Genomic DNA, 72,089 nt, shown 5'->3' with positions numbered 1-72,089 from the left:
GGAGAATATTAATTAGTACCCTAAACACTCAACATGGATCCTCTTCATTCACATGTCAGGAAACATGATAGTGGCTGGGCATGGTGGCTCACTCTGGTAATCCCAGCACTTTGGGAAGCAGAGGCAGGTGGATCACTTGAGCCCAGGAGTTTGAGACCAGCCTGAGCAACATGGCAAAACCCTGTCTCTACAAAAAATACAAAAATTAGGAAGGTGTGGTGGCACACACCTTCCAGAATTGGTTCCTTCTGGTGGGTTCATGGTTTCACTGACTTCAAGAATGAAGCCGCGGACCCTCACGGTGAGTGTTACAGTTCTAAAATATGGTGTGTCCAGAGTTTGTTCCTTCAGATGTTCAGATGTGTCCAGAGTTTCTTCCTTCCGGTGGGTTCATGGTCTTGCTGACTTCAGGAATGAAGCTGCAGACCCTTGTGGTGAGTGTTACAGTTCTTAAAGATGGTGTGTCCAGAGTGTGTTCCTTCAGCTGTTCAGATGTGTCTGGAGTTTCTTCCTTCTGGTGGGTTCGTGGTCTCGCTGACTTCAGGAGTGAAGCCACAGACCTTCGCAGTGAGTGTTACAGCTCTTAAAGGTGGCTCATCCAGAGTTGTTTGTTCCTCCCGATGGGTTCATGGTCTCGGTGACTTCAGGAATGAAGCCGCTGACCCTGGCAGTGAGTGTTACAGCTCATAAAGGTAGTGCAGACCCAAAGAGTGAGCAGCAGCAAGATTTATTATGAAGAGCGAAAGAACAAAGCTTCCATAGCATCGAAGGAAACCCAGGTTGCCACTGCTGGCTCCAGTGGCCAGCTTTTATTCCCTTATTTGGCCCCACCCACATCCTGCTGATTGGTCCATTTTACAGAGCGCTGACTGGTTCATTTTACAGAGTGCTTATTGGTGTGTTTACAAACCTTTAGCTAGACACAAAGCACTGATTGGTGCATTTTTACAGAATGCTGATTGGTATGTTTACAAACCTTTAGCTAGACACAGAGCGCTGATTGGTGTGTTTACAATCCTTTAGCTAGACAGAAAAGTTCTCCAAGTCCCCACACGACCCAGAAGCCCAGCTGGCTTCACCTCTCACCAGCTACTTGGGAGGTTGAGGTGGGAGGATCACCTGAGCCTGGGGAGGTCAGGGCTTCAGTGAGCTGTGTGTGATCGCACCACCTTGGGCGACAGAGTGAGATGCTGACTTAAAAAAAAGAAAAAAAAAAAAAGAAAAAGAAACATAACAGTTAACTCTAGAGTCCCACCTCCACAGCATACCTTCTGTCATAGGAAAAACTGATTTTCTCAGTTCCAGCTAAAAATCCTGGGAAAGTATTTTACTTCTATTAGTATAGCTAGTATTAACAAAACAAAACAGAAAATAAGTGTTGACAAGGATATGAAGAAATTGGAATGCTTGTGCACTGTTGGTGAGAGTGTAAAATGATGTAGCCACTATGGGAAGAAGCATGAAGGTTCCTAAAAAAATAAAATAAAATAAAATAGAACAGGGTGCGGTGGCTCATTCCTATAATTGTAGCACTTTGAGAGGATTACTTGAGGCCAGGAGTTTGAGACCAGCCTGAGTAACAAAGTGAGAACTTATGTCTATTTAAACTTTTTAAAATGCAAAAACAAACAAAAAACCAAAATTAAAATAGAGCTACCATGTGTTTCAGCAACACCACTTTTGTGTATATATCCAAAAGAACCAGAAGCAAGGGCTCGAAGAGATATTTGTACACCCATGTCGATAGCAGCATTATTCACAAGAGCCCAAAGGTGTCCACTGATGGATGAGCGGGTTTTTTAAATGTGGTATATACAATACATACAATGTAATATTTTTCACCCTTCAATAGGAAGGATGTTCTGACACATGCTACATACAACATAGGTGAACCTTGAAGACCTTATGTTAAGTGAAAGAAGCCAGTCACAAAAAGACACATACTATATGATACCACTTATGGGAGGTACCTACAGTAGTCAGTTTCGTAGGGACAGAAAGTAGAATGGTGGTTGTCAGGGGCTGGAGAAAGGAGAAATGGAGAGGTGTTTAATGGGTTTCAGTGTTAATGTTTAATGAGTTTCAGCTTTGCAAGATGATAAAGTTCTAGAGACTGATTGCACAACAGTGTAAATGTGCCTAACACAACTATACACTTGAAAAATGTTTAAGGTTGTAAATTTAATGTTAAGTGTTTATTACCACAATTTTTAAAAAATCTTGGGAAACATTTTTGATTAACACCCCCAGGATCAGGAGATCCATCCTGAAGCAACCAATTGTGGCCAACAAGCAGTAAGCTCGGAACACAGGAGCCCCCATTAGTGTGGAGGGAAGAGCATTGAATGTTCACTACTGCTGGCCTTCATATAATTTGAAACTAGTGAGATGTGAGGAAGCTCGAATCCTGTGGCTGAAAAATATCTGTAACAATGCAATTCATAAATGGAAGTGAAGATTCATTGAGATTTCTGCAGAAGTAACAATTCTGTAGTTTTCTAACAAAAGAAAGGTGAAATATTTATTATTTTTGAATTGTCCTAGTCAGAGATATAAAACTAATAAATCTCAGTACTTCAATCTGAGATGACAGGACAGGGAGTGCAGCAAAGATGGGCTTTTTCCTAAAGCGCTAGGATAGATAAAGAATTCTTGCATGGTAAATATTTCTCAATGAGGTATGGTCTTCTGAGTTCAGTCATTTGAGGTCATGTACAATTCAGAGCAATAAGGATTCGGTGATTTTAAAATAAAAACTTCTTGCTTTTGTAATATTACCTAGCACTTTGGTTTGGGATAAAATGTTAACCATTGATTTTTCTGTTGAAACTCAGATTTCTGCTGGGCTAGTAACTCATTCTAAGTAGTCTACCTGTGTGGATGATGAACTGGACTGTCTGGGAGACAGCATACATCAGCAAAACACCTCAGGATTCAGATCATTGATGAAAATTGAGATGGAGTCACTGGGCAGAGCTGCGTAAAGGAGGAGGGAAGGGGAGGTGCATATAGCGTTTGCCTTCCCAGCCATCTGTGGTTCTTCTGCCAAGAGCATCCCCTTTTAGGGTTGAACTGTTTCCACCTTACTTCAGTATTGTGGTTCAGTGGGTGCCAATCTGATTACTCTGCTTTCCTGGGTACAGGATTGGTGTGTGACTCAAAGGCATTGAAGTCCTTGGGAGATGATGTTTAACCTGGAAACAAGGGAAGAGAGTTTCTTCTTCTCTCACAGCAAAGATGATACAATCACTGGCCATGGTTATACGCTTGAGGAGAATGCCAGTTTGAGTGGATAAAATGATGTGAAGAGAGAAGCAAAGTTAGAAAGGAAAGACATAGGCTGGGTGCAGTGGCTTAAGCCTATATTCCCAGCACTCTGGGAGGCCGAGGCAGGCAGATCACCTGAGGTCAGGAGTTCAAGACTAGCCTGGCCAACATGGTGAAACCTTGTCTCTACTAAAAATACAAAAATTAGCCAGGCACAGTGGTGGGCGCCTGTAATCCCAGCTACTAGGGAGGATGTGGCAGAAGAATTACTCGAACTCAGAAGACAGAGGTTGCATTGAGCTGAGATCATGCCACTCTGCACTCCACTGTAGCCTGAGCAACAGAGTAAGACCCTATTTCAAAAACAAAACAAAACAAAACAAAAACAAAAAAACAAAGAAAGACATACACAGATGGTCAGGTGCGGTGGCATGTGCCTGTAATCTTTGCCACTTGGAAGGCTGAGGTGGGAGGATCACTTGAGTCCAGTAGTTCAAGGTTGCATTGAGCTGTGGTGATGCTACTGGACTCCAGCTTGAGCAACAGAGCAATATCCTGTCTCTAAACAAACAAACAAAACAGAAATAAAGCATACAGAGATGCACACCTCACAGCATTTTGGTTTTCTGTTTGGATTGACCCAGAAGTGCAGCCTTACCCTTGTCCACTCACCCTGAGGTTTGGTTTCAGGTTCCATGCATGGATCCATTTCTTTTCTGCCTAAGCTGGTTGGAGTTGGATATCTGTCATTTTCAATTAAAAGAGTCCAGGGATACAGCTCAGGGCATTAGACACAGGCCACCCAGCATTCCTATAGGGTGGAGGAGACTTTCCTCTGAAGATGGACTAGGCTATTGCCTGCCTTTCATGAGAAAACAAGGAGTAGCAGGAAAAGGATCTTGAACCCTAGACTAAGAGCAAAGGAAAAAGATCTGGTTTCTACTCCCACCATTAATGTGAGGTTAATCTTGGGTGAGTTACTTTCTGGTTTTTCCCTTTCTACACTCCAACTTTCTGTAGTATTTGAACATTTAAAAGTGATCATGTGGCCAGACGTGGTGGCTCACGCCTGTAATCTCAGCATTTTGAGAGGCAGAGGTGGGTGGATTACGAGATCAGTAGTTTGAGACCAGCCTGGCCAAGATGGTGAAACCCTGTCTCTACTAAAAATACAAAAATTAGCCAGGGGTGGTGGCACACGCCTGTAATTACAGCTACTCAGGAGGCTGAGGCAGGAGAATCGTTTGAACCTGGGAGGCAGAGCTTGCAGTGAGCCGAGATCGCACCACTGCACTCCAGCCTGGGTGACCGAGCAAGACTCCGTCTCAAAAAAAAAAAAAAAAAAAAAGAAAGTGATCATGTGTCACATTTGCCTCAGGAAACCTTAAAAGGGATAAAACCGTTATGGAACAACAAATGCTATTAACATTTTTCCTACATAAGGAGATCTAGAAAAACAAAGGCAAAGTGTCAGATGTTTCTTCAGGTACTAAACAGTGTATAAACATGTCAAGTTCAACCAGTAGAGAAGAGAGACTCTTCTGTTCACTGGGTCTTCTACATAAACACATCTCAAGATTTTTATTGCAAACCAATAGCTTCTCCTCTGAGCCATATCCCTAGGATAGTTAGACATTTTCCTATGGCACTCAGCAGTCGCAGAAACATCAAAGTCCAGGACAATGGCCACAACTAACTTGATGTTAAACAGACAATGAGAGGTAAGAATTAGCTGAGTATGAAAAAAGAAAAATGGAAAACCGTAACCCAGGCTGCTTAAGAGACTCTGGATAAAATCTTTGAGGCCCTCGTCTCCTGTTTGGAAAGGATGCAGCATTTTATTGAGGGAGCGGCAGCATCCCCAGGCAGCGGGGCAAGGCAGGGCATGTCATACGCTTATGCAACAGCTTCCTTGGCTCACACCCTTGACTTCTTAGATCCCATCTGATTGCTCAGGTTTAGTTTGTATTACTCAGAGCTTGCTCTCTTCTGGGACAATTTAAATGACTTTACTGACACCTTTAAGTGATTTTTAAAACAGGGCAGTGTTCCTAACAAAAAGGGTTGTATTCTTTGGAATACAAATGCAGTGATTTGATGTTCTCTCCATGGTTCAAAGCCCAGAACAGACTCCTGGTGATCCTGGACAAATCCTTGGTTTGGGTTTCAGCTTTTCCTTCTATGAAGTGGAAAAATATGTTGCCAGTAGGTTCCAGGACGTCCATGTGTGAAGCCACAGGTGGAAGAACTGGCCCAGCCTCGCAGCATCACTTTACCTCCTTGCATCATTTTTCTTTTTTCTTTTTTTCTTATTTTTATTTTCATTTATTTATTTTTTTTCTTTTTTTTTTTTTTTATTATACTTTAAGTTCTAGGGTACATGTGCATAACGTGCAGGTTTGTTACATATGTATACTTGTGCCATGTTGGTGTGCTGCACCCATCAACTCGTCAGCACCCATCAATTCATCATTTATATCATGTATAACTCCCAATGCAATCCCTCCCCCCTTCCCCCTCCCCATGATAGGCCCCAGTGTGTGATGTTCCCCTTCCCGAGTCCAAGTGATCTCATTGTTCAGTTCCCACCTATGAGTGAGAACATGCGGTGTTTGGTTTTCTGTTCTTGTGATAGTTTGCTAAGAATGATGGTTTCCAGCTGCATCCATGTCCCTACAAAGGACGCAAACTCATCCTTTTTATGGCTGCATAGTATTCCATGGTGTATATGTGCCACATTTTCTTAATCCAGTCTGTCACAGATGGACATTTGGGTTGATTCCAAGTCTTTGCTATTGTGAATAGTGCCACAATAAACATACGTGTGCATGTGTCTTTGTAGTAGAATAATTTATAATCCTTTGGGTATATACCCAGTAGTGGGATGGCTGGGTCATATGGTACATCTAGTTCTAGATCCTTGAGGAATTGCCATACTGTTTTCCATAATGGTTGAACTAGTTTACAATCCCACCAACAGTGTAAAAGTGTTCCTATTTCTCCACATCCTCTCCAACAACTGTTGTTTCCTGACTTCTTAATGATTGCCATTCTAACTGGTGTGAGATGGTATCTCATTGTGGTTTTGATTTGCATTTCTCTGATGGCGAGTGATGATGAGCATTTTTTCATGTGTCTGTTGGCTGTATGAATGTCTTCTTTTGAGAAATGTCTGTTCATATCCTTTGCCCACTTTTTGATGGGGTTGTTTGTTTTTTTCTTGTAAATTTGTTTGAGTTCTTTGTAGATTCTGGATATTAGCCCTTTGTCAGATGAGTAGATTGCAAAAATTTTCTCCCATTCTGTAGGTTGCCTGTTCACTCTGATGGTAGTTTCTTTTGCTGTGCAAAAGCTCTTTAGTTTAATTAGATCCCATTTGTCAATTTTGGCTTTTGCTGCCGTTGCTTTTGGTGTTTTAGACATGAAGTCCTTGCCCATGCCTATGTCCTGAATGGTACTACCTAGATTTTCTTCTAGGGTTTTTATGGTATTAGGTCTAACATTTAAGTCTCTAATCCACCTTGAATTAATCTTCATATAAGGAGTAAGGAAAGGATCCAGTTTCAGCTTTCTACTTACGGCTAGCCAATTTTCCCAGCACCATTTATTAAATAGGGAATCCTTTCCCCATTTCTTGTTTCTCTCAGGTTTGTCAAAGATCAGATGGCTGTAGATGTGTGGTATTATTTCTGAGGACTCTGTTCTGTTCCATTGGTCTATATCTCTGTTTTGGTACCAGTACCATGCTGTTTTGGTTACTGTAGCCTTGTAGTATAGTTTGAAGTCAGGTAGCGTGACGCCTCCAGCTTTGTCCTTTTGACTTAGGATTGTCTTGGCAATGCGGGCTCTTTTTCGGTTCCATATGAACTTTAAAGTAGTTTTTTCCAATTCTGTGAAGAAAGTCATTGGTAGCTTGATGGGGATGGCATTGAATCTATAAATAACCTTGGGCAGTATGGCCATTTTCATGATATTGATTCTTCCTATCCATGAGCATGGTATGTTCTTCCATTTGTTTGTGTCCTCTTTGATTTCACTGAGCAGTGGTTTGTAGTTCTCCTTGAAGAAGTCCTTTACATCCCTTGTAAGTTGGATTCCTAGGTATTTTATTCTCTTTGAAGCAATTGTGAATGGAAGTTCATTCATGATTTGGCTCTCTGTCTGTTACTGGTGTATAAGAATGCTTGTGATTTTTGCACATTAATTTTGTATCCTGAGACTTTGCTGAAGTTGCTTATCAGCTTAAGGAGATTTTGGGCTGAGACAATGGGGTTTTCTAAATATACAATCATGTCATCTGCAAACAGGGACAATTTGACTTCTTCTATTCTTAAGTGAATACCCTTGATTTCTTTCTCTTGCCTGATTGCCCTAGCCAGAACTTCCAACACTATGTTGAATAGGAGTGGTGAGAGAGGGCATCCCTGTCTTGTGCCAGTTTTCAAAGGGAATTTTTCCAGTTTTTGCCCATTCAGTATGATATTAGCTGTGGGTTTGTCATAAATAGCTCTTATTATTTTGAGGTACGTTCCATCAATACCGAATTTATTGAGCGTTTTTAGCATGAAGGGCTGTTGAATTTTGTCAAAAGCCTTTTCTGCATCTATTGAGATAATCATGTGGTTCTTGTCTTTGGTTCTGTTTATATGCTGGATTACGTTTATTGATTCGCGAATGTTGAACCAGCCTTGCATCCCAGGGATGAAGCCCACTTGATCATGGTGGATAAGCTTTTTGATGTGCTGCTGAATCCGGCTTGCCAGTATTTTATTGAGGATTTTTGCATCAATGTTCATCAGGGATATTGGTCTAAAATTCTCTTTTTTTGTTGTGTCTCTGCCAGGCTTTGGTATCAGGATGATGTTGGCCTCATAAAATGAGTTAGGGAGGATTCCCTCTTTTTCTATTGATGGAATAGTTTCAGAAGGAATGGTACCAGCTCCTCCTTGTACCTCTGGTAGAATTCAGCTGTGAATCCATCTGGTCCTGGACTTTTTTTGGTGGGTAGGCTATTAATTATTGCCTCAATTTCAGAGCCTGCTATTGGTCTATTCAGAGATTCAACTTCTTCCTAGTTTAGTCTTGGGAGAGTGTAAGTGTCCAGGAAATTATCCATTTCTTCTAGATTTTCTAGTTGATTTGTGTAGAGGTGTTTATAGTATTCTCTGATGGTGGTTTGTATTTCTGTGGGGTCAGTGGTGATATCCCCTTTATCATTTTTTATTGCGTCTATTTGATTCCTCTCTCTTTTCTTCTTTATTAGTCTTGCTAGTGGTCTGTCAATTTTGTTGATCTTTTCAAAAAACCAACTCCTGGATTCATTGATTTTTTGGAGGGTTTTTTGTGTTTCTATCTCCTTCAGTTCTGCTCTGATCTTAGTTATTTCTTGCCTTCTGCTAGCTTTTGAATGTGTTTGCTCTTGCCTCTCTAGTTCTTTTAATTGTGATGTTAGAGTGTCAATTTTAGATCTTTCCTGCTTTCTCTTGTGGGCATTTAGTGCTATAAATTTCCCTCTACACACTGCTTTAAATGTGTCCCAGAGATTCTGGTATGTTGTATCTTTGTTCTCATTGGTTTCAAAGAACATCTTTATTTCTGCTTTCATTTTGTCATGTACCCAGTAGTCATTCAGGAGCAGGTTGTTCAGTTTCCATGTAGTTGAGCGGTTTTGATTGAGTTTCTTAGTCCTGAGTTCTAGTTTGATTGCACTGTGGTCTGAGAGATAGTTTGTTATAATTTCTGTTCTTTTACATTTGCTGAGGAGTGCTTTACTTCCAATTATGTAGTCAATTTTGGAATAAGTGCGATGTGGTGCTGAGAAGAATGTATATTCTGTTGATTTGGGGTGGAGAGTTCTATAGATGTCTATTAGGTCCGCTTGGTGCAGAGATGAGTTCAATTCCTGGATATCCTTGTTAACTTTCTGTCTCGTTGATCTGTCTAATGTTGACAGTGGAGTGTTGAAGTCTCCCATTATTATTGTATGGGAGTCTAAGTCTCTTTGTAAGTCTCTAAGGAGTTGCTTTATGAATCTGGGTGCTCCTGTATTGGGTGCATATATATTTAGGATAGTTAGCTCTTCCTGTTGAATTGATCCCTTTACCATTATGTAATGGCCTTCTTTGTCTCTTTTGATCTTTGATGGTTTAAAGTCTATTTTATCAGAGATTAGGATTGCAACCCCTGCTTTTTTTTGTTCTCCATTTGCTTGGTAGATCTTCCTCCATCCCTTTATTTTGAGCCTATGTATGTCTCTGCATGTGAGATGGGTCTCTTGAATACAGCAGACTGATGGGTCTTGACTCTTTATCCAGTTTGCCCGTCTGTGTCTTTTAATTGGAGCATTTAGTCCATTTACATTTAAGGTTAATATTGTTATGTGTGAACTTGATCCTGCCATTATGATATTAACTGGTTATTTTGCTCGTTAGTTGATGCAGTTTCTTCCTAGCCTCGATGGTCTTTACATTTTGGCATGTTTTTGCAATGGCTGGTACCGGTTGTTCCTTTCCATGTTTAGGGCTTCCTTCAGGGTCTCTTGTAAGGCAGGCCTGGTGGTGACAAAATCTCTAAGCATTTGCTTATCTGTAAAGGTTTTTATTTCTCCTTCACTTATGAAACTTAGTTTGGCTGGATATGAAATTCTGGGTTGAAAATTCTTTTCTTTAAGAACGTTGAATATTGGCCCCCACTCTCTTCTGGTTTGTAGAGTTTCTGCCAAGAGATCTGCTGTTAGTCTGATGGGCTTCCCTTTGTGGGTAACCCGACCTTTCTCTCTGGCTGCCCTTAAGATTTTTTCCTTCATTTCAACTTTGGTGAATCTGGCAATTATGTGTCTTGGAGTTGCTCTTCTGGAGGATTATCTTTGTGGCGTTCTCTGTATTTCCTGAATTTGAATGTTGGCCTGCCCTACTAGGTTGGGGAAGTTCTCCTGGATTATATCCTGAAGAGTGTTTTCCAACTTGGTTCCATTTTCCCCCTCCCTTTCAGGCACCCCAATCAGACGTAGATTTGGTCTTTTTACATAATCCCATACTTCTTGCAGGCTTTGTTCATTTCTTTTTCTTCTTTTTTCTTTTGGTTTCTCTTCTCGCTTCATTTCATTCATTTGATCCTCAATCGCTGATACTCTTTCTTCCAGTTGATCGAGTCGGTTACTGAAGCTTGTGCATTTGTCACGTATTTCTCGTGTCATGGTTTTCATCTCTGTCATTTCGTTTATGACCTTCTCTGCATTAATGAGTCTAGCTGTCAATTCTTCCACTCTTTTTTCAAGATTTTTAGTTTCTTTGCGCTGGGTACGTAATTCCTCCTTTAGCTCTCAGAAGTTTGATGGACTGAAGCCTTCTTCTCTCATCTCATCAAAGTCATTCTCTGACCAGCTTCGATCCGTTGCTGGCGATGGGCTGCGCTCCTTTGCAGGGGGAGATGCGCTCTTATTTTTTGAATTTCCAGCTTTTCTGCCCTGCTTTTTCCCCATCTTTGTGGTTTTATCTGTCTCTGGTCTTTGATGATGGTGATGTACTGATGGGATTTTGGTATAGGTGTCCTTCCTGTTTGATAGTTTTCCTTCTGACAGTCAGGACCCTCAGCTGTAGGTCTGTTGGAGATTGCTTGAGGTCCACTCCAGACCCTGTTTGCCTGGGTATCAGCAGCAGAGGTTGCAGAAGATAGAATATTGCTGAACAGCGAGTATACCTGTCTGATTCTTACTTTGGAAGCTTCCTCTCAGGGGTGTACTCCACCCTGTGAGGTGTGGGGTGTCAGACTGCCCCTAGTGGGGGATGTCTCCCAGTTAGGCTACTCAGGGGTCTGTGACCCACTTGAGCAGGCAGTCTGTCCGTTCTCAGATCTCAACCTCCGTGTTGGGAGATCCACTGCTCTCTTCAAAGCTGTCAGACAGAGATGTTTGCGTCTGCAGAGGTTCTGCTGCCTTTTTGTTGTTGTTGTTGTTTTTTTAGCTGTGCCCTGTCCCCAGAGGTGGAGTCTACAGAGACAGGCAGGTTTCCTTGAGCTGCTGTGAGCTCCACCCAGTTTGAGCTTCCCAGTGGCTTTGTTTACCTACTTAAGCCTCAGCAATGGCGGGTGCCCCTCCCCCAGCCTCGCTGCTGCCTTGCGGTTAGATCGCAGACTGCTGTGTTAGCAATGAGGGAGGCTCCGTGGGCGTGGGACCCTCCCGGCCAGGTGTGGGATATATTCTCCTGGTGTGCCCTTTTGCTTAAAGCACAATATTGGGGTGGGAGTTACCCGATTTTCCAGGTGTTGTGTGTCTCAGTTCCCCTGGCTAGGAAAAGGGATTCCCTTCCCCCTTGCGCTTCCCAGGTGAGGCGATGCCTCGCCCTGCTTCAGCTCTCGCTGGTCGGGCTGCAGCAGCTGACCAGCACCGATTGTCCGGCACTCCCTAGTGAGATGACCCCAGTACCTCAGTTGAAAATGCAGAAAACACCGGTCTTCTGTGTCGCTCACGCTGGGAGTTGGAGACTGGAGCTGTTTCTATTTGGCCATCTTGCTTCGCCCCCCTGCATCATTTTTCTTACCAGAAATTGAAGGAGTTGGCCTAAATTCCTGAGATTTGTGAGTCAAATTGGATAATTCAATAACAAACACCCCAAAATATATGTAAGACACACTGGAGATACTTTATATTTTGATACATGAAAAAGACCCTGTGTTGTCTGAAAGAGAGTGGGTGCTCTTGACATTATTTGTCATAAGCACACTCGATGAATTTCTTCGATCTCTAACCTTACAGTTTAGAGTACTTGCAGAGTTCCTTTTGGCTTCTAAATTCTACATGGTCAGTATACCTGATTAGGATTCATTAATCATCTTCGGCTGTCCAAGGAGGTTTATGCATGTTTAGTGACTGGAGACATTGGAGCCAGCCTGGGGACACCAAGTCATTCTATGTTATCTAAGAGTTCCATTTTGGCAATGAAAGTTAAAGTATGCTGGGATATACAGAATCAGCATAAATGTTATTACTTTAAAAATTCTTTCATCTCACTCCTCAGTTCTGCAAGCCTCCACCCAAATCCTTGGGCAGTCGTCTGGGAATGGCTTTGTACTGATTTACAGGGCAATGTAATTTTTCCTCCCCACTGCCTCTGGACAATGCTGGGAGACACTGGCTCTCAGAATGCATGGGTAGATGATTCTAGATGACATTCCAAGATTCCTTCCAGTTCTGTGAGTTTGAGAAACAAACATATGCTACCCTGTGGGCCTGGCTCTCTAATTAACTCTTCTCCCTCCACAAAATACATTCCTTCAACAGCCTGCAACTTGCCACGGTCTGCCATGAACTTTCAGTTGCTGTGCAAATTCAGGCAAGTGTGACTGGATCCAGTGCAAGCTGAATGGAGGTGAATTATGTGGTGTATTCATCCATTCTCGCACTGCTGAGAACTACCTGAGACTGGGTAATTTATAAAGAAAAAGAGTTTTAGTTGATGCACAGTTCCATTGGCTGTAGAGGAAGCACGCCTGGGAGGCCTCAGGAAACTTATAATCATGGCAGAAGGCAAGGGGAAACAAGCACATCTTAATATGCAAAGTGGTGGGTGTTGGGGGGAAGTGCCACACACTTTTAAACCATCGATCTCACGAGAACTTACTCACTAGCATGAGAACAGCATGGGGGAAATCTGCCCCCATGATCCGATCACCTCCCACCAGGCCCCTCTCCCAATATTGGGAATTACAAATCAGCATGAGATTTAAGTGGGGACACAGAGCCAAACCATAAAGCTCCCACATGCAGCTTCACTCAGCATTGAAGACACTGACCTAGAATCCTAATTGCATGGCGACGTGTTAGGACTCGATGAGGCCTTCAGCCTCAGCAGAACTGACTTGTGGGAGGATGGGCCTGGGGAACCACAGACTCTCAAAGGGTGCAGAGTGGCATCCCAGGATCTTCAGGGGTTTTTGGTGGTGTTATGCCTATCCTCACCTCACTCTTTTAGAATTATCAACCCAGCAACAGACTGTTATCATTTTCATTAATTTTCTTCTTCCTGCCCTGTACATTCACTCGAGAAATATTTGTCAAGCACCTAATATGCTTGATGCTGGGGATACAGCAGTGAAAAAGGCAGGTGCAGTCTCAGCTTATCTGGGAAGTTACGTTCTAGTGTGGAAATGGACAACAAACAAGTACTATTGCAGAGGCTGGTGAGTTTCCAGAGAAATAAGCAAGGGCTGAGCCAAGAGAAGACCAAGAACCAGGCTAAGTAGGGTCTTGTGGGCCCATGAGGAGTCTGACGGTTGTTCTAAATGTAATGGGAAGTTGTTAGAGGGCTTTGAGCAGAGGAGCTACATGATCTACCTTATGTATGTTTTCAAAAGTTGACTGTGGTTGCAGTTTGGAGAATGGATTCTAAGGTGGTGATGTCAATGCAAGGAGTCCAGGCCCAAGAGTCTGGAAGAGATCATGGGAGCTTGGACGAGGCAGGCAGCATGGAGATAGAAGTTGATGGAGCGGAGAAAAGTGGTGAAGCAGAACAGATTGAATTTGAGGATGAGGAAGGATGAAATCTCCTTTGAAACCTTGCTGAAAGGGGTGCAGGATGATTAATAACAGTAAGCAGTTTTCTGTCTGTAGGGGTGAAGACATCAACTTTGGAACAGACCTCTCTTTTAGCAGAATTATCACAACAGGTATAGTATATGTAACCTCATTCTTTCATTCAATAAATCTTCCCTGTATTCAGTACAGTAACATGCTGTATAGGCATGTAGTCTAGGAGCAATAGGCTGTATCATATAGCCTACGTGTGTGCAGGCTGTGCCATCTAGGTTTGTGTAAGTGCACTCTATGATGTTCACACAACGATGAAATCGCCCAAGGATGCATTTCTCAAAAGATATCCCTGTTGTTAAGCGACGCGTGACAGTATTTGTTGAATGAATGAATCTGAATGCATTTGTTGATGTTCTCACTTGGGACCATAATTTGTTGTCTAAGTTTGAGTAGAATTTGTGACTCCAAGGACGTGGGCTTAAAAAAATTGTTTTTGGAGATAGTTAATCGTTGTGCTGATGAGAAGCAGCTTTTCCTTTCATTTCGATATTCCATACGAGGTGTATTCCTACGTCATTAAAAAGTCTTCACACACACCTGCTTGGATGTGCCTCAGATGCACACACCACAACATGCTGAACCAGTCTTCCCTCCCCTCCAGCTCCCTCCCCTCCGGCCAGCTGCTCCCCTTGCTCCTGCCCAATTCGTTTTGATGGTTACAGAGATGCCTTTCAGTCCTAGCAGTTTTGAATTCTTGTTATTTTTAATGAGTCTTTGCTGCCTTCCTGTACAAAACATAAGCCAAACAATACAATTAAATGACAGTCCCTGCTCATCTCGGAGGGAGTGTGTGTGGTTCTTTGGAGTTGGCACTCAGTTTGAAGCATGAGAAAAGCAAGACTTTTCACATCCTGAACTGGCTTCCGCTCCCATCATCCCTGGATTTTCTCTCTCTCTGTTTTGCCTTGGTCTTTCCTCTGGCCTCATAAAGAAAAGGAAAGAACAAAACAACCCACAGATTATCAACTCTACAAAAGTCGTTCTCAAACAGACTGGATGGTTGTGTGAAATAGGCATGTGTTGACTTTGCACAGGTGGTGAAACGAGTGGTCTGTGGCTGGTTTTCAGGCTTCCACGTGGAACCCTTCTGTGAGGCAGCCCTCATGAAGAGTGCTGATCCCAAAAATGCACTCGCGTATGAGCAGAGCCAGCGGGGCTAAGAGTGGAGAATACCAGTGTGTAAACATGTTACAGAGATGGTGCCAGCAGTTATGCTCCTTTCTCTTAAAAACAAAAGAAAAAAGTAAAATAAATTCTGATGCTTTTTCCACTTTGGAATCTTTTTAGGATGTAAGAAGTAGAAGCAGTGTGCATCCCCTGTATAATTCTGCCCACTAGTCCACAGACAGCATGCCTCTTAACCTCTTTAGGGATTTCGCTTGTGCAAAGCTTGCAGATCTTTTAAAGATCTATAATAATCTTTAAAAATAAAGTAAAATGAGGCGAGGGGCGATGGCTCATGCCTGTAATCCCAGGACTTTGTTGGACTGAGATGGGAGGATCACTTGAGGGCAGGAATCCGAGACCATCCTGGGCAACATAGTGAGACCCCTATCTCTACAAAAAAAAATATGAAGCACAATGGATAAACCTTGAAGACATTATGCTAAGTGAAATAAACCAGTCACACAAAAGGGCAAATTATTTATGATTCCGCTTACAGGCGGCACTTAGAGTGGTCAGTTTCATAGAGACAGGAAGTAGAAGGGTAGTTGCTGGAGCTGGGGAGTGGAGGGAGTTATAGCTTAATGTGTACAGAGTTTCAGTGTGGGAAGATGAAAAGGTTCTGGTGGTGGATGGTGGTGATGATTGCACAAAAATGTGACTGTACTTACTGCCCCTTAACTGTAGACTTGAAAATGGTAAATTTTATGTTATACATGTTTTATCACAATAAAAAAATGAAGCAAAGTAGGTAAGGATATAAACTAAGGTAAAGACAGTAGGATGGATATCTTCTCCTATCTGTTGGGGTCAGAATAAAGAAAGTAATAGGATTTTGGCTTTTGGTTTCTTTTTGCTACATAAACTATGATTACTGCCTCTCTCCCACTTTTTAAAATTGTTGTTTGTTTTTGAGACAAGGTCTCACTCTGTCACCCAGGCTGGAGTGCAGTGGTGCAATCTCGGCTCATTGCAACCTCCGCCTCTCAGGATCAATCATTCTGTATGGTTCCGCATACAAGAGGTACTTACAGTGGTCAGAGTCATAGAGACAGGAAGTAGAATGGTGGTTGCTGGAGCTAGGGGCAGCGATTCTCCTCCCTTAGCATCTTGAGTGCTGGGACTACGGGTGCGAGACACCACGCAAGGCTAATTTTTAATTTTTTTTTTTTAGTAGACACGTGGTTTCACCATGTTGGCCAGGCTGGTCTCAAACTCCGGACCTCAAGTGACCCACCTGCCTAGGCTTCCCAAAGTGCTGGGATTATAGGCGTCAGCCACCGTGCCCAGCTTTCCTTCCTCATGTTCTCTGGAAATAATGATAAGGGAAAAGGATCTTTAGCTCCAACTACAAAAAGGGCGGCAGAAATAATCTTGTCTCATTCCAAATAGATTTTCTCCCCTGCGCAACAATGTTGCCTGCTTCTCTTCTCACTCCCCTCTAAACAGGATGGCTGATCTGACTGGGAGTCGCAGCAGAGCCCAGCATCTTTCACATATAGAAGTACTCAATGAATAATACTTGTGAAAATTGAATTTCTGCCTTTTTACAAAATATGTATTTCATAAAGAAGCTTCTTTGTACCTGCTAAATGAGAATCTTCTAAGAGGGGAGGATCCTTCCCGCAATGCAGGGGTTCCTCTGGACTGTCTTTACAGATCAGTGCAAAATAGGCAAGAAGGACAAAATAATATTTTGAGATTAAAGTATGTTTCCTCCTTTGCTGCTTCTTTATTCAAGCACTTAGCTGAGAGTGTTCCTTGTTGAACTGGAGGAAATTTGGGAGCAGAACACTATAAACAGTCCTTCAGAGAGCTTGTTACCTGTAGGCTCAATAAGGCCTCAGATAAGCTGGAGTTTGCCCCTCAGAATATTGATTTGTACAGTGTTTTGCTGAAATTTACATTTGTAGATGTTTAAAAATGAGGAGATGTCACATAAAAATCTGGGTTCCTGGGTTTTCTTTCAAAATGTGAAGATAGCTCAAGCAACTTCATTTGCCTGCTTGGCAACAACCAGCTGGATCTGAACTTCAGCTGTTGCATTTAGGATGGTGTATTAATTAGGATAATGTGAGCTGCCATAACAAATCGCCTCTCATATGTCAGTGACATAACACAAAAGAAGTTGATTTCTCACTTACATATGACAAGTCTGGTGCAGGTGATTCAGGGACCTGGGGCTCCCTCTTTGCTGTGTCTCCACTGTCCTTAGGGGCCAGGGAGTTTTTTGTTTTCAGCCTGTGGAATGGGAAAAGGGAAGTGGAGAAGCACACCCATTTCTTAACCGCCCTGGCCTGAAAGTGACACACATCCACTTGGCCCACATTCCACTGGGGGGACCCAGTCATGTGGCTCACCTAGATGCAAGGGGAGCTGGGAAACATGAAGCCGGTGTGGGCAGCCACTTCCTGCCACCAACCCTATCCCATGGATGGGGGAATCACAAATGTGCAGTGGCCGCTGCACCTGTACCGCAAATGGACAAATGAACTCAATTTGCCACAGTTCCCACTACTTGTTTCATATCCCTGAGTGGCCCCTGAAGGCATTTGAGTTTGTGGCTCTGGTTTAATTTGTGTTTGGGGACACAGTGTGAGGAAGAAACATGGAAAAGACAGATTTTCCCTAGACCAAAAAGGAGATTGCCCCTGGGCGGGAGGAAGACAAACAGAGATCAGTGGGTCCTGAGGCTGAGGGTATGTGTGACTTGTGTCCCTGAAGTACCGTCTTGGAAACTGCAGGACCCCTGGGAGGAACAGCTGCAGGGAATGTCTTAGCAGATGAGGCAATAGCCCCACCCCAAATTCCTGTGCCCCTAGTGGGATACAGAATTAGCAGGGAGCTCATCAGCCCAAGCAGCCACATGAGCCTGGGCAGTGGAAACAGCTCAGTCATATTTTTTGGGAACAGAGGACCAAATGGATGTGCCGTCCCTTCTCCCAACCCACTACATGGGACTGTGTAAATCCTTGGTGTTAGGAACTAACTCCAGGAAGGATGAAGGCTGACTCCCTTACTCCCCAGTAGATTAGCTGCTAGGGGCAGCTACTAATATATAACGTAAAAATATTTTCTAATATATAATGTAAAAATAACTGAGTTATTTTCATAAAACAATGGATATGTGACGCTTCTTGCATGCCTGAGTTTCTGGGCTGAGACTTATTCTCTCTTCAGTGTTGCGGTTTTCTTAATGAAGTTGCTGAGGAACGCAGGGGCTTTGCTCATTTTGCCTTTTTCTGGAAACTTTGTCTTCCAATTCCCAGATCCAGAGCAGTGCCTCTGCTCTCAGCCCCATACTGCCCACATTCTCATCAGGAAAAGCAAACAAAAGCCAAAGTCCTGACCAATTACAAGCCTTCTCTAAACGGGGCAGTTGCATTGTGTATATTCCTGGCGCATCCATTTTACTCAGACTGGGAAAATATTTTTACATTAAAAGAAACTAGGTTAAATTATGGCACAGAATGCAAAATTCATGGTTTAAAAATGATGAAATTCCAGACTTCAAAGGAACTTCTTTCTTGCAGGGTAGGGGGAGGGTTTTCTGTTTCAGAACCCCATGCGGGTCTCCACTGGAGTTCTTTTGAGAAGGACACTTCTGTGGAAAAGTTTGAGCCGCTCTGGCCGTGCGCCTGGCCTGGCTAGGGGCCACCTTCCTCTGGTTTGGGCTGCAGCGCCCTAAGGGTATCGCGTTCTTGTTGTTATCTCCTCACGTTTCTAAACTCACAGCTTGTCAGCGCGGGCGCAACCTGAGAGCTGTCGCAGGGTTCCAGCTCACTTGTTTCACAAAGGAGGAAATGGAGAATCAGCGACTTTAAAGGGCTTGCCTGGCGGACATCCACGCTTCCCAGGCTATCGCTCCTCCTTGCGTCCTTGGCCACCTCCGTTCTTTAATCCTGCAGGAACTCGGGACCCACGTGCAAATACAAAGAACCTTATCCACCCACCCCCGGCCCTTCTTCATCCTGCGCTTCCAACCTTGGGGGGGTCCTCTCTCTCCACTGGGGTATCTGACGCTCGTGGGGGTGCTTAGAAAAGTTCGGTAGATTAGTGACTTCTGGTTCTGGAACAAATACATCACAGCCCAAACTGGGGGCTGGTGGTGGAGAGGTGGGTGGATGGGGGCGACAAATCTGTTCGGCAACTGCCCTTTCGGCCAAGAGAGAGGAGCTGGGGTCCTCTGGGGTTGGAGGACTGGAACGGGCCTGACTGAGGGCTCAAGGGGCGAAGGCAGGTTGGCAGGGGCAGCCTCTTCCCGCCGCCTACAATCCTCGGGCGGGCGCGCAGCCGAACCGGCTCTGCTGGCTGGCGCAATCTCGCGCGCTCCTTGCATTAATCAAAAATGGGGGTTGAAACAGTAAACGGGAGGAGGAGCAACTGCTCGGACTCGGTTCAGAAGCGCGACCAATGGGGATGCGAGCTCCTTCGCGCGAACCAATCAGCGCAGGGCCTGCGACAGCGCCGGCCAATGGGGCGCCGACTCGGCCCTGGAACAGGGCAGGGTTGCGGAGCCGGCTGCAGACTCTCACCGCGGCGGTGGGGCACGCTAGCAGTTCACGCGTTCGGTCCTTCTTGGCTGACTCGCCGCTCTAGCCGCCGCACCATGGACGCCCCGAGGCAGGTGGTCAACTTTGGGCCTGGTCCCGCCAAGCTGCCGCACTCAGTAAGTCCCCGCGAGCGGGCGCCGGGAGTGAGGTTCAGGCGGGAGCACTCGCGCGGGTGGGTTTGCATCCCTGCGTGTGGCACTCGGATTCTCGCTCCCCGCCTTGAGTCCCCTAGGCGCTTTGCATCAGCATGCACAGCGGCATCAGCAGCTCTGGCAAGCGGGCTTCGGCAAGAATGCAGTTGGTGAGGAAGCTCAGCGAGGCGTGCCGGTGCAGCTGCCCATGGCCCAGACTGCTGATGCGAGGCAGTGCACGACTTAGCTGGCCGGGGCCTGCTGCCCCGCCGGTGCCGCGCACCTGCAGACTCCCGGGCTGTGCCATCTCCTGGGCCGGGCCGGGCCGGGCCGGGGGCTGGGGCGGGGCGGAAAAGAAAAAGCTCTGATCTCTTCGTTCGCCTCGCGCACTTGTGCGGCGAGCCCGGGCAGTGTGATGCCCGAGCGGATGCATGAATGGACATAGTGTGAATGAGTGATGAATGGAAATGAACCGATGACAGGTTTTGCATATTGCAGTGGATCACGTTAGCTGAAAGGGGTTGCAAACTTAAAGGTCCGCGTGTGGGTGCCCCCCGACCCCCTACACCAGTGTTTGCTTTAGCGAGCACTTAGGAACACTGCTTTTCAGAAATGTAAATTTGAAAACCTTCAGTCCAACTTTCCCCTCCTTGTCCCCCGTAGAACCTACCCTTTGCTAAAGCCTTTATCCCCACCCCTCTGCTTTTTTTAACCTGCTTGTCCCCTAAAGGCGTTCGAGTATTCGAACTCTGGTGGGCTTTGGGCTGCTTAACCCAATTATCTGTTCATTTGGTTCTGGAGTAAACCGAATGATTGAATTCTCCCCCGGGCCACAATCAGATCTTGCTAGTGGAACTCACTCTCTGCCTTCCCAGGCCCCAGCCTGGCTCCTCCCCTCCCCCGCCAAACCCACCGTCCCCAGCCCCACCCGCAATGAAGAAGGCAAAGTCTCTGATGTGCCTTGAGCTCATTGTCAGGCGGCTGCCACTGCTGTTAGATTTTTATTTTTCTAACCAGGATAGAGCTGATAATATGTTAGAGCAGCATGGGGCATAGCCAAGTATTTTACAATTATCAATTGTTGAGCAGAGTAGAAATCTCCCCGGCACAGAGCCTCCTCTGTGTTGTGGTAAGAATAGAGAATCCACTTTTAAAGGGGAAAGCACGTCTTGCTTTTCTAGGGGCAGCGCTCACAGTAGCTGAGAGGACAGGGCTTGTTTTTTCTCAGTGATTACAGTTCATTTTAGGCGAGATTCCCTGCTCCAGCTGTAGAAATGTTTCCTGTAGCCTCCTCCTTCAACCCTCCCCCCCATGCTTTGGAGTGTTCCCAATATTTGTTCCGTAGGTAATTCGTTATTAATTTATTGCTATAATTGTAATGGCAGTTGTCATCAGTAATACAATTATTTATTATTAATTTTTCTGGGAGGATTTTTTGTCCTTGGATTGCATGTAACCTGGGAGGTAGGAGGGCGAAGGGCGGGCAGATGTTGCTTTTTATGTGTTTCCTTGATTTAGTTGAATTGTAAAGATTAGAGAAGCTTTCAAACTTTTTTTGACTGTAAACTACGATGAAAAACGTGTTTACAAAATGACAAAGTATACACATTGAATTGTAACAAAAATAAATGCCTTATGAAATGATGAGTAGCCTAATTACCTGTGACATACACTATTTTGTATTCTATCCTGCTCTAGTCTGTTCTGTTTCATTTAAAAAGTTAGTCGTGAGCTGGGTGTGGTGGCGCAAGCCTGTAATCTAAGCAACTCAGGAGGCTAAGGTGGGAGGATCTCTTGAGCCCAGGAGTTTGAGGCTGTAGTGAGCTGTGATTGTCCCACTTCATTCCAGGCTGGGTGACAGAGCAAAACCCTGTCTCTTAACAACAGCAAAAGAAAAATTGGTTGTGATCCACAAGAGCAATGCATTCTTCAACTGGAAAAAAAAAAAAAAAAAAAAAAAACAATTGGATTAGGAAGGTGTAATTTTTGTGTAGGAGTCTTTAAAACTCTTTGTAATTATTTTGGTTATAAACTTTTATAGAACTGTTTTCAACGAATGCTGTCTATAAGAAAGATACAGCCTCAGAGCAAGTTCAAAGATTATTCACAGATGAATGTTTCTCTTTACTTAAAGGAAAGATTCACTCTAGTTTATTTGATCAGCTAGTGTTAACAAGCATCCAGCATTTCAGAAAACAATAACACATTCTTAGACCCAGTCGTCAAGGCAGTCTTTTTTTAAATCTAACTCTTTTTTTTGTTTTTTTTTGAGACGGAGTCTCGCTGTGTTACGAGGCTGGAGCGCAGTGGCGTGATCTCGGCTCACTGAAACCTCCACCTCCTGGGTTCCAGCGATTCTTCTGCCTCAGCCCGAGTAGCTAGGATTACAGGCACCCGCCACCACGCCCAGCTAATTTTTGTATTTTTAGTAGAGATGGGGTTTCACCATGTTGGCCAGGATGGTCTCAATCTCTTGACCTCGTGATCCGCCCGCCTCGGCCTCCCAAAGTGCTGGGATTACAGGTGTGAGCCACCGCGCCCGGCTTTGTCTAATTCTTTATTGTTAAAATACTGTTTTTTGAGTCAAGTTGCAATCCAGTTTAAGTTATAGCTGTGTTTTAATGATGCCCTCCTTAGCAAGCATCTTAAAAAAAAGTGCCTCCTATTTGTAGACTTTCTCTGGTTGCTTTTGCACTTACTGTATGTTCATTTTTAAAGCTTTTCTTTTTCTCTTTATTTTTTATTATGGGATTCCTCACATACACAAAGATAAAAGTAGTGTAATGAACCTCCAAGGACCCATCTCTGAGACTCAGTGACTATCAACATTGTGCCAGTCTTGTTGCAGCACCCTGGGACAAATCTTATTCACAGCAGGCTCTTCCTTCTTCCTGCCCACGCCACGCTTCCCAGTCTAGCACCTTAGACCGAAAGACATCGGAAAATTGAGTTACCTGTGTAATCTGGACACAATTGTTTTCATTGTTGTCCCTTTAACCCAGAACGTTATGCATTCTGTACTTTAGCTTTCGGGGAGTGGTGAATGAGATTTGTGAAGGCGACATTTTCTAGGGGATTGGTAAATTCAGGACTTTGGAAAAAGTGTATCAACATCAGTTACATTGCCTAATTTCATGCTTACCTTGTGTGTAAGTTGCATCATCGCTGGCTTTGTGGACATGGGGAGGAAGGGGACTGGCTGTGGGTGGGGACGGATGCCTGGGGACCTCCCTGTAGACCTTTCCTCGTCCCCTCCTCAGGTTTGTATGTGCAGAGGGAAAGCCGTGTAGAGCATATTGAAATAACCTTATTTTCCTTTATTTTTTTTCTAGGTGTTGTTAGAGATGCAAAAGGAGTTATTAGACTACAAAGGAGTTGGCATTAGTGTTCTTGGTAAGATTTACTTTTGAATTATGTGAATGTCCAGGTTTCAAAGGAAGCTTTTTTTTTTTTTTTTTTTTTTTTTTTTTTTAAGAGGCATGGTCCTCCTCTGTCACCCAGGCTGGAGTGCAATGGCGTGATCATAGTTCACTGCAGCCTTCAACTCCTGGGCTCAAGTGACCCTCCTGCCTCAGCCTCCTGAGTAGCTAGGACTATAGGTACATGTCACCATACCGGGCTAATTTTTTAAAAATGTTTAAAATATTGGCCAGGCGCGGTGGCTCAAGCCTGTAATCCCAGCACTTTGGGAGGCCGAGACGGGTGGATCACGAGGTCAGGAGATCGAGACCATCCTGGCTAACACGGTGAAACCCCGTCTCTACTAAAAATACAAAAAAAAAAAAAAATGTTTAAAATATTTTTTAAAGATCTCATGAGATGGGATCTCACTTTGTGGCCCAGGCTGATCTCAAACTCATGGCCTCAAGCAATTCTCCCACATTGGCCTCCCAAAGTTTTGAAATTACAGGCTTGAGCCACTGAGCCCTGGCCCAAAGGGAACTAATTTAAATGCATCAAATATAGAATTACAGGGCCTACAGGGTCTTCCTACAGGCCTTTATAGATACACTTTTAAACTTTAATAGCTTGGGTTGCATGTTTGATAGAAACCATTTTGAAAATAGCATAAATGCTGGTGAGAGGCTCTGACATCTCAGTTTACCCTGTCATAATTGGTTTTGCTAATCATAGGATCTAGGATCAGAAGGTACTGTATATTTGCGTAATATTGCCTCCAAACATTTATAATATTGCTTTACATTTAATTTACAGTTTTTATTGTACTTAAATACAACCTCATTAAAGTTTAAAAGTACACAAGCCTTTTATGAGGACCTCGAACACTGATAATCTTATTAAGTTTCCCCTATATTTTTGGGGAAGAGGACCTCTGCATTCTAAAACTTATTTTCTTTTATTTTTAGTAGTTCTGAAGACTGCATGGTATTAAGAGACCATAGGGTTAACTGTATTGCTTATTTCTGTTAAATTTTGTTCCTGTTGGTTTGGGACCTATACTTAGATTTCTGTGAAGAGAGATGACAGCGTGGAATTTTGTGCTCTAGACCTAAAGCAACTGTTGGACATGATTCCTGTTTGTGAGAAAGAGATTGTAAGAAGAATCACAGAGAGCATCATGGAGTGATGAATTAACAAATAGCTTGCTCAATGAATGTACCATTTGAAAAATCCTTCTGCTATGATGATAAAGCTAAATGTTTGCAATTTGAAAATCAGTGTGGATGGTACCCTAAACTGAGTGAGCCTTGGCCCACAATGTGAATGCAGAATAACTGAAATTTCCCTGTATTGTTGTTTACTTGCAAATATCATAGGTATTTCTGTTCACTTGATTTTGAACTGGCATTTTTGTTGTTGTTGTTTTTGTTTATCTTTCCTTTCACAGAAATGAGTCACAGGTCATCAGATTTTGCCAAGATTATTAACAATACAGAGACTCTTGTGCGGGAATTGCTGTAAGTTTAAAAAAGACCAAATTCTGTTACTTTTGTTAGATACTTCCTAAACCCGGGTGTCTTCCATTATCTTCTACACTCTATTGTTTGTTCAGAATATTTCATAATTTAAAAGAATCCTTTTAAGATTCTAACTATTAGTACATAATGCTTTTTACTTGTTCCCCATTCTGTTTGTATGTTTTTGTTTTTATTTTATGTGATATTTCCAAAGATTTGAAGTCACTGTATCTAGGGAAGATTTTTCAGCACTGTGGCAGTTAAACTGGCATGAAAGAGATAAAAATGACAAAGAAATGGTCATCTTTGTCAGCATAATTGACTATAAACTAGTTCAGTTGTTCTCGAAGTTTGAGTTTCATACCATCAGAGTCACCTGGTTAGTGGGGAGTATTAAAAAATTCAAGTGGGGCCAGGCACAGTGGCTCACGCCTATAATCCCAGCACTTTGGGAGGCTGAGGCGGGTGGATCACGAGGCCGGGAGATGGAGACCATCCTGGCTAACATGGTGAAACCCCATCTACTAAAAAAAAAAAAAAAATTAGCTGGGCATGGTGGCACACACGTGTAATCCCAGCTATTTAGGAGGCTGAGGCAGGAGAATCGCTTGAACCAGGGAGGCGGAGGTTGCAGTGAGCTGAGACCACGTCACTGCCCTCCAGCTTGGGTGACAAAGCGAGACTCCATCTCAAAAAAAAAAAAAAAAAAAGGAAAATGAAGTGGCGGGCACCACTTAGTCCTGCTGAATCAGAATCTCCGGAGAGACTTGTTTTTAACAGGCTCTTTGGGTAATTGTAAGAGTTCTGAACTCTAGGAACTGCTGCCTAGACGAAATCTCCTGGGTTATCTGCACTGCCTTTCCTATCCAGAGGACGCCTTATTCTTAAATAGATTGCTATTTAAAGGAGAGATTTTTATATATTATATAAACATGTTCATATAACATGTTTATGTTCACATAAACCTACAAATATGGCAAGTTTGAAAGCATACCATTTTTTTTTTCCTGTTCACAAAAATAATGCACATTTATGGTAGAAAGTTTAGGAAAAACATTGTAGCTCACAACTCAACTGGAATTAACTTTAACCCCACTAATCAGGGATAATCACTAATATGTTAGGACCCATTCTTGCGTTATTACATTAACAAAATTTGAATTATACTTATTTCAAGTTTTTCAAATTGCTTGATAAAGTGATTCAGATGGGGCAGGCTGGGTGGGATTTCTGTGAGGAGCAGCAGACGCTGATTGCAGTGTGAATGTTCAGAGCTGGTAGCCATCTGCTTGGCCTCTCCCATCCGTTGGCCTGCTGAGTATCATGTCACATTCATAGGACAATCCTGTCCTTCATGGAGTGGGTATTTGGAATATTAGCCTGAAGAGAGATGGCATTTGACCACATGGCTATGAACTTCCTCTGACCGGGGTCCCAGTTCAATTTAAGGGCCTATCTTTTCTTCTCCTAACCTGGTTCCTACCTTGTATACCTGTACCTAGACCTCGGCCTGGTTTCCTTCCATCTAATTCTTGGCCTTGTTAACCGCCCTGCATCTGAATAATGTGAACCTGGAACTCTCTTGGGTTATCAGTCTTCCCAGCTGCTGAGAACCTCATGGCTAGACTCTCCTAAGACCTGCTGGTTGCTTGCTATCCTACTAAGCACTGAATGTAGGTCATGCATCTTTCAGGACAAGATATTTACACACCTACCACCCCATTCCCCAAGACCCTGCCACGTTGCCTTGCCCTTTATCAATTTACCTCTATATCTTTGCTGGAGCTCTGTTCCCTGGCCATCTGGCTTCTGTACACCTATTCCCAGGCTCTGACCTTACTCAAAGGCTTGGGTCCAGTTTCCATAGCCTTGTCCTTTTGGAGCTGGGCTTATTTCTACTGCCTGCAGCCATTCTCATCGTTATCTTAATTTTTCATCCTGGAGTCAAAGAATTTTGCTTTTTATTTTGATGTATAATAGATATATGGTTTCATGGCCAGGCCTAAAACATTATCAAAACCTCCTGCCCAACATCCACCTGGTTCATAACATGGTGCATAGCACAGGATTATTGGTTGTAAGTTATAAGACCCGCAACTCACTGGCTTAAGTAAAAAAGAAATGTATTATCTCACCTAACAGATAAATGCAGGAGGATTTAGGTGCTTCTAAATGATTGCAGGAAGGTGATTTTCCCACATCTTCTGGCTCTGCTTTCTTATGTGTTCTCTTCACTGTGTGGCCACCACTGGTTGCAGGATCAGCTCCTACAAGTTTCTTCTTTCCCTCAATAGAAACAGCTTTCCTTACCAAGAAGTTCGAGTAAAGGTCTCAGTACCAAATTCCATTGGCCAGCCTGGGGCAGGTGCTCATCCCCTTGAGCCGGGGTTGACCACAGTTGAACCATGTGGACTGAGAGTGGCAGAGGGGTAATTTCCTAAAGGAACATCAGGCTGTTGTCACTAGGAAGAGGAGGAAGACCTGCAGGTCCAACAGTCACCCTAGGCTTTCAACACAGTCTCCAGTAAATAGTTGTTCAAGGATTGCATAAATAAATGAGTAAATTAGGGAAGACAAAGTAGTATTGGAACATTACCATATTTCTTGTAGTAAATCCACCCAAGGTAAAGCACTTGGTAGAGCATCACTTGTTCTTAATCTTTGACCACATGAGTTTATGTATTTACTGTTACCTGTGCTTCTGCCCAGAGCCGTTCCAGACAACTATAAGGTGATTTTTTTGCAAGGAGGTGGGTCTGGCCAGTTTGGTGCTGTCCCCTTAAACCTGATTGGCTTGAAAGCAGGAAGATGTGCGGACTATGTGGTGACAGGAGCTTGGTCAGCTAAGGCTGCAGAAGAAGCCAAGAAGTTTGGGACTATAAATATCGTTCACCCTAAACTTGGGAGTTATACAAGTAAGTTCTGGGAGCTGAGCTGGGTGGTGAAATGCTGACTGGTGGGTTACCCCAACCCAGGGCAATCTGTAGTTTTCAGTTCTTTTCTGCCCTTGTCAGTTGTTATTTCATTACCATTTAGATTGGGTGGCTGTACTAGCTAAAACTAGAGCCTATGCATACTCTTATTTTATTTTATTTTCTGTTTTTTTTTCTAGACAGAGTTTTGCTCTGTCACCGAGGCTAGAGTGCAGTGGCATAATCTCAGCTCACTGCAACCTCCGCCTCCCAGGTTCAGGCAATTCTTCTGCCTCAGCCTCCCAAGTACCTGGGATTACAGGCACCTGCCACCACACCTGGCTAATTTTTGCATTTTTAGTATAGACGGAGTTTAACCATGTTGGCCAGGCTGCTCTTGAACTCCTGACCTCAGGTGATCCGCCTGTCTCAGCCTCCCAAAGTGCTGGGATTACAGGCGTGAGCCACTGTGCCTGGCCTATGCATACTCTTACTGCAGAAGCTAGTGAGTAGTTAGTAGTAGTTTTTCAGCTAATTAGCTGAAAAAGTCCAGGGGCTGGTTTGGCTTTAGATGTGGCCTGATCAGGGGCCCCAACAATGTCTCCAGGACCTGGTGGCTCCACAGGCAGAAAAAGCTGTCCGTTTCTTGAAAGGTGGCTGCAGCTGCTCCTGACCTTATATTCTCCCAAGTTTCAATGCCTTTGTGGAGCATTGCCGGTAACAGTCTCATGTCTCCTGTGCCCTATTCTGAATCAGTCCCTGTGGCTGTGCCTGAGTTGCATCCTCCCTCTGGGCTGTGGGTTTCACTGGCCCCCCTGAAACTACATGGGCTGAGAGTGGGTGAGGGCTGGGGTCCCAAAAAGAAGCTACTAGTCCATCAATGGATGTAGGGTAGATGGATACTGGGTGACAAGTAAAAACTCAGATATCTCCCATGCCTTTTGAAAAAATTTACTTTATTTTATTCTGCTGAGACACAGTCTTTGTATGTTGCCCAGGTTGGAGTATAGTGGCTCTTCACAGGCATGGTCATAGCACACTGTAGCCTGCAGCTCCTGGGCTCATGTGATCCTCCTGCCTTAGCCTCCTAAGTAGCTGGGACTATAGGCACATACTACCATGCCCACCCTCCCATGCCATTTTTGAAGATGATTTGTTCCCAGTAAAAGTCAAAAGGTTGGATCGCTCATCCTCTCAGGATGTTGGTAACGATGGTAACAAAAGATGAGATTGGGAGGGTGCTTTCACTTGTGCAATGCTTTGAAGTCAGTTGGTCTTTCCCTGTTAGGGGAGGCCTGTCAGTCTCCGGGTTGACTCCCATCTGTGTAAGAAAAGAGGAGAGTGAAAAGTGCAAAGTCTCAAACTTGTCTTCTATGATAGAAATTCCAGATCCAAGCACCTGGAACCTCAACCCGGATGCCTCCTATGTGTATTATTGCGCAAACGAGACAGTGCATGGTGTGGAGTTTGACTTTATACCCGATGTCAAGGGAGCAGTACTGGTTTGTGACATGTCCTCAAACTTCCTGTCCAAGCCAGTGGATGTTTCCAAGGTAGAGTATAAAAGGCAGGGTCGGGGGAAGCCACTGACTCGGTTTCTGCAGGGACATTTTAATATATACAAGAGCGGGAAGAACCATGGGTGTTTGGGGCCTGCAGAACCCCTGAGCCAGGGCAGCTGCCAGTGAGCAGGCTGCCAGGTATGAATCCCCAGCTGTTGCAGTGCCTGAGTCCTGCTGTTCCCAGCCTCGTGATGATGATTGCCTGGCAGGATCCCACTCGAGTCCTTGGGGGACTACCTGCTTTTGAGAGTGGTTCTTAGAAACTTGTTTGGTCAACAGACGGGGAGTGACTTGTCTTCAAGAGCAGATGCAGATTATCCCGAGCCCAGGGGACCTGTGTGAGAGAGCTTCCCCTTGCCTGGTACCCACCTCCAGAAGCGTCAACAGGATACTGTTTTATGAGTGGCTCGCCAAGGCAGGGCAGTGGGACCCGTGCTCTAGGTACATGCCCCAGGGGGCGATGCGGGTAAAGAATCTAAGAATAACAGTTGAACTGACTGAGTGGTATTCTGCCTTTTTACTTGGGAAAATATATACTTATAATAAATTTTACCATTTAATATAAAATGTACCATCTTAACCATTTTGAAGTGTACTGTTCAGTGGCATTAAGAGTATTCACACTGTTGTGCAGACATCACCACCATCCATCTCCAGAACTTTCACATCTTACCAAATGAAAGTCTGTATGTTAAACAGTAACTCCCTCTCTCCCTGCCCTCCAGCCCCTGGCAGCCTCCATTCTAGTTTCTGTCTCTGTGAATTTGACTACTCTAGGTACCTCCTAGAAGTGAATCATGTACTATTTGTCCTTTTGTGTCTGGCTTATTGCACTTAGCAGAATGTCTTCAAGGTTTGTCCATGTTGTAGTGTGTGTCAGAACTTCCTTTCTTTTTTAAGGCTGAATAATAATTGTTTAGATATACTGTATTTGGTTTATGGCCTGCTTTTCATTATCGCCAGGCACTGGCAATTTTAAATAACTATAAATTACTTTCCCCCACCCCCAACTTCCTGCCGACGCTCAGTTTTCCTAAGGGTTTCATGGAGAGAGTCATGGGAGTGGGTTTTGTGTCTTGCACAACAGAATTACCTAAAGTACCTGTAAACATCTGTTTTCTATAATTTCTTCTCCCTCAGGCAGCTTGTCCCATCCCTTCTCTTTGTCATAGCAGTCCCTTGTCCCTTTCTCAGCACCTTCTGACTGTCCTTTTATACAGATGTAAATAGATTAAAAAATCTGTTTCGACCAGGCGCGGTGGCTCACGCCTGTAATCCTAGCACTTTGGGAGACCGAGGAGGTCAGATCACGAGATCAGGAGTTCAAGACCAGCCTGGCCAACATGGTGAAACCCCGTCTCTACTAAAAATACAAAAATTCGCTGGGCATGGTGGCGCACGCTGTAATCCCAGCTACTTGGCAGACTGAGGCAGGAGAATCGTTTGAACCCGGGAGGTGGAGGTTGCAGTGAGCCAAGATCGTGCCACTGCACTCCAGCCTGGGTGCCAGAGCAAGACTCTGTCTCAAAAAAAAAAAAAAAAAAAAAAAAAAAAAGAATCTGTTTCTTCTCTTCTTATTAGGGAGAGTTAAAAAAAAAATCTGTTTCTTCTCTTCTTATGAGGGAGAGTTAGAGGCCCCACTTTAAAGATTGATTTGGGGGTAGAAAGGAGGTATGCAGAGCAAATGTGAGTATGTGCCAGGACCTTGCAGTGGTGGGCTTGGGTTAGCCCCACCCAGGGGAGGACCAGACCGACAGATCATCCTCAGGCTTTGGAACTCTGAGTATGGGTTTGCCATCCAGATGGAGATTGCTTTAGAGCATCAACTCCTCCCTACACAGGATACAGTCATTTCCTTAAAGAAATTGTGCTTTGGGAAGAGTTGGGAAGTTTGCGTACATGTTATGAAAAATGGCCAAATCCTTCTTAAACAGCATATCTTTCTCTTTTTAAGTTTGGTGTGATTTTTGCTGGTGCCCAGAAGAATGTTGGCTCTGCTGGGGTCACCGTGGTGATTGTCCGTGATGACCTGCTGGGCTTTGCCCTCCGAGAGTGCCCTTCGGTCCTGGAATACAAGGTGCAGGCTGGAAACAGCTCCTTGTACAACACGCCTCCATGTTTCAGGTAACTCTGGGAGTCAGTCTTGTGGACCCAGGGAGGGGTCTCACTATTTTTCATCAAAGCAGAGGTTGTATTTTAAAGTAAAGGCATGTAAGGCTGGGCAGGGTGGCTCATGCCTATAATCCTAGCAATTTGGGAGGCCGAGGTGGGTGGACCACTTGAGATCAGGAGCTAGAGACCAGCCTGACCAACATGGTGAAACCCTGTTTCTACCAAAAATACAAAATTATCCAGGCGTGGTAGCACACACACCTATAATCCCAGCTACTCAGGAGGCTGAGGCAGGAGAATCGCTTGAGCTGGGGAGGCAGAGGTTGCAGTGAGCCGACATGGCACCATCGCACTCCAGCCTAGGTGACAGAGGGAGACTCCATCTCTAAATAAATAAGTAAAATAAAGTAGAGCAGTGTTTCCAGGAGCCGGTGACCAAATGCCCCAGATATCTTATCAGATTCTCTGCCCAGCTCACCTCTCCCTCTGTACCCTCTCTTTACCATTTGATCAGCTTTTCCTCTTGCTCTTTTTTGGGGATGTTGGTTTTTGTTTGGTCTTGGTAATCCAGGACCTGGTGGTTCACCATTAACCCAAAAGCTCTTTATACATGAGGTGCTGTGGCCTGCATCTCAAATAGCCAGTGCAGCTTTAGAGAAGAACTTTCAAAGTCTTTGCCTCCCCTGCTTTCATTTGTTTCTCTGCTGGGCCTGCAGGAAGCTGGCTGCCTGACAGAGAACATACTGGCTTAAATACCTTTCTGGGATTTTTGTTTTTGTTTTTGTTTTTTATTTATTTATTTTTTTGAGATGGAGTCTCACTCTGTCGCCCAGGCTGGAGTGCAGTGGCCAGATCTCAGCTCACTGCAAGCTCTGCCTCCCAGGTTCACGCCATTCTCCTGGCTCAGCCTCCCGAGTAGCTGGGACTACAGGCGCCCGCCACCTCGCCCAGCTAGTTTTTTGTATTTTTTAGTAGAGACGGGGTTTCACCGTGTTCGCCAGGATGGTCTCGATCTCCTGACCTCGTGATCCACCCGTCTCGGCCTCCCAAGGTGCTGGGATTACAGGCTTGAGCCACCGCACCTGGCCTTGTTTTCGTTTTTTTTTTTTTTGAGACGGAGTCTCGCTCTGTCACCAGGCTGGAGTGCAGTGGCACGATCTGGACTCACTGCAACCTCTGCCTCCCAGGTTCAAGCGATTCTCCTGCCTCAGCCTCCCGAGTAGCTGGGATTACAGGTGCATGCCACTACGCCCAGCTCATTTTTGTACTTTTAGCAGAGACGGGGTTTCACCATGTTGGCCAGGCTGCTCTTGAACTCCTGACCTCAGGTGATCCACTGGCTTCTACCTCCTAAACCGCTGGGATTACGGGCATGCGCCACCGCGCCCGGCCAACATCTTTCTGTTTTTCAGCCTAATCTGGAGGGGTCCTCTTAGCCTGGCTCTCATTCGCTGAGAGGGGGCTGCGTTGCGGCACTTCAGGGAGAGCAAGGTTGCCCCGCCTCAGGATCCTGTAACTCCCAAACTTGGGTATTTTGAGAAAATCGTCATGACTCTTAAGATTTACAATTGCCTAAGAGAGTCTAGTATTTACTAGCTGTGTGACCTTAGGCAAGTCACTTAACATGTCTGTGTAGTAGATTCTAGAAGTAATAATAGTACCCCTTTCATTGGGTTGCTGTGAAGATTAAATGAGTTGGGATATACATATATTTTATTTATATATATACACACATTTATTTATATGCGTGTGTGTGTGTGTATATACATATATATATGTATATGGCCAACTGGGACACAAGAACTGGGCAGGCTGAGTGGTGAGGGTGCAGGTGGGAACCTCAAGTGCTGGCCTCCTGGAGAAGGGGCCAAGGTGCCAGGCTGCACATGGCAGGTGGAGGGAGAGGAGGCCATACTTACTTGTTTGGAGATGGGGCCAGGGCCTGCCTTGCAGCTAGAGGAGGCTTTCAGAGGAGCCCAAGACCATCACCCATTTCAAAAGTGAGAAGGTGGGAGGGGGCAGGGAAAGAGTGCTGTCCCTGAACTGTCCCACAGCCTGTAGGCCAGCAAGTTGTGATCAGGGTACAGCTTGGGGCAGGGCAGACAGTCACCCCGTGGTACCTTCTTCAAGGGTTACCTTGAAGAGCATTTTTTAAAAAAGAAATGAACATGGCTGGGCATGGTGGCTCATGCCTGTAATCCCAGCACTTTGGGAGGCCGAGGTGGGTGGATCATGAGGTCAGGAGTTCAAGACCAGCTGGACCAACATGGTGAAACCCCATCTCTACCAAAAATACAAAAATTAGCTAGGCATGGTGACAGGCACCTGTAGTCCCAGCTACTCAGGAGGCTGAGGCAGGAGAATCCCTTGAACCCGGGAGGCAGAAGTTGCAGTGAGCTGAGATCATGCCACTGCCCTCCAGTCTGGGTGACAGAGCGAGACTCCGTCTCAAAACAACAACAACAACAAAAACAAACAAAAAAAACATGCAAGTTAGAAAATCCTAGCTCACCCAATGAGAACAAGCTACAAATGGAGACATCAAGATGTGTGCCAAATGCCCTCCTCCGTCCGTGATGTGAGGCTGATGGGGTACCTGGAACCCTTCAGAACTTTGTATCACATAGTAGAGTTCTCGAAATGGCCTTACTTTTGAAAAGAAGCCATGTTTTTTTTTTTCCCCCTTGAGTCTAATGACCATAGGCCCTGGGAACTTTGATTTAATTGTGCTGGATAAAACTGCCTTCAAATTGTTGCTCTGTAGCCCTGAGTGATGAACTGGAGTGGAATAAAGAACACGCTGCTGTTCTCTTTAACCCTTCAGTAGAACACACTGACCACAATTACTGGATAGAAGAAAAGATCCCTAAACTTCCCTTCTGACCACACAAAATCTTTTTTACTTACCATGACTAACTGAATACACAAGTGTATATTTGTTTTAGCTGCAATATGAGGTGAAGTAACTAATAAAAATACAAAACAAATAGACCATTAATTTTAGGCCACCTCTTAAAAGAATGGGAACAGGCCGGGCGTGGTGGCTCACATCTGTAATCCCAGCACTTTGGGAAGCCAAGGCAGGTGGATCACCTGAGATCGGGAGTTCAAGACCACCCTGACCAACATGGACAAACCCTGTCTCTACTAAAAATACAAAAATTAGCCAGGTGTGGTGGCACATGCCTGTAATCCAAGCTACTCAGGAGGCCGAGGCAGGAGAATCGCTTGAATCCAGGAGGCAGAAGTCTTGGTGAGCTGAGATTGTGCCATCGCACTCCAGCCTGGGCAACAAGAGCAAAACTCCATCTCAAAAATAATAATAATAAATAAATAAAAGAATGGGAGCATGCAAATTAAGTCTGTGAACCTGTTTGGAGGACTTCACTGGTCCCAGACTACCTTCTCTCAGTGGGATGGAGACGCCTGGAATCCTGGAATCCACAGTGGGGTGTGTAGAGGAGCCAGTTTTGGGAACTTTTCTCTGGGAAAAGTGCTCAGCTCAGTGGTTACATTCACCGGTTCCTGAGAAAACTGTGCCATAACATCAACTTCAGAAGCTCATCTGCAGAGCTGGAGTCTTAGAACAGCCAGGGAGAGTTTTCCGAGGGACTTTCTGGTGTCCTTTTCTAAGCCCTGGTGCACAGGGACTATTTTGTATTGCTTAAAAAATTTCTAACAGTAACATACTCTTAGGCTGGGTGCAGTGGCTCATGCCTGTAATCCCAGCACTTTAGGAGGCTGAGGTGGGCAGATCACCTGAGGTCAGGAGTTTGAGACCAGCCTGGCCAACGTGGTGAAACCCTGTCTCTACTAAAAATACAAAAATTAACCAGGGGTGGTGGCGTGCACCTGTAGTCCCAGCTACTCTGAAGGCTGAGGCAGGAGAATCGCTTGAACCTGGGAGGCGGAGGTTGCGTGAGCCGAGATCGTGCAGCTGCACTCCAGCCTGGGTGACAGCAAAACTCCGCCTCAAAAAACAAACAAACAAACAGTAACATACTCTCAGCAAAGAATTGCAAGTGGGCAGAGTCACCAGGGTAGCCACTATTCACTGTTTGCTTTGCATCCTAACAGACCCTTAACTGAGCCTATGCAAATATACAGTCATATGTTTAATCATGCAAATGGAACTTGAGCCTCCTGAGTAGCTAGGACTACAGGCAAGTGCCACCATGCCTGGCTACATTAAAAAAAAAACTTATGGTGATGGAGTCTCAATATGTTGTCCAGGCTGGTCTCAAACTCCTGGCCTCAAGCTATTCTCCCACACTGACCTCCCAAAGTGTTGGGATTACAGGCATGAGCCACCACACCTGGCCCTTTTTTGTTTTAAAATATATACGGTGTCCTGTAGAATGGACATACCTCGGTTTATTTAATCATTTAATAGGGAGAGTTAGGAACCCTATCCTGTGTGTTTGCAGGTGGCATTTTAGAAATGAAGGCATAAATCTGTTAAAAATGTCACACTGGTAGTGAGAAGAATTGAGACCATGCTGTAAGCTGCATAAGCATTTTAGAGCTCTTGTGTTTTCAAGATTTTAGATTGTATGGGAGTTGAAACAGGGGTTAATAAAGAACTGGAAGCCACGAGGGTCTTGTGGTAAGTAGAGTCACAGGGACTAGACATCAGTGCTATGCAGAGGACTGGGTGGGAGAGGAGGGCAGGACCTCCTACCCCAGGGATGTCTTCAGTCTTCAGGATGGCCTGCTTGCTTCTGATTTGTCTGCCTCTTGTTGAGGCTTCATAGAGCCAGGTTATGGGTACTGGCTCCAGGCAGCCCCTAAAAGTGGGTGAGCTTTCTGCTAGATTTGCCTGCTCAGATTCATTCAGAAAGCCAGAGAGCATGGGCGGCGAGTGTGAGTGCAGCAGCCAGCTAGGGGTTCAGGCGTCGGTACTGAGGTCTGGCTAGGACAGGTGAATCTGACATGGGCCCTTGCTGCACTGTGGATTTAGAGAAACTAAATCCACAGTGCAGCAAGGGCCCAGGTCAGCTCTGAAACCCTGGGATAACACAGAACTGCAGGCAAAAGCGAAGCTTGGTCACCTGGAAGTATTGTTGGTGACCTGGCACAGGGTGACGCTGCTTGGATTCAATCACATGGCAGGGTGTGTTTCTGTGGTTCTGTGTGGAGGTAGGGGGTGAGCAGGCTGCAGGTGTGGGAGAGGAGCAGTTGGAAGTGAAGTGGGGATTGTAGAGCATCTGCTGAACAGAGGGCTGGGCAGCCTCATGTCTGGAATGCACACCCACATGCATGTGTGCACTGTGCTGGACTTGGCCACTGTGACTGGTGTGTGGTGATAGCCCTGCAGTCCCACTTGCAGGGGAGCTGGTGACTGGGGCCCTGCAGCCCCTGGCAAAGCAGAGGGCCTGGATACTTGTGGGAAGAGCTTGCACTCTTGGAGTCAGACAGGCTGGAGTTGGAGTCCTGGCTTTAAGCTGCTCACCAGATGACTTGAGGCAAGTTAAGCTCTCTGAGCCTCAGTTTCCTCATCTGGAAAATGGGATGATGGTGTCTCTAACCCGAGGATTATTGTGATCAATGAAAATAGGCTGAGGCCACAGTAGACTTCAGGAAGTACTCATTCCCTTCTCTTATTTTCTCTTTTCTTTCTCTTTTGTCCCTCTGACTTCTTGGACGTTAGCCAGAGAGCTAGTGCTGAGGCTGTGGATTTCTCAGGGGCTGTTTTCTCTTCCACTCTGCCTTCCCTTTCTGCCAGCAGCCACTCTTGCTCTCTCTTCCCAGGGCTGTGGGGAGGTAGGCTGGGGAAGCTTCAGGAGAGGTTGTTGGATGTTTGTGGATGCTGTCTGCTCCCTGCCTAAGCCCCCTCTGGGCAGCCCGGTGTTGGCTTTTGCCAACATGAGCTGGCATGAGCCACTGCACCCAGGCCTTGGGTCTCACTTGAGACAGTGAATGAGCCAGTTGGTATAGGGGGCTTCCCTGTGACAAGCTGCTGGCTGTTAGAGCATTTTCCAGACCCCGTCACCTCCCCTCCTGTTAATAAAGGAGGAAGCAGCTGGGTATCCCCACCCCAGATCTTAGCTGAGCATCGACTCCCAATACATTTTTGCACAATTCCCATAGAGGACCTTTGATCCACACCTCTGGAGAGGGCATAGTTGGCCGCTGACCTCCAGACTCTCTGCTCAAGGGAGATGGTGTCTTCCCTGGGCAACCTCTGCTCCTGTGCCCTCGGCTTTTACTGAGTACACGTGGAGCCTTTAGCACCTTCTCAAGGAGAGGGGCTTTCAGACTGGGGAAAACCACACACTGCTCCTCAGTGTTTCATATTTTCAGCTTGTTTGAAGGGACTACTGACTACCATTTGTGTGGCCCACCTGCCACGTGCCAGGCCCTGTGCTAAGCACTGGTCTGGCAGGAAAAATTTGAAACACTTGGTTCAGAAAGGGACGGTCCTGAGCTGTGGGAAGGGCTGAGGTGCAGCTGGACTTCCTGGAACCAGGGACACGAATCCTCCTCCATCTGCTCTCCACTTCTGATCCTGGTTTCTCACAGCGGGAATGTTGGCTTCATTTTCAGATGGGTCTTCTTCAGATGTTTCCTAGAAACATGATTCCCTAGGGCTCTCATATCCTGTCTCGCAGTTGCACTAATATTCTGCCTCTTTCTCTGCTCTCCCCACTCCCAATTGAGAAAATCTCAGGGAAGGCCCTGATTGGCCCAGTTAGGTCCCATGCCCAACTCTGAGACCAGGGAGTCAGGGGCCTTGCTGGACCTGCATACTGGCTGGAGGGTGGAGTTGGGAAGAGCAGAGTGGATAAAATGCTACGTGTCCACCACAGGTAGGTGAATCTCCTGGTTCCAGATGGGAAAGCTGAGGTGACTAATCCTGGGTAGTTTGTTAGTGAGTGGTTGCCCTGCAACGGGAGTCAGGACTAGGACGGGGAACCCATCCTTTTAACCACTCTGCCACAGTGCTGTCTGCTGGCTGGAAGGCACTGTGCTAAGGCTGTGGGTAGAAAAGATGAACAGTGTGGGCTTCTAGCCTTCCAAGACCACAGAGGCCAAACCACAGGCACATAGAAACTTAAAATAAAGGAGCAAGTGGAAAAAAACGATGCAGGAAATATGGGCAGGTTGCTCTGGGCGTTCAGGAAGTGAAGAGCTTGCTCTGGGTAGGGACAGGATTGGGGTCTGCTGATGCCTTCTGGTGGAGATAAGGAAGTGTGTTCTGGCTGTCAAGAAGAGTTTACATTAGGGCTTGAGCTGGACAAGGAGGGACTGATATGACGTTTAGTGAAAAATCTCATTAAACCTTTTTCTGAATGGCCCTCAGGGGTCTAGAATTGGATTGACCCTAGTCCTTGCTTGATGACATGCTCTTGTTCACATGAGCCCTGCTTTTGTCTTGTGTATTTTATTTATCTTTTTTTGGAGACAGGGCCTCACTCTGTCACCCAGGCTAGAGTGCATTGGTGTGTGTGATCATAGCTCACTGCAACCTCAAACCCCTGGGCTCAAGCATTCCTCCCTGCTCTGCCTCCCAAGTAGCTGGGACTATAGGCACATGCTATCACGCCCAAATAATTTTTCATTTTTTAATGGAGGTGGGTCTTGCTATGTTGCCTAGGCTGGTTTCTAACTCCTGGCTTCCAGCGATCCTTCTGCCTCAGTCTTCCAAAGTGCTGGGATTATGGGCGTGAGCCATTACATCTGACTGTCTTGTCTGTTTCAAATAATGCCTTTAAGTCTGTTTTAATGGAACTTAAACAGCAGTTTGCTTGAATATAGTTCTACTTTTGCAAAGATGAGCTAAATGGATTTTTTAAAAAAATCTTCATTTTAGCATCTATGTCATGGGCTTGGTCCTGGAGTGGATTAAAAACAATGGAGGTGCCGCGGCCATGGAGAAGCTTAGCTCCATCAAATCTCAAATGATTTATGAGATTATTGATAATTCTCAAGGATTCTATGTGTAAGTCAATGGATTTTATCTACTATTTTACCTCTTGTGAATTTAAAACCATGTATATACCGTGTGTGTTTGAAAAGTGGACATATTCACCTTTCTCTGAGACATGAAAATGCTGGTGAGTGTGGGTGGTCCTGGGCTCCATGAGCAAGGGAATGGGTGGTGAGTTCTTCCCTCCTGTACCCCATCCTGGGGCTCTCAGGCTTTGGGACCTGTGTTCCAGTGGGTAGTGATGTTTCTCACACCAAAGACATCACCCTGGGGAAGAATCTCAGTTTACCCCCTGGGGTAGGTCCTGTCTACTCCCTGCTTGCTTTGTACATTTTCTGGGAAAAAACACATGTACTTTCTGGAATGTGTCAATTTAAGGACTCCTGTTAGAGATCTTTGGGATAAATACTCACTCCTGGCCTCCTCTTCTGCGTTATTTCCCTTTTTAAGAAAGTTCACTCCTTTCCTTATTATAAGACAGATGCTGTTATCCCAGAGTCTGTGAATGGAATTGGCTTTGGCATGGGGTTGACTCCAGTTTAAATATTTCCATGACCAAATGATTAATGAGTATGTCTTACCCACTAGCCCTGCACCTGGGAATTCCGCAGAAAATGTGTGGGTCTTGTATTACTGTCCCGGGGCTGGTGTAATAAAGTACTACAGACTTAGTGGCTCAAAACATCAGAAGACTTATTCTCACTCTTCTGGGGCCAGAAGTTCAAAAGCAAAGTGTCAGCAGAGTTTTGCTCCCTCCAGAGAGCCATGCCTTGCCTCCTTCAGCTTCTAGTGGCTCCAGGTGGTCCTTGATTTGTGGCTGCACCACTCCAGCCTCCATGTCTGTCTTCACATGGCCTTCTCCTTTCTGCCGTGTCTTCCCTTCTGTCCCTTAAAAAGAGAGGTCTTTGGATTTAGGGCCTATTCCAGATAATCCAGGATGATCTCATGTCGAGATCCTTCACATAATGACATCTGCAAAGGCCATTTTTTCCAAATAGGTCATAGTCACAGATAGATTCTGGGGGTTCGGACATGGGCATACCTTTTCAAGGTCACCATTCAATCCACAGCATTAGGCCCTTCACCAAAATGCCAGATGGGAAGCACGTGGTGCAGTGCCTTGGATGCAGAGAAGTGTAACAGGTGGTATTGCTTTTCCCTTTCCCTTAAGGTGGGTACAGGTATACAAAGACCAGACTTTCCGCTGTGTGCATGTATGTGCACCTACACATATACATAAATGCTTAAACTCACCAAACTGAGAACCCCCTTCTTAGTGGTCATTGCTCTTTGGGGTTCAGTCTATTGTAACAAAAATATCTGCTTGATGGTAAGTTGGAAATTTGTCCTCTGTCAGATAATTTAGTGGCCACATGGGACAGACAAAATGCTGCCTCAATCCTAACTTAGAATTGTACTTTTTAGCCAAGATTTAACTAACACATCTCCATAACCACCCATGGGTGGGCAGTGCTGGTGTACTTTTTGGATGGCATGCTACTGCCACCTTTGTTCTTGCAATGCTTGTTGCCTGCTTTTGTGAGCTCTTGGCCTGCAGTGGTCCTCCTCCAGCTGTAAGCCCAGGGGGAGTTAGGCTTGGCAGGATGCCTTGGCCTTTGGGCTCCTTTCCCAGGTATCATCTTGGGGAAGGGATACACACTCTGCATTACTGCCTGTTCTCTGGTTCTGTGCAACAGAGAAGCAAGTGCAGGGCTGGGGGCTCGGTGCTGGGGAAACTTCCACCCTAGACCTTGATGTGTCAGTCGGGAGGCCAGGATACCCTGCCTGTGCTCACTGAAGCCATTTAACATGCACAATTAGCAATAGGTATCCAAGGATTTCATAGCCAAGGGCTAAAGAATGTGGCATGAACCTGGAAAAGGGGATATTGTTTGGTTGGAGGTGAAGAGAGGGCTTTTGCATCAGCTTATTATGAGCCCTGGTTATGAGTAGAATTAAGCAGAGAAGAGGGCAGAAAGGTTTAGAGTTCTAACCTTTAGAAAGGTTAGAATCATCCCTGCAAAGGCACTGAGGGAAGAGTGTACAGTGTGTTTGGGGAGCAGAGCATGGGCTGCTTGAAGGAGATGGCTTATGCTGGGATTGGAAGGAAGGTCTGTGGAAGCGTGTGAGGATGTGTTTAGTCCACCTATTTATTCATTCATTCGTCTACTCACCCACCCATCCACCCACCTACCCATCTATCCATCCACTCATTCACTTATTCATTCATTCATTCATCCATCTGTCCACTCATTCACCTATACATTCATCCTGTCATCCACTCATCCATCCACCATTGACCCACCTATCCATCTATTCATCCACCACCCACCTACCTATCCATCCATCCACCCACTCACTCATCCATCTACTATCCATTACCCACCCATCCTTCCACCCACCTATTCACCCATCTACCCATTCACCCATCCACCCATCTATCCACCCGCCCATTCATTCACCCATCCACTCATCCATACATCCATCTGTCCACCCATTCATCCATCCATTCATTCGTCCATCCACTCATCTACCCATGCACTCATCCATCAATCATCCATCCATCCATCCATCCTATCCATCCATCCATCCCTCCCTCCCTCCATCTGCCCATCCATCCATCCATTCACCTACCCACCCACCCACCCACCTATCCATCCATCTACCTACCCATCCACCCTTCCATCTATCCATCCACCCTTCCACCTATCTACCTATCTATCCATCCATCCATCCATCTACTCATTCATCCACCCATCTACCCACCCACTCATCTGTCCATTCACCCTTTTACCTATCCACCCGTCTACCCACTTGTCCATCCATCCATCCGTCCATCCATCCATCCATCCGCTCATCCATTCTCCCACCTACCCACCCACCCATCCATCTATCCATCCATCCATCCATCCATCCATCCATCCATCCATCCATAAAATGACTCCTGAGCACCCACTCTGTAGACTAGCCTTGTTCTAGGCTCCTGGAAGACCAAGAAGAATAAATAATCTTCCCTGGCTCCCTAAAAAGTGCTGAGAACCTGAATGTGAGTAAAAGCATTTGATGGTTATAGTAGATGGGAGACCAATTTTTCTATTAGCTTTTAGCTCTATATATTTCTCAGGAGATGTATAGACATGATATTAGAGGACAGAAAGAACGGTGATACCACTGGGAAAAAAATTAAGGGCATCAGGAACAAAATAAGAAAGCATAGAAGGAGTTCTGGGAATCTCCTGAATCCCCCCCACCGCCCCTAGGTCCTTTAACTCCAAGCACTCAACCTGGGCCTCTCCCAGAAGGCAGCCTGCCAAACTAATGTTGCAGGCGGGTCATCTCCTGCGAAATCTGGTCACCCTTCACACCCAGAGCTCTTCACTCATTTATGAACTGCCTTGACCCAGGACTTCCGGTCCTTTTTCAGAATAAACCTCTTTCTGGGAACTCCCACTACCCCTTCGGCTGCCTGCCTGGAAAGCGTCATCCCAGGCACTTGGTGTCCTGTGGAATCTTGTTACTGGAGTAGAGAGGAGGCTCTACTCTGTCTCTCCTCTGTTTACAGCTGGAGACTCCCAGGCACTCACTTAGGTTTTCAGGAAAGTCTTCTTTTCTTTGGAACTATGGAAATAGTTGAGCAACATGGCACCATGGGAGGCGTGCACTTTTAAAGAGGAATACCTAGAATTAGAATTAGCAATTTACCACCACCTTTGCTCCTCATTTTTGTCTCTGAGAAGATGCATCCCTCCCCACTTCCATGCCTCCTGACTCGTAAGCCAGCTCCTTTGCTTAACATGGTTCCAGGTTGTTTGCTGGGGGTTTCACCAGCCCTGCCGGTGACCTTGGCAGGGAATTCTGGGACTAGATAAGACAACCTTCGAAGCCTCCGAGTTGATTCCATAACCCAGTCACCCACACTGTACTGTGCTGACTGACCCCATGTTGAGCCCACGAGGGCTGTTTAGCATCTTGGGCTTAGAAGCCTCGCTTTGCCACTGCGGTGCATGTGACCTCCCGCAAATGACCTAACTGCTCTAAGCCACAGTTTTCTCATCTGTACCATGGAGGTAATGATACGTACTTCTTAAAATTGTCAAGAGAATTAAAAGGAAATGCTTCTGAATCAAGAGTATGTAATATAAGGATTGAGAGCATTTTTACATTAAGGATTGAGGACTCTTGTGCTGGTTAATTTGTATAAAGTGCTAGAAACAGTGCTTGGCACATAGGAAGCATTCCTTGCATGTTAGCTCTTAATAGCATTATTTGTAGTTATTGTTATGTAAAGCAATTATGATATTCCTGACACACAGTGCTTATATAATATAAGCTTATGTAATATAATTAATTATGTAAGTATATAATAGATATTCATTTTATTATATAAGGATGTGCATGTGACAGATTCCATGTCTGGATCTGAGGTCAGCTTTATCACCTTATGTGGCTACCAGGCCTTAGGAAAGAGAAGGAGGCACGTGATGGGTCTAGTGAAGACCCTGAAATAAAATGAAGCAGGCAGAGTCCTAGGCACCTTACACTTGTGAATGCCTTTTGTTGTTATCACAACCCTGTGAAGTAGACACTGAGCCTATGCAGCAGAAGCACAAATAAGACAAGGATGCAGCTGGGAAGTGGGAGCAGCCAGGCTATGAACATGGGGCTGGAAGGCTCGTTCCAGAACCTCTGCTGCTATCTAAGTCCAGGAGTGCAGAAGACCTTAAAGAGGCCATACAACTTAAGCCATAAAGTAAAAGAATGACATATTTAATTACATGAACATTTTAAAATTTTATATGGCTTAAGACATCATAAACAGAATTAAAAATGACAGAATGAGAAAGATTTTGTAGTATATAACACATGAAGGTTACTATCCTTAATATAGGCAAGAACCCACAGATGAATGAAAAAGGATAAGGAAATAAAAGTGGGGGTGTGGTGGTTGCTAACAATATGAGGAAACAACTCAGAAGAAATGCAAGCTGCCTCATAGACAAATGGAAAGATGCCACCTTCATTAGTTCCTTAGGATATGCAGATTAAAACCGTGAGATAATGTTTTGCCTTTGATCTGCAGACATTAAAAGGATTGATAACATCTGGTGCCAGTGAGGGAATGCACTTTTGCTGAGAGTATAAATCTGGACAAATTTGAATTATAATGAGATTGCAGCACTCATTATAATTCAAAACTTACATGCGCTTTGACCAAGGATTTTTATGTCTACACATTTACCCTTCTGGCAGAATTCCTTCTATGCTTTCTTATTTTGTTCCTGATGCCCTTAATTTTTTTCCTAGGCACTCTGCCTGGGTACAGTGGTGTGCACAAAATTAGGGACCAGCAAGTCCACTGTAGGATGTAATGGTGAAAATATGGAGACGTACCCATCAGTAGGGGTCTGATGAAATAAATTAGGATCTGTGGGTAATATGGAATAATTGCATTGAGAAGGATGAAGCGAGTTTCTTAACAGACATGGGAAGATGACTGTGTTATATCATCAGACCAAAAGGAACAAGAGCAAATATAGAAACAGACAAATCTATGAGTCTTTAAAAACTACAACAAGGCCAGGTGCAGTGGCTATGCTTGTAATCCTAGCACTTTGGGAGTCCAAGGTGGGAAAATTGTTTGACCTCCAAGGAGTTCGAGACCAGCCTGGGCAACATAGTGAGATCTTGTCTCTACAAACAATAATAATAATAATAAAAATTAGCCGGGTGTGGTGGTGCGTGCCTATAGTCCCAGCTACTTGGGAAGCTGAGGCGGGAGGATCGCTTGATCCCAGGAGGTCGAGGCTGGAGGAGGCTGAGATTGGACCACCACACTCCAACCTGAGTGACAGAGTGAGACCCTGTCTCAAACAAAAACAAAAACAAAAAACCTACAACAGTTATATATAAATACGTATATACACATAGACACACATACATGTATACTCGCATATACACACAGATGTACGTGTATATCTAAAACGATCCTGAGGAATGCACAGCAGACTGTTAGGTGAGCCACCTTTGTGGGAAGAGGGGTGGCAGATCTTCATATTTTTATTCTAAATTTTCATAATCGTGTACAAATTTAAAATTAATTCTTTGTTGACAAAACCAGGCAGTAAGGAGAGGCCTACACAGGGTTGCATTTGGTGGGCTTCTCTTCACGTACTCTTCTTTCGCATTGCCTGTGTGTCTGACACATCCTTTCAGAGGGGCCTGACGGTGGAGTGATGTTTCTTCATCGCCTTCTCATCTCCTGTGACTTTCTTGCGTTCCCTTCTGAGCCTTACCACCTTTGTGGGATGGGTGTCCCTGGCTGAAGGTGTACCTCCGCCATGTTCCCCTCCTCCAGTACCTTGGGAAGTCTCGGTGTGTCTCTGAGCAGCGTGTCTCCTTGGGGACTGTCTAGCATTCTCATCCCCGCAATAGGAAGCGTTTTTCAGTCATGGGGGATCACTGCATTCCTGTCTGACTTCCTGGGGTTCCTCATTTATGTGGTCGCTGAGCCCTTGAGAGGCTGCAGGAAGTCAGGAATGAGGAGGCCTGCCTAGCTCTGTGAATGCAGCTTTCCTAAGTTTCTCTGGCCATGAAACCGCTTTCCCAGAACGCCTGTTGACATCTTCTCTGTGCTCCACCTAGACGTTGGGAAGCGTGGCGCTTTCCCTGGCTCCCACTTGGACTTTCTCCTTAAATCTTTGCAGCCCTGGGATTACCAGCTGGTTCCATGCCCATCCATAGCCCACATAGCCTCTCAGTCTACCTTGGCCCCTTCTCCTACCTCACCCCTCAACCCATTCAAACAGCAGACTTAGTCACCTCTGAAATTCGGTGTTAACTCCAGGGACTGCTCACTGGGGAGCAGGAGCTAGATCCAGCCCACAGTGGTGCTTGACAGGGGTCACCCGTGTTTAAAAACACAATTGGAGCCAACATTGGGCTCTTGGAAGATACTTAGAGATCTGGTTTCTTATTCCATAATCCATGTGCCTCTGAAATTGGGAAAAAGAAACTTTGACAGAGACAGCCATATGTTTCAGGAAAAAAAAAGGGAGAGCCTCGTTTTCACACTAGTCCTCCACATTTAAAATGTGAGAGCTTGTTTGCACCTTCCACACCGGCCTGTCCAACTCATTTATGTGAGTAGTGCGGGGACCTGCTGGCTTTGAGTTTGCCGCCCATGCTTGAAGCTCCTCAGTGCCGGCACCTTGGTACAGGCCCTAGCTCTTTTGACCTAGAAAGTTGTTTTTTTTTTTTTTTCAGCCATTTCCTTTTTTTAGTTTACAGTTTGCATTCAGTGCAAACCCATAGCATGAGACATTACTATGAATCAAAGCGTAAATACACAAACACAATATACAATCCAAAATAGACGTGCAACCTTCAGGAATGAAGCAGAAAACAGGTTCATTCACATGCACAGTAGCATCAGGGCTGTGTGATCTGGTTGTTCCCATGTAGCTTCCTAAAAGTGGAAAAAATGACTTTGGTCATTTTAGACTACTGTGGCCATATTAGATACTGGAACCCTAGAAAGTTCTTCATGAAAGCTTTCCAGCAGGTCTGTGGATTCCCAGTTTCTTCACCCCTCAGTCTCTCCTCTATGTGCTATAATTGTTTTTCTAAAACACAGACCACATTTTGTTATACAAACTGGATTACTCCTCATTGCTCAAGGATCCAGTCCAGTTCCCAGCAGGGCACTCCACAGCCCCGGCCCTGTGGGTCTTCCCAGCCACCCCAGCCAGGAAGCCAGTGCTCCAGTTAAGTCAGCGGACTTGCTGGAAGCCTTTGTGCCTTTGCAGATGCAGCTGTCTGCCAGATGCCCTTCCTTCTCATCTGTTGTAACCACGCTGCGTCCCCTCCCCTGAAAGCTGTCAACCTTGCCTCTGCATAATTCCTTATCTGGCATCTCTGCCTTTGCAGCCCTTGGCTGTCACAGCACTTCTTACGTATAATTGTGATTCCCTCCGGAGCTATCTCTCTGTAGATTGGGAGCAGTTAATTTCCTTTCATCTTTTTTCCTACCCCCAGCCCCATACTAGAGACATTCTCCCATGGGTAGTGCATAAATATTTGTTGCATGACAATTTAGTCTTTAATTTCTCGCTTTTATGACATTATTGTTTTGTAATATCTTCTACTTTCATGATAGGATGGGTAAATTGGAGGGAGAGGAACTGTAAATACAGATGCTTAATTCTTCCTGCTTTCAATTTTTTTTCTCTTAAGTTAAATGTGCTTTTTGTTGCTCCACGTCTCTGATTGGAGCCTCACATTGGGAGCCTGAGGCAGTGGAATATCAAAAGAGGGTAGCCGCTGAATGTTTAATTTCAGTGTCAGCCATGAAACCTACCACTTCAAATAGTGGGGCCTGGAATTCAGGCTCAAAGTCTTTTCCACATATTTGGTTTCCCCTTTGGCCTCTCTTTTGCTCGAAGGTGTGTTCTAGACTCTCATTAACTTTAATAAGAATTATGGATGTTCCCTTAGGGGGCCTCTCACACTGCCTTTATTTGCTGTAATTTTAATGAATTCTACCCGTAGAAGTGTAAGAATAAAATAGGATATACTTGAGCAAAGGGAAAGAGAGGGTTATTACACATTGCACCTTTTTTTTTTTGTTTTAATTGCAGAGTAATGTCAGCTATTCTTCCATTTGTCTCCTTTGGTTGCCAGTGAAAAATAATTTTGGCTGCTTATTTTCCAAAGCAGAAACTGAAGTCAAACACGAACCTTTCCTAGACAAAAATTCACTCATAATCATTTTTGAGAGTCGATATGTACCTTATGCAAGGTGCTGGGAATAAAAAGATGAATTTATTCCCATAAAGACATACACCTACTATGTACCCAGAAAAATTAAAAATAAAAAATTTTAAAAAGATAAATGTATTAACAGGTACTTATATAGCATTTAATGTGTTGCAGACACAGTTTTAAATTGTGTCAGTTATTTATTTCTGCATCACAGAGCACCTTAAAAACTTAAGTGACTGAAAACAACCACCATTCTCTTGCTTGTAGTTTTTTGGGTCAGCAGGTTGGGCTGAGTTTAGCTAGGGGGTTCTTCTGCTGGTCTTGGGATGTCTCATTCTACTGAAGTCATCATCTAGTTATTCGTTTGGAGCCAGATGGTCTACAGTGGTTTCACATAATCTGGCAGTTGGTGCTGGCTGTTGGCTGGGACACTTACCTCCAGCACACTAGCTCAGACATGCTTAAGTGACAGCAATACATATATATATATATATTTTGAGACAGAGTCTTGCTCTGTCACCCAGGCTGGAGTACTGTGGTGCAATCTTGGCTCACTGCAATCTCTGCCTTCCAAGTTCAAGCAATTCTCCTGCCTCAGCCTCCTGAGTAGCTGGGATTACAGGCGTGCGCCACCATGCCCAGCTAATTTTTGTATTTTTTTTTTTTTCAGTAGAGACAGGGGTTTCACCATGTTGGTCAGGCTGATCTCAGACTCCTGACCTCATGATCCACCTGCCTCGGCCTCCCAAAGTGCTGGGATTACAGGTGTGAGCCACCAGGACAGTGATATTTTAAGAGAGCAGGAAGAGAGGCTGTAAGGTCTCTTGAGGCCTAAGCTTGGAAGTTGCAAAGAGTCTGTTGTAATCTCTTGGCCAAAGCCAGTCAAAAGGCCAGCTCAGATTCAAAAGATGGAAAATTAGATTCCACCTCTTCTTATTTTTAAATGGGCCACAAAAATTCTCTATAAAGACTGACTTATTTAATGCTTACGACAACTTGAGGTGGTTGAGATAGGTTCCTCTATTATTCCCACTGTTCAGATGAGGAAAGTGAGGCATAGCAGAGAGGTTAAGTAACTTGCTCAAGGTCACACAGCTTGGGGCAATACCATGGTAAGTCCTTTAAAGTTGCTGCTCATTATTTTTGCCTTACAGCCACTATAGGACCAACTTATCATTTCTCCGCAGCCTTGCAGAGAATATCTGAAATGGAGATATTCTTATTCCCAGTTTTCAGGTGAGGAAACTGAGGCTGCTGGAAATTAAGTGTAAGTTATACAAGGGGATGATAACCCACTGTTCCATATGCAAGAGTTTGGTTTCCTTAAGTAAACAATAAATGTGCTGGGGCAGATTTTTTGTTTTTTGTTTTTTAAACAATCTTCTGCTTGCATCTAGGAAATGTTTTAAAAAATCTGTTGATTTGTTTATGACAGCCCATACATTTCAGAAAAGTAGCTGGAATAATGAACATGTTTTTCAGATGTCCAGTGGAGCCCCAAAATAGAAGCAAGATGAATATTCCATTCCGCATTGGCAATGCCAAAGGAGATGATGCTTTAGAAAAAAGATTTCTTGATAAAGCTCTTGAACTCAATATGTTGTCCTTGAAAGGGCATAGGTGAGTACATCTGCAATCCACAAGCTTGGCAAAGAATTATCTTAGTTTTCCAAATGCAGAATAAAACAAATCTATAGGAGCCTGCTTAGCTTGGAGTAGCAGTTATATACTTTGTTGGGCCAACCCAGCTGTTATAAGGATGTGCCTCTTCCTGTTGTTTATGGAACCCTTTGTGTAATTCCCCAGCTGAGAGTATAATGATGCTCCATCTTCCATGGGGGTTTTGGCAAAATTACCTTTGAAAAATCTCTAACACTGCTGGTATAGCACAGAGGTTGCCATTCCATCTCTGATGAGGCCAGCACCAGTCTGTTCCGAAGGTAGAGCATCATTATTATTCCAACTGAACATCAAATTAGTAGCTAGTCTTGCATGCTCTATGAAAAATAAATGTCCTCACATGAGAATAGCAGCAGGGAGAGGCCTGGCCCCCATCTTGCTGGCACTGTCACGGCAGGCTCATGAATGGTGAACAGAATCGCTATCTTCTTCTAGCTTATCTTCTCTTCCTCTTGTTTTCTTTCTTTGCTGAGTGAATAGTTCGAATGAGTCTCAGTTAAATGTGAGCATGGTGAACCTTCACAGCTTAAGGGAGAATTTTCTGATGACTGAGACTCATGAACCTCTGTGCCAGGTGTCGGGACTTCTTAGGTCGGAGACTGGAATCGATGGTCTCAGGTGCTGCAACTCTCAGGAGCCAGTGGCTAGAAAAAGTCGTTTTGGTGCTAAATTAGATGTTTTTGTTCTCAATGCCTGGATCTTTGGTCATTCTAGGTCTGTGGGAGGCATCCGGGCCTCTCTGTATAATGCTGTCACGATTGAAGATGTTCAGAAGCTGGCCGCCTTCATGAAAAATTTTTTGGAGATGCATCAGCTATGAACACATCCTAACCAGGATATACTCTGTTCTTGAACAGCATACAAAGTTTAAAGTAACTTGCGGATGGCTACAAAAAGTTAACAAACACAGTCTTTTTCTTAAATGAACATGTTTGTTGTAGATTCTTCTTTTTTGAAAGAACAGCCAAACATCTACGGCTCTGTAAAGCTGGTGGGACCTAATGTTCACCTTAATTCTGACTTGAACTGGAAGCATTTTAAGAAACCTTCTTGTTGCTTTTCTAACAAATTCCTGCTTATTTTGCCTTTGCTGCTACTTTTTCTAGTTAGATTTCAAACTTGCCTGTGGACTTAATAATGCAAGTTGCAATTAATTATTTCTGGAGTCATGGGAACACACAGCATAGAGGGTAGGTGCTTCTAAGTGCTGAATCTAGACATCTGTGGGGTCTCCTGGGTTCAGCGGCTGTTGATTCAAGGTCAACATTGATCACTGAAGGAGCGGTTTAAGAGTACCAGGCAAAGGGCGAACTGTAGATCGATCTTTATACTGTTATCACAAGAGAAGTGACATACTTTATGCATGTTTATATTAGCAAGGTCTGTTTTTAATACCATGTACTTTGTATCTCTATACATTTATATTTCTAATAATACGGTTATCACTGATACATGTAGACACTTTTAGAATTTGTTAAATCCTTGACCTTGTGCATTATTCCATTAGCAACAGTTGCACCCCCTCCTCAGCCTTCCCCTTCCTCTTTTTAAGCTGTTTTATGAAAAAGATCTAGAAGTTCTTGATTCATTTTTACTGTTCTTTCCAGAGGTAGAAGAGAAAGTTGATTGGTTGGTTGTTTTTCAATTATGCCATTAAACTAAACATTTCTGTTAAATTACCCTGTCCTTTGTTCTCTTGACTGTTTTCTTTGTAATGTTTGACGACGAGAGTGATACTTTGCTGAAAAGTCTTTCCCCTATTGTTTATCTATTGTCAGTATTTTATGATGAATATGTAAAAGACATTAAAGTCCTAAAACATCTAAGCCCTTGTCAATGACTTTCTCTACCTGCTTTTTAGACAAATTGTTCTTTTTTAAACTTTATGATGGGAAAGCTTGAGGTCTGAAAATAGCACCTGCTAAGGGTAATTTAGTTCAACCAAAGATCTAAGATTTAACTCTTGTGCATCCATTTAGAAAAATTCAACACAGTGTGGGAGCTTTCCATTTGCTTTTGAAACGGGCATTATCAGCAAACCACCTTCCATTGCGGTTGAAGGTGTAGAGTTCTGTAAGCTCTGTCCCATTTGCCCCAGAAATATGCCACTAGGACTGTTTTGAGCTATCTTCCTGTTTCATTTGATTGTACGATGAGGACTCCACCAGTGTCCTGTCCCATCTCTGTTGGCTCCCCTGTTCAGGTCACAGCCTCCAAGGCTTGGTTCTGTTATCTGTAAAAGGAGGGTTGAAATAACTCCCCCATTTACCTTAAGGATGTTTAAAAGTTTCAAACAAGGCCTCGATGCAAGATGTGAATAATAACCACAATGAAGTCTTAAGTAGCAAAAACCAGGCAGTCCATGGATTGCAACTAAGTGTTCACACATAAAAGTCACGCTCAGAGTCAGCCTCCCCTCCTTCCTCACCCTTTCATATGTGGTTGCACATCCCTGTCATCTGCACTAGACCTGTGCTTCTTAAATATCTGCTTATTTTCGTTCCATTGCCACGTTAGCTCTGCTGTGTCAGCCCTCAGTGGATCGTTCAGCAGCCTCTTCCACCCCCATATTCCCGTCCCACCAAAGCCAGTTGGACTATGACTTCCCCTTGCGCTCCTTGTTGATGCAGACAAAGTCCAGTTCACCTAGCCTGGCAGTCAGTCAGGACTTTGTAGCACGGGACCTGGCCTCTTGCACCTCTCCTGTGTTTGTGATTGTTGGAAAGTGGCATGCATTGGCCCATACTATGACATAAGCCTGGAGTTTCTGTGCCCACTCGGGAAGACCAGATGACAACCGCCAACCTCTTCCTAAACTCATTTGTGTCCTTTCCATTGGGACTATGTTCTTTTCCTTTGTTCTCACCAGGGGGATCCTTTTCTTTCATCATACCATTTCTGTTTTGTTCTTTACTGTGCCGAGGTGGCTGCATATATGCCTTCTTCCTCCATAGAGCAGCATGGAAAGAACCATGGTTCTCTACCTCCGGCATCTAGTGTCCTGCCTTGCCCTTGAAGGTGCTCAGTAAAGCTTACTTACCCAGTGAAGTCTGTTTTTTTTTTTTAGAGACAGGGTCTTGCTTTGTCACTTAGGCTGGAGTGCAGTGGCATGATACTAGCTCACTGCAGCTTTGACCTCCTAGGCTCAAGTGATCCTCCTGCCTCAGCCTCCCCAGTAGCTACGACTACAGGTTTATGTCACTATGCCTGGCTAACTTTTTAAAATTTTTGTAGGACAGGGTCTCGCTATGTTGCCCAGACTGGTCTTGAATTCCTGGCTGCAAGTGATCCTTTAGTCTTGGCCTCCCAAAGTGCTGGGATTACAGGTAAGAGCCACTGCGTCTGGCTGAATGAAAAATCTTAATGTAGGTCATGTTGGTCTTCCTGAGTATTGTAAACTGAGCTTGGAGTAAAGGCAGAGAGGTATGATCTTTCACATAACACAGACATTTTTTTTTTAAAAAAGATGGTGTCTGGCTCTGTTGCCCAGGCTAGAGTATAGTGGCGTGATCTTGGCTCACTGCAACTTCTGCTTCCTGGGCTCAAGTGATTCTCCTGCCTCAGCCTCCGAAGTAGCTAGGACTACAGGCACTTGCCACCACGCCTGGCTAACTTTTATATTTCTAGTAGAGACAGGGTTTTACCATGTTGGCCAGGCTGGTGTCAAACTCCTGACCTCAAGTGATCCACCTGCCTTGTCCTCCCAAAGTGCTGTGATTACAGGCATGAGCCATCACCACATACATGGACTTTTAATATATATATATTTTCAAGAGCTTAGTATCCAATTTCATTTTCTACTAAAGTGGTCAAATATGATTCTGTGGTTGAAAGAGGAAATTTAGTATCTTGTGAGTTCCCCCAGAACCATCTTTATAAATCTGAAAGCTTTTGGAAAATGGTTAACTACCACATACGGACAAGGGGTAATCTCTGGTGTCTGGCCAAACAGGGAGGTTCTGGAATAGATATTGCTGGAAAATATTCATCAGAGCAAAAAACTTGACCTTTGTATGTCTCAAGGAATGAACTGATGCCAACCTGCTGACCACGCAGAGAGGGATGAAAAGGGGAGATAAAGGTAAAGGCTTCTGGGTCAGCAAGCTGCAGGAGCCAGAACTGGTTGGACTTTCCTTGAAGATTAAAATGGAAAGCAAGGTAGATTGACAGGTGTCTTTGCAGCCTTGCAGAGGCTGGGAGAGGGGCTGCTTTGTGTTCCTTTGGAGCCTCTAAAGTATACTTCTTCCCCAAATGGAACTTGGAACTTTTTTTTTCTTTTAAAATTAGTTAAGGCTGGGTGCAGTGGCCCACGCCTGTAATCCGAGCACTTTGGGAGGCTGAGGTGGGTGGATCACCTGAGGTCAGGAGTTCGAGACCAGCCTCACCAACATGTGAAACCCCATCTCTACTAAAAATACAAAATTAGCTGGGCGTGGTGGCACATGCCTATAATCCCAGCTAGTCAGGAGGCTGAGACAGGAGAATCGCTTGAACTTGGGAGGCAGAGGTTGCAGTGAGCCAAGATTGTGCCATTGCACTCTAGCCTGGGCAACAAGAGCGAAACTCTGTCTCGAAAAATAAATAAATTAATTAAATTAAATGATTTACAACTTGTAATCATTCTAATGCCATACAACCAAGAAAAAACAATTTTTTTTCTTGTGTTCCTTGTGTTTACCTCTATGCACTGCTTTGTCTCCAGTACTGCAATTCTGTTCTTTGTACCAGAAACAAAATCCAATACTGCAATTCTGTTCTTTGCACCAGAAACAAAATCGTGTTCTGTCCCTACGGCCTGAATGCCCTGCTAGAGCCCGTTGATTGAAATGCCTAATGCTGTCTCATCATAACTGACCTGAAGCTGGCAGGTTTGGCATGCACTTAAGTGAATTATGTGAGGTAACAAAGAAGTAGTCCCTCTTCCCTCCTTTTAGAGCTGAAGGGGCTCTACAAGCTGAAGATGCATAAAACATCAGATGTTGTCCAATTCTGCCAAAGGCATTACCAGGTCTGGCCTTGCCCTCCATGATTAATGTTTGTTGTATCACGTTCTTTGGAAGGAAAATAAAACGAGGAAGAATTTTTTCACATTTGAGGGGAATGAGTATAATTAAAAAGTGAAATGCTACTGAGTCTGCAAAGAAATCAATCATTTTAATTGGAAGGAAGATTCCTGGTTTCTGTCAGTAATTGGGCTCTTGGTAATTTAAAGATGGAATCCCTGACAGTTTGTGATAAATTGGTTTCTTTTGGGCTAAAGAAGGTAAGAAGTTCTAATTACCCCTGGATTATTATTCCGGAGTGGACAGAATCTTGATCTTGATCCTGATCAAAGAGATTGGAAGAGAGATAGAAAAGCTAGCAATGAGCAAAGGCTTATTGAATTTACTTTAAGAAGCTAAAGAATAAAATTGTTCATTTGATGTGACAGAAATAAGAGCTTGTAGTATCTGAAATCCTAGAGATGTTGATTGGATTTTCTAAGAAAATAGGAAATAGGGCATATTAGAAGAAGTTTATGTTTGCAAAAGTTGGGTTAGGCAGAAAGTTCTGCTTATTTGTTAGCACACACAAGAATATTAAACTTAGACCTCACTGGGGGACAAGTATGGAATTTGTGCTTTGAGTGTGTAAACATATAAGAAATATGCATTAGGTTTAAGGAGGTGTAAAATGTTTTAGTCTAGTGAAAAAATAAATTAATAGGAATATAGGCAAGGCCCTGATTAATGTATCCACTGACCCTGTCTCTGTGGATGGCCTGCCTTTTTTTCTATATATATTGCCTAAGAATACCTGAACCTGGGGGGCGTTTCAAGATGGACTAATAGGAACAGCTCTGGTCTGCAGCTCCCATGTGATTGATGCAGAAAACAGGTGATTTCTGCATTTCCTACTGAGGTACCTGGTTCATCTCATAGGGACTGGTTGGACAGTGGGTGCAGCCCATGGAGGGCAAGCTGAAGCAGGGCAGGGCATCGCCTCACCGGGGAAGTGCAAGAGGTTGGGGGATTTCCATTTTCTTAGCCAAGGGAAGCCGTGACAGACTACCTGGGAAAACGAGACACTCTGTACCCCAATACTGCACTTTTCCCAAGGTCTTAGCAACCAGCAGACAAGGCGATTCTCTCCCATGCCTGGCTCAGTGGGTCCCACGCCCACAGAGCCTTGCTCACTGCTAGCACAGCAGTCTGAGATCAATCTGCGAGGCAGCAGCCTGGTTAGGGGAGGAGCGTCTGCCATTGCTGAGGCTTGAGTAGGTAAACAAAGTGGCCAGGAAGCTCGAACTGGTCAGAGCCTACTGCAGCTCAACAAGGCCTGCTGCCTCTAGACTCCACCTCTGTGGTCAAAGTATAGCTGAACAAAAGGCAGCAGACAACTTCTGCAGACTTAAACATCCCTCTCTGACAGCTCTGAAGACAGCAGTGGTTCTCCCAGCATGGCATTTGAGCTCTGAGAATGGACAGACTGCCTCAAGTGGGTCCCTGACCCCTGTGTAGCCTAATTGGGAGACACCTCCCAGTAGGGGCTGACAGACACCTCACATAGGCAGCTGCCCCTCTGGGACGAAGCTTCAGAGGAAGGATCAGGCAGCAATATTTGCTGTTCTGCAGCCTCTGCTGGTCCAGGCAGACAAGGTCTGGAGTGGAACTCGAGCAAACTCCAACAGACCTGCAGCTGAGGGACCTGACTGTTGGAAGGAAAACTAACAAACAGAAAGGAACAGCATCAACATCAACAAAAAGGTCATCTACACCAAAAACCCATCTGTAGGTCACCAACATCAAAGACCAAAGGTAGATAAAATCACAAATATGGGGAGAAATAGAGCAGAAAAGCTGAAAATTCTAAAAATCAGAGCGCCTCTTCTCCTCCAAAGGGTCACAGCTCCTCGCCAGCAATGAAACAAAACTGGATGGAGAATGACTTTGGCAAGTTGACAGAAGTAGGCTTCAGAAGGTCGGTAATTACAAACTTCTCTGAGCTAAGGAAGGATGTTTGAACCCATCGCAAGGAAGCTAAAGACCTTGAAGAAAAATTCGATGAATGTCTAACTAGAATAAACAGTGTAGAGGAGACCTTAAATGATCTGATGGAGCTGAAAACCATGGCACGAGAACTTCGTGACACAAGCACAATAGCTGATTGGATCAGGTGGAAGAAAGGATATCAGTGATTGAAGATCAAATTAATGAAATAAAGCGAGAAGACAAGGTTAGAGAAAAAAGAGTAAAAAGAAATGAACAAAGCCTCCAAGAAATATGGGACTATGTGAAAAGACCAAATCTATGTTTGATTGGTGTACCTGAAATTGATGGGGAGAATGGAACCAAGTTGGAAAACACTCTTCAGGATATTATCCAGGAGAACTTCCCCAACCTAGCAAGGCAGGCCAAAGTTCAAATTCAGGAAATACAGAGATCACCACAAAGATACTCCTCAAGAAGAGCAACCCCAAGACACATAATTGTCAGATTCACCAAGGTTGAAATGAAGGAAAAAGTGTTAAGGGCAGCCAGAGAGAAAGGTCGAGTCGAGTTACCCACAAAGGGAAGCCCATCAGACTAACAGCGGATCTCTCAGGAGAAACCCCACAAGCCAGAAGAGAGTGGGTGCTCACCAAGGTTGAAATGAAGGAAAATGTGTTAAGGGCAGCCAGAGAGAAAGGTCGAGTCGAGTTACCCACAAAGGGAAGCCCATCAGACTAACAGTGGATCTCTCAGGAGAAACCCTACAAGCCAGAGGAGAGTGCGTGCCAATATTCAACTTTTTTTTTTTTTTTTCTTTTTTTTTTTTGAGACAGAGTCTCGCTCTGTTGCCCAGGCTGGAGTGTGGTGGCACGATCTCTGCTCACTGCAAGATCTGCCTCCTGGGTTTACACCATTCTCCTGCCTCAGCCTCCCAAGTAGCTGGGACTACAGGCACCCGCCAGCATGCCCAGCTAATTTTTTTTTTTTTTTTTTTTGCATTTTTTAGTAGAGACGGGGTTTCACTGTGTTTGCCAGGATGGTCTTGATCTCCTGACCTTGTGATCTGCCCGCCTCGGCCTCCCAAAGTGCTGGGATTACAGGCGTGAGCCACCGTGCCCAGCTCAACATTCTTAAAGAAAATAATTTTCAACCCAGAATTTCATATCCAGCCAAACTAAGCTTCATAAGTGAAGGAGAAATAAAACCCTTTATAGACAAGCAAATGTTGAGAGATTCTGTCACCACTAGGCTTGCCTTACAAGAGCTCCTGAAGGAAGCACTAAACATGGAAAGAAACAACCGGTACCAGCCACTGCAAAACCATGCCAAATTGTAAAGACCATCAATGCTATGAAGAAACCTCATCAATTAATGGGCAAAATAACCAGCAAACATCATAATGACAGGATCAAATTCACAAATAACAATATTAACTTTAAATGTAAATGGGCTAAATGCCCCAATTAAAAGACACAGACTGGCAAATTGGATAAAGAGTCAAGACCCATCAGTGTGCTATATTCAGGAGACCCATCTCATGTGCAAAGATGCACATAGGCTCAAAATAAAGGGATGGAGGAAGATGTACCAAGCAAATGGAAAGCAAAAAGAAGCAGGGGTTGTAATCCTAGTCTCTGATAAAACAGACTTTAAACCAACAAAGATCAAATGAGGAAATGAAGGCCATTACATAATGGTAAAGGGATCAATTAAGGAAGAAGAGCTAACTATCCTAAATATATATGCAGCCAATACAGGAGCACCCAGATTCACAAAGCAAGTCCTTAGAGAACTACACAAAGACTTAGACTCCCACACAATGATAATGGGAGACTTTAACACCCCACTGTCAATATTAGACAAATCAATGAGACAGAAGGTTAACAAAGATATTCAGGACCTGAACTCAGCTCTGCAACAAGGAGACCTAATAGACATCTACAGAGCTCTCCACTCCAAATCAATAGAATATACATTCTTCTCAGCACCACATCGCACTTATTCTAAAATTGACCACATAATTGTAAGTAAAGCACTCATCAGCAAATGTAAAAGAACAGAAATTACAACAAACTGTCTCTCAGACCACAGTGCAATCAAATTAGAACTCAGGATTAAGAAACTCACTCAAAACCACACAACTACATGGAAACTGAACAACTTGCTCCTGAATGACTACTGAGTACATAATGAAATGAAGGCAGAAATAAAGATGTTCTTTGAAACCAGTGAGAACAAAGACACAATGTACCAGAATCTCTGGGACACATTTAAAGCAGTGTGTAGAGGGAAATTTATAGCACTAAATGCCCACAAGAGAAAGCAGGAAAGATCTAAAATTGACACCCTAACATCACAATTAAAAGAACTAGAGAGGCAAGAGCAAACACATTCAAAAGCTAGCAGAAGGCAAGAAATAACTAAGATCAGAGCAGAACTGAAGGAGATAGAGACACAAAAAACCCTTCAAAAAATCAGTGAATCCAGGAGCTGGCTTTTTGAAAAGATCAACAAAATTGATGGACTGCTAGCAAGACTAATAAAGAAGAAAAGAAAGAAGAATCAAATAGATGCAATAAAAAATGATAAAGGGGATATCACCACCGATCCCACAGAAATACAAACCACCATCAGAGAATACTATAAACATCTCTATGCAAATAAACTAGAAAATCTAGAAGAAATGGATAAATTCCTGGACACATATACTCTCCCAAGACTAAACCAGGAAGAAGTTGATCTCTGAATAGACCAATAACAGGCTCTGAAATGGAGGCAATAATTAATAGCCTACCCACCAAAACAAGTCCAGGACCAGATGGATTCACAGCCGAATTCTACCAGAGGTACAAGGAGGAGCTGGAACCATTCCTTATGAAACTATTCCAATCAATAGAAAAAGAGGGAATCCTCCCTAACTAATTTTATGAGGCCAACATCATCCTGATACCAAAGCCTACCTAGAGACATAACCAAAAAACAAAAAACAAAAAAAAAAAAAAAAAAAAAAAAAGAGAGAGAGAGAGAATTTTAGACCAATATCCCTGATGAACATCGATGCAAAAATCCTCAGTAAAATACTGGTAAACTGAATCCAGCAGCACATCAAAAAGCTTATCCACCACGATCAAGTCAGCTTCATCCCTGGGATGCAAGGCTGGTTCAACATATGCAAATCAATAAATGTAATCAATCACATAAACAGAACCAACAACAAAAACCACATGATTATCTCACTAGAGTCAGAAAAGGCCTTCGCCAAAATTCAACAGCCTTTCATGCTAAAAACTCTCAATAAACTAGGTATTGATGGAACGTATCTCAAAATAATAAGAGCTGTTTATGACAAGCCCACAGTCAATATCATACTGAATGGGCAAAAACTGGAAGCATTCCCTTTAAAAACTGGCACAAGACAAGGATGCCCTCTCTCACCTACTCCTATTCAATATAGTGTTGGAAGTTCTGGCTAGGGCAATCAGGCAAGAGAAAGAAATAAAGGATATTCAATTAGGAAATGAGGAAGTCAAATTGTCCCTGTTTGCAGATGACATGATTGTATATTTAGAAAACCTCATCACCTCAGCCCAAAATCTCCTTAAGCTGATAAGCAACTTCAGCAGTCTCAGGATATAAAATCAATGTGCAAAAATCACAAGCATTCCTATACACCAATAACAGACAGAGAGCCAAATCGTGAGTGAACTCCCATTCACAATTACTACAAAGAGAATAAAATACCTAGGAATCTAACGTATAAAGGACGTAAAGGACCTCTTCAAGGAGAACTACAAACCACTGCTCAATGAAATAAAAGAGGACACAAACATATGGAAGAATATTCCATGCTCATGGACAGGAAGAATCAATATCGTGAAAATGGCCATATGGCCCAAAGTAATTTATAGATTCAATGCCATCCCCATCAAGCTGCCAATGACTTTCTTCACAGAATTGGAAAAAAACTACTTTAAAGTTCATATGGAATCAAAAAAGAGCCTGCATTGCCAAGACAATCCTAAGCAAAAAGAACAAAGCTGGAGGCATCACACCACCTGACTTCAAACTATACTACAAGGCTACAGTATCCAAAACAGTATGGTACTGGTACCAAAACAGATATATAGACCACTGGAACAGAACAGAGGTCTCAGAAATAATGCCACACATCTACAATCATCTGATCTTTGACAAACCTGACAAAAACAAGAAATGGGGAAAGGATTCCCTATTTAATACATGGTGCTGGGAAAATGGCTAGCCATATGTAGAAAACTGAAACTGGATCCCTTCCTTACACCTTATACAAAAATTAATTCAAGATGGATTCAAGACTTAAATGTTAGATCCAAAACCATAAAAACCCTAGAAGAAAACCTAGGCAATACCGTTCAGGACATAGGCTTGGGCAAGGACTTCATGACTAAAACACCAAAAGCAATGGTAACAAAAACCAAAATAGACAATTGGGATCTAATTAAACTAAAGAGCTTCCACACAGCAAAAGAAACTACCATCACAGTGAACAGGCAACCTACAGAATAGGAGAACATTTTTGCAATATACCCATCTGACAAAAGGCTAATATCCAGAATCTACAAAGAACTCAGACAAATTTACAAGAAAAAAATGAAACAACCCCATCCAAAATAGGCAAAGGATATGAACAGACAGTTTTCAAAAGAAGACATCTATGCAGCCAACAGACACATGAAAAAATGCTCGTCATCACTGGTCATCAGAGAAATGCAAATTAAAACCACAATGAGATACCATCTCACAACAGTTAGAATGGCAATCATTAAAAAGTCAGGAAACAACAGATGCTGGAGAGGATGGAGAAATAAGAACACTTTTACACTATTGGTGGGCATGTAAATTAGTTCAACCATTGTGGAAGACAGTGTGGCAATTCCTCAGGGATCTAGAACTAGAATTACCATTTGACCCAGCCATCCCATTACTGGGTATATACCCAAAGGATTATAAATCATGCTACTATAAAGACACATGCACACATATCTTTATTGCAGCACTATTCACAATAGCAAAGACTTGGAACCAACCCATATGTCCATCAATGATAGACTGGATAAAGAAAATGTGACACTTATATACCATAGAATACTATGCAGCCATAAAAAAGGATGAGTTAATGTCCTTTGCAGGGACATGGATGAAGCTGGAAACCGTCATTCTCAGCAAACTATCACAAGGACAGAAAACCAAACACCACATGTTCTCACTCATAGGTGGGAATTGAACAATGAGATCACTTGGACACAGGGTGGGGAACATTACACACCAGGGCCTGTGGTGGAGTGGGGGCCTGGGGGAGGGATAGCATTAGGAGAAATACCTAATGAAAATGATGAGTTGATGGGTGCAGCAAACCAACATGGCACATGTGTACCTATGTATCAAACCTGCACGTTGTGCACATGGACCCAAGAACTTAAAGTATAATAATTAAAAAAATAAAATTAAAAAAAAAGAATACCTGAACCTGAGGAATAGTTTGGATTTTAGGTTGATGCACTGAATTATCAACTTATTTTGAATGGTGTGTATATTATATATTTGCAGCTATCTGTCTATATCTCTATATTACATAGATATCATTTCAAACTTAGAGAAAATTTGCAAGATTAGTATACATACCTCTTATTCTTTACTTCACCCATATTCACCAATTATTAACATTTAGCTTCATTGCCTTTGGCATTTACCCTTTTCGTGTATACATATTATTTTCCTGAACTGTTTAATGATAAATTGAAGACATTGTGCCCTTTTGTCTGTAAATTGTGTTTATTTCCTAAGAACAAGGACATTCTCCTACATAATTACAGCACAATTATCTAAATCAGAAATTTAACAATGATACATTTAACTGATCTACAGTCCATATTCAAAGTTTGCCAGTTATCCCAGTAACATCTTTTGTACCTATTTTTTCAGCTCAGTATGCAGTTCACAGTCATGCATTGCACTTACCTTTCATATCTCTTAGTCTAAATATGAATTAGTTCATCAGCTTCTTCACTCTTCATTTAATTGATGATTTTTTAAAGGTATAGGCCAGGCTGGACACAGTGGCTCATGCCTGTAATCTCAGCACTTTGGGAGGCCAAGATGGGAGGATTCCTTGAGCCCAGGAGTTTGCGACTGGCTTGGGCAACATAATGAGATCCCATCTCTCCAAAAAAAAAAAAAAAAAAAATTAACTGGGCTTAGGGGTGCCGTGTGCCCATAGTCCCAGCTACTTTGGAAGCTGAGGTTGGAGGATCACTTGAACCCAGGAGGTTGGAGCTGCATATTGGTCTGCTGCACTCCAGCCTGGGTGACAGAGTGAAACTCTGTAAAAGAAAAAAAGAAAGAAAGAAAGAAAGAAAAGGAAAGAAAAGGAAAGGAAAGGAGAGGAGAGGAGAGGAGAGGAGAAGAGAGGAGAGGTGAGAAGAGGAGAGGAAAGGAAAGGAAGTATAGGCAAGTTGTGGCATCTCTCAGTTTGGGTTTGTTCAAATTTAGTTCTTCATGACTGTTTCAGGTTAAGCATTTTTGGCAAGGTTACCATGGAATCGATACTGTGTCCTCCTCAGTGCATCCTGGCAGGAGGCACCTGAAGTTGGTTTGTCTTATTGGTGATATAATCGCTGGCGTCTTGGTTCATGTGGTGTCCATGAGGTTTCTCCACTGTCAAGCTATTACTTGTCTCTTTGTAATTAATAAATGACTATAAGGAGATGTTTTAAGACTCTAAATATCCTGATATTCACCAACGAAATTGTATAAATATTCCCTAAAAAGGATAATACAAGAGGAATTATTTGATGGGAAAGGTGAAGTGATTACTGCTTTTCTACCAGTATTTTTTGCAACCTATTCTTCCTTCTCCCCCCCAAAAAAAAACACCCTAAAATATAAGCAAAAGTGTGCAAAAACTACATTGGGAAGTCAAAAATCAGTAGTTGTAGGATATATATTCCAGCAACCCTGAGAGTAACAAATACATTTTGAGAATGTAAGTAGTCTGGGAAAGTGTGCTTTTTGGTGAACCAGGAAAGGAGGAAAAGAATTTCCTGATCAAAATATAGGTACTCAACTCGTAGAATTTTCATTTCCTGTCCAGTCAAGTTTGTTTATCTCTCAGTATTTTCAGAAGTGCAGCCCTTTGGCAACACATACCTTTAATCGAATAGCCAGATCATGAACCACACAGCCTGATTATACTTTGAAAGATATCATATAACAACTTAAAGTTAAAGTTGCCTCTGATGGCTCTAGCTCAGCAGAATAGTCCCCAAGAGAATAATAAAATCTTGGCTTCCATCTAGCTGGGTAAAAAGCCTAAGGGATCTTAAATGCCTGAGAAATGAGACTTGAAGTTGAAATCTAAGACATTACAGGTCATTTAGGGGGAGAAAAAAAAAAAGATTATCTTATCCAGCAGAGTGAATGGCAGCTAGAACTGAATCATTCCTTTCTGCTCCCTTCTCCCAGTTTAAAACCCTGGTTTTTTGAGGTTGAAAGTCCAGGGTTGAAGCAGAAATATTCAGGAGTTACTGGGAAATGACAGGTGAGCAGGTTAATAATCTCAGGTAGCAAACATTCTGCTATAAAGTACACAGGGAAACACTTTAGATTTCAGATGCATTTAAATCTAGGGCAATGTTACACATTTTGTAAGGAAATAGGTTCAAATTAAGGCTTCAGCTGTCACCTCCTCTATTAAGCCACCCCAAATTCTCCCGGCTGCACATTATACAACAGCTACAGTAGTTAGTCAGCATCTTCCATGAGCAGGGTTCTTGTGGATACAGGGACAAGCAAAACAATGAAGGTTTTGTAACAATTAGGATTTGATGCTCACAATAAATAGAAAACTTGATCCAAACTACCTAAAGCCAAAAAAAGAAGAAAAATTGTTGATTGACATAATCTGCTCTTGCAGTCAATGATCCAGTCCCACAAGAACAAGAACGCACTCTCTCTGGAGAGACTGAATTAATCCCTCATGAGGGTGGATCCTTCAAGACTCAAACACCTCTTTTCCAGTTTGTCCCTGGATCTAAACAAAACAACCAACCAACCAACCAAAAAGATCCCACCACCTCTCAACACAATTACATTGGCAATTAAATTTCAACATGAATTTTGCAAAGCCACACCATATCTAAATCAGAACTCAGGGCCAGCTCCAGGTCTGGTTCGCTCCAAAGGCCCGCCTTTTTAGGGCTCACTGACTTTTCCCTTCTTAATGTCTTGTTTTGTTCTAACCTCAGGGCACAGACATTCCTGACATTGCCTCTTCATATGAGGTTGCCCAGGTGATAAAAACGGGTATCTCAGCCTCCCCAGTGATGGTGTTGAGGCTTGTTCCAACTGGACCAGCTTAGGTCAGGTTCTCATTCCTAAACCAATGAGGAAGGGCTATGCTAATTGGCAGGAATAAAAATCAGGGCCTACCTTGGAGCTGGGTGTGGAGTCAAGCACACCTAAGCCATGTGGAAGCCTGGGTAGTTTGCCAAGTAAACTCTGCTTTCTTTTACCCTCTTGGAGCTTACAGCCTAGTTGGGGAGCCAGACATTAACAAGTAAACAATTGGATGTAAAATATGAAGTAGATAACACAGAGCTGTGAAACTATATATTAGAGGGGCACCATCCAAACTGGGAGGTGGGAGGTAACATTTGAGCTAAGATCTGAACGTTAGAGCAGGAGTTAATTTTTTTGAAAAATGATTAAGGAGAGACGAGCAATTTGAGCATCTTTGAAGGGACATTTTTCATTTGACTTTCTCTTAAGAGAGTTCATATGTGATACTCAAAATACACAAGCAATATGGTACCCTCCAGAGGCTGCCGTTCTTACAAGTGGCCACAGGAACAAGCACTCTCATATATTTTTGATGGGAATACAAAAAGGTATAACTGATGAAAGGCAATTTGGCAATGTATTAACAAATATATATGTATTTAACATTCGACCTGGCAACCCCATGTCTAGGAATTTATCCTGAAGACGTAATTCTAACAATATGAAAATATATATGCACAAAACGTTATTTGATTGCAGCATTATTTACAGTTGCCACACATTAGAAACTACCCAAAATGCCCGAACAGAGGAAATGGATTCAACAAACTATGGTACATTCACAAAGTGAGATAACACCATGCACCTGTAAGATGGTCCACTCACTGGGATGGGGACAAAGGAAGAAGTGGGCATTGTACATCATTTGCCTGTTTGATTCAGGTGCACTCCCTGGCTTTCCACTGCTCTGCTCAGGGAGCTGACCCTGAAAACGCCACCTCCCAGAGCTCTTTGTCAACTCTTCCAGGTAGGTTCAGCCAATGGAAAGCATTGGCAGGAGGCTGGAGAACGGGAGCAAGAGAGAAGTCAGCGTGTTTCTTCCTCTCTGTCTACTCAGGCTGTTCCAGCAGCTGCAGCTGTGGCAGGGCTACTGGCTGCTCTGTCTCTGGAGTCCCCACCCTCACCAGGCAGCTCTGTTCTAGGGCTGTGGCCACACCATCTCCTTCATTCCCTGCGAGCCATGGGATGGCTGTGGCTTCCAGCTGTTGTGACTCTTTGGGCTGTCTTGACCTCTCGTTTGGTCTTTTGAGTTTTCCTTCATCAGATGAAATATGCTTCGTTGAATGACGTTTCATGGGCTGTTTTTCTGACTGAACATCAACTAATATGGGTGAGTTGAGTTTCAAATGTCCGTATGAGACATCCAAAGGGAGATATTTCACAGGACGTCATATATAGAGGTCTAAAGCTGTGGAGAGTGTTCTTGGAGCGAGACAGATTTCAGCCAGGGGAGTGGAGGAGATCCTCCAGGGAGACAGCTGAGGAAGAGAGCAGACAGAGGACCTGACACAGAACCTGAGAAACATTAACAGGAAAGAGAAGCTCAGAAGAAGACCGAGAGGGCATGGTGCGAGGGAGAAAACCATCAGGAGGGTGGCAGCACAGAAACCCAGGAAAGAGCTGTTTTCAAGCTAGAGACATCGTTTAAGAGGTTCAACTCTGCTTGGAGGTCACAAAAGATAAGGATTGAGACATGGTGCTTTGGATATGTCAACAAGCAAATCATCATGGGCTTCAAGGAGAGCAGTTCCTATAGAATATTGGAGCAGAAACCAGACTGCAGTGGACTGAAGAGGAGGGGAGAGGAGCAACAGGAGGCAGATGGAGAAACCCAGTGGTGGAGGGAAATACTAGAGGACTGGACAGAGGGACACCAAAGACAGAGGACAGGGAGGGCATTTTCCTCTGGAGAGAGCCTGTGGCTATTTCAACATGGGCGGGAAGGAGTCAGCAGACAAGGAAATTGTAGGATGTAGGAAGAGAAGATGGCCTGCTGAGCCCACAGAACACTGGGCTCATGTCTTCTCTAGGATGTCACTAACTAGATGGTCCCTTTCTGAAGTTTTCCACAGACTCTCTGGAGGGTGCTCCTTGACTCCTTGGGTTGGCAGCCCTTGATTCATTTGCCTTTCTTTCTCTTCTATTTCAGTACATCTAAGTCATATGCTATGGGAAGGTTAGATTCTTTTGCAAAAAATTGATTAGTATGATTATATTTTTTCAGAAATGGGGTCTTGCTATATTGTCCAAGCTGGTCTTGAACTTGTGAGCTCAGAGACCCTCTCTCGCTTTGGCTTCCAGAGTAGCTGGGACTATAGGCATGTGCCACAGTGCCCAGTGATGAATTTTAGTTTTTTAATTGACAAATAATAATTGTACATATTCATGGGGTACATGGTGATATTTTGGTACATATAATGTACAGTGATCAGATCAGGGTAATTAGCATATCCATCATCTCAAACATTTATCATTTCTTTGTGTTGGGACCGTTCAATATTCTTCTGGCTATTTGAAACTATATATCATCGTTAACTATAGTCATCCTACAGTAGTATTGAACATTAGGACTTATGTTTCCCATCTAGCTGTAATTTTGTAGCCTTTAACAAATCTCTCCCTATCCTTCCCTTCCCACTATGGGAAGGTTAGGCTCTTGAATCAGTACATCAGACCAAAAAAAATTCCATTGATGATGGTTAATTATTTTTGAAAAATTCCCTAGGCCTATACCATTCTGGAGATATACATGATTGTTTCTCAAAGAGCCGAAGAAGTCCATTTTTTCCCTAGCATTAGGAGAGATTGCTGTTTCTTTGAGAACTAGACGAAGGGGTTGCTTGCCGTTAGGAATAATTTTGTTTGTGTAGAGCAGGCAAAACTCTACCTGTACCCTCTTAGGGTCATGGCTGGGCTTGAGAACTAAATTGATGTAAGATAGATGAACAGGAGAAAAGCATTTCAGTTTTTTTTGTGACATGGGAGCCCTTACTAAAGAAATGAGGCCCCAAAGAAGTGGCAAAACCCACTGCTTTTATATTAGGTTGAACAAAGAGAGGCAGTTGTGAAAAAGTAACTAAATTATATGGGGAGGCCTAAAGAAGATAAGAATTATTTGAACAAGGTCTGTGTGTACAGAAATCTCCTCGCCATGGCTCCCCATCGAAGAATGTTTCTTTTCCCCTGGCGCATCTTTCATGTGGGAGTTTTTATCTTCTGCTTTTAGGAAGAAACGGGAAGATTAGGATGTTCTTCTTGCATCTGCTATTTTTAAAGTGCCCTTTGCTCAAAATAATTCTTATACCAAAGTGGCATATTTTGGGATGCATATGCTGTCAACCTTCACTTGAAAAATGCAAAAAGCAGGCCGGGCGCCGGTGGCTCAAGCCTGTAATCCCAGCACTTTGGGAGGCCGAGACGGGTGGATCACGAGGTCAGGAGATCGAGACCATCCTGGCTAACCTGGTGAAACCCCGTCTCTACTAAAAATACAAAAACTAGCCGGGCGAGGTGGCGGCGCCTGTAGTCCCAGCTACCCGGGAGGCTGAGGCAGGAGAATGGCGTGAACCCGGGAGGCGGAGCTTGCAGTGAGCTGAGATCCAGCCACAGCACTCCAGCCTGGGTGACAGAGCGAGACTCCGTCTCAAAAAAAAAAAAAAAAAAAAAAAAAAAAAAGAAAAATTGCGAAAAGCAAGATGCTTCTGGAATGAGAGGCTTCTGAGGACTGGGACTTCTTGAGTGAGCAGTAGATTGACACTTCCCATTTCCCTCTGACTCTAGGCTCTGAGCTCATTGAGCGGATGGGTGAGTGACATCACGGGCATGGTTTCCATTATCATTTTTTTCTCTTTTTAATTCAGAACAAATTTAATTGAGTTTATATAAGATACATAAATTAAATATCCGTATTATGGGTCTTGGTTGTATCCTCATGATGGCCCTTCCCTTGTTCTTTTCCTACATCCGCCTCCTTTGGGCCTTCAGAACTCAACCCCATGTCCATCAGTCCACCCAGATGCTCCACTGAGCATGTCTTCCTCCTTCTCATCTGGTTGTTGGTGACAACCTGTGTTTCTCACCGACTTATGGTGGTCTCATCCCTCACTGGTGGCTGTAAGCCCAGGGAGATGGACTTATTTTGAGCAAGTGGCTATCAACTCCATGGATAGGTGGAAGTGATGAGGCCACCTGAGTGAGCCAACCCTGAGTTATTTATAGTGATGGGCATCACGGAGGATGGAGGAAATAGCAGCCACACAGAGCCTCAGAAGTGTAGAAACACACATGCTGGGATCCACATGTTACACACCCAGCCTTGCCCTTTGCGGTTCTCTGTTTTGACTCCAGTCAGGTTTCTGTCCTTTTCGTTTCTTCGGAAGGTGAGTACCAGCCCGGATAGTCCCCTGATTCTTCCTACTGCCAAGCCCTAATTCAGTTTCATATCCACCTCATTGGGTTGCCCTGTCAATCATTTTAACATGGGGAGTGACTTCCTGCCCTAGGCTACCTTTCTGGCATCCTTCTTTATTGATTATCTTAATGCTTTGTTTTCTTCCCTATATGTACAACTCATATAATGCATTTGTAATCAAAATTATACAAAGAACCAAACATATACTTTCCATTATACCCTAGAGGCACCAGTTGGTGTTAAATTCACTTTTTCTTCCCTGCTCTTATTCTTTGGACTGTGTTTTCATCCAAGTCTGTTTTTCTTCAGATGATTGCCTGAAGAAAATTTATATATATTTCTATAAATATATAGAAATATATATTTATATAAATATATAAATATATATATATTAAACATTTTGTGAGTTTGGATAGATGACTGTATTTTACCCTCAATTTCAATTTACATCATTTACTCTCTAATAATCATTGAAGTGCTATTTTGATATGTTCACACAGGGATTCACAATAAAAAAATGCTTTTGAAAAATAATATGCTTGCAGAGGAGCTCATACAGCATATTCACATACAAGAGTGAATTCTTAATTCTTTCCCAAAACCTAGCTGGAATTGCTTCTGCATCTGTGGGGTCAGCTAGGGGTTGGCTCTCAGCGCAGCTCATAGGGCTGATGAGCCACGTCTCTCATCATCCAGCAGGTCGCAGGGGCTGGTGCTTGTGGCTGCAGCAGGGCTCCAGGGGGGAGAGTAGATGCAAGTCTTCCAGAGGCCTGGGCTCCCAAGTGGCCCACCATCATTTCTGCTACATTCTTTTTTTTTTTTTTTTTTGAGACAGGATCTCACTATCACCCAGGCTAGAGTGAACTGGTGTGATCTCAGCTCACTGCAGCCTCAACCTCCCTGGCTCAAGTGATCCTTCCACCTCAGCATCCCAAGTAGCTGGGACTACAGGTGCGTGCCACCATGCCCTGTTATTTATTTATTTATTTATTTATTTATTTATTTATTTATTTATTTTTTGTATTTTTTCTGGATATGGGGTTTTGTCATGTTGCCCAGGCTGGTCTCGGACTCTTGAGCTCAAGCCAGCTGCCCACCTCAGCCTCCCAAAATGCTGGGACTACAGGTGTAAACCACTGCACCTAGCCATTTCTGCTGCATTATATTGGCCAAAGCAAGTCAGAGTCAACCCAGATTCACAGGATGGGGAAACAGACTCCATCTCTTGATGGGAGAAGCTGTAAAGTCACATTGGTAAAGGGGAGGATATAAGGAGGAGACTAGCTGTAACCATTTTTGCAATTTTGGAAGATAACTGCTATCTTATTCAAGGAGGTCACACAACCTCTCACTTTTCAAACATCCCAGATTTCTATAAATCTTCATCCCTGGCTTGGTGGTCCCTAAGAATTCTCAATCCATTTTGGTGAGGGGACATTTAGTGATGAGTGTTGTCTTGTTACATGAGTAGTTCTATTATTGGCATTCCCTTGCTACTCATCCATTATTTATAATGCTTTCCTGTATGTATGTGCAATTATATTTCTGTGTACATTTTGGGAAATAAATTGTACAGGTTGCTTTTCTTTCTTACTCCCTAGAGATGTTATAGAGGCAGTAAAAGTGTCCAAATTTGTGAGAAATTGGAATAATCAAGAGTTACCTGGATGGAATGCTATTAATGATAGCAATTCATGCTAGAGTTCCTTTCATCTGAGACACTCAGGGTCTGTTAACAGATTAAAAGTACTAAAAGACACCGATCTAGAGAATTTTCATTATCTTGTGCTCTGAAAACTCAGAATTTCATTGGTTTGAATGGGCCTGAAAATACATTTTTATTACTAGGGGCATAGAAGCCTCTAGCAGCATTCTTAATAAAGCAAGGTGAGTTATAAGCAATCCTTGGATGAAGGGTAAATGTACCATACTCCATTTTAAGAAAAATACAATATAAAAGCCTTAGCATGGAAGAAAATCTTTATATGGTCTTTTAAGAAAACTCAAGAAAAATAAAGACATGACACAATATTAAATTTAAAGCCAGGGACTTAGAAGCAAAGAAAAGCAAAGACAGTCTGATTAAAGTTGTTGCATTGTTCTGGCATTTTTTATGTCTCCCCTGTTTCTCTGGCCTTTTTAGATCATAAGCTTTTAGGGCACATAGAACAACTCCATCTTGATGTAATACTGAGCAAATGCACCAAGAGGTTCTCAATAAATGGGCATTAAATCCTAAGTCCAGAAGGGACCTTGAGATGCCCTCTGTTCACTCCCTACTACCCTGTGGTACTGTGTTTTAAGTAACCCAGAAAAACAGATTCCTTTTTCTTTAAGTCTCCAAATTCAGAGACTCCACAATATGAATTTGATTCTCACCTTTGCCTTGTGCTCTTTTTCAATGTCAGTTTTTTGTATTGTGTTAAAAAACACATAACAAAATTTACCACCTTAACTATTTTTAAGTGTCTAGAATAGTAGGGTTAACTATATACACAGTGCTGTACTACAGATCTCTAGAACTTTTTCATCTTGCTAAACTGAAACTCTACGCCCATTGAACAACCACCATCCTTCTTCCCTTCCCTCCCAACCCCTGGCGACCTTACTTCCTGTTTCTAAGAGTTTGACTGTGTTAGATACTTCATATGCGGTATTTGTTTTTTTATGATCTGCGTATTTCACTTAGCAAAATGTCCTCAAGGTTCATCCATGTTGTTGCATGTGATAGAATTTTCTTCCTTTTTTTTTTTTTT

At 43.8% G+C, this 72,089-nt stretch overlaps 1 protein-coding gene across 1 annotated transcript; it reads left to right on the top strand.

The window, feature by feature from the left end:
- Positions 1 to 19,489: 19,489 nt before the first annotated feature.
- On the top strand, positions 19,490 to 51,401 carry PSAT1 (phosphoserine aminotransferase 1). The gene is made up of 9 exons (XM_010364451.1): positions 19,490 to 19,685; positions 23,033 to 23,093; positions 24,550 to 24,619; positions 27,329 to 27,534; positions 28,912 to 29,084; positions 31,048 to 31,217; positions 39,019 to 39,147; positions 49,378 to 49,515; positions 50,290 to 51,401. The coding sequence occupies exons 1-9, from the start codon at positions 19,491 to 19,493 to the stop codon at positions 50,393 to 50,395; spliced, it is 1,248 nt and encodes a 415-aa protein (XP_010362753.1). The 5' UTR covers position 19,490; the 3' UTR covers positions 50,396 to 51,401.
- The last annotated feature ends 20,688 nt before the right edge of the window (positions 51,402 to 72,089 follow it).

The sequence above is a fragment of the Rhinopithecus roxellana genome, chromosome 16 (assembly GCF_007565055.1).
Source record: "Rhinopithecus roxellana isolate Shanxi Qingling chromosome 16, ASM756505v1, whole genome shotgun sequence".
Lineage (NCBI taxonomy): Eukaryota > Metazoa > Chordata > Mammalia > Primates > Cercopithecidae > Rhinopithecus > Rhinopithecus roxellana.
This window is presented reverse-complemented; position numbering and strand designations above follow the sequence as displayed.

Excerpts from the sequence above, each read along its gene's own strand:
- PSAT1 (XM_010364451.1), top strand. The coding sequence starts at position 19,491 with ATGGGGCGCCGACTCGGCCCTGGAACAGGGCAGGGTTGCGGAGCCGGC. Across the intron at positions 23,094-24,549 it reads AGTTGGCATTAGTGTTCTTG|AAATGAGTCACAGGTCATCA; the intron begins GTAAGATTTACT and ends TTCCTTTCACAG. Across the intron at positions 39,148-49,377 it reads AATTCTCAAGGATTCTATGT|ATGTCCAGTGGAGCCCCAAA; the intron begins GTAAGTCAATGG and ends CATGTTTTTCAG.